Source organism: Spermophilus citellus (assembly GCF_964194105.1).
Source record: "Spermophilus citellus genome assembly, chromosome: 4".
NCBI lineage: Eukaryota > Metazoa > Chordata > Mammalia > Rodentia > Sciuridae > Spermophilus > Spermophilus citellus.
The window spans coordinates 27,919,034-27,990,930 of record NC_138185.1 but is presented as its reverse complement, the minus strand read 5'-3'; the positions used below and the strand labels follow the sequence as shown (position 1 = coordinate 27,990,930).

The 71,897-nt window shown below is 45.1% G+C and overlaps 1 protein-coding gene and 1 pseudogene across 2 annotated transcripts; both read left to right on the top strand.

Annotated features, from left to right (window-relative positions):
- The first annotated feature begins 22,027 nt into the window (after window positions 1–22,027).
- On the top strand, window positions 22,028–41,012 carry LOC308646447 (signal-regulatory protein beta-1-like; annotated as a pseudogene). The gene is made up of 6 exons (XR_014024409.1): window positions 22,028–22,156; window positions 29,914–30,267; window positions 34,390–34,706; window positions 35,177–35,509; window positions 39,651–39,765; window positions 40,843–41,012. The product of XR_014024409.1 is annotated as a signal-regulatory protein beta-1-like (transcript).
- Window positions 41,013–44,232: 3,220 nt separating this feature from the next.
- LOC308646446 (signal-regulatory protein beta-1-like) lies at window positions 44,233–71,455 on the top strand. The gene is made up of 6 exons (XM_081289359.1): window positions 44,233–44,480; window positions 60,746–61,099; window positions 64,976–65,293; window positions 65,776–66,108; window positions 70,520–70,634; window positions 71,241–71,455. The coding sequence occupies exons 1-5, from the start codon at window positions 44,408–44,410 to the stop codon at window positions 70,630–70,632; spliced, it is 1,191 nt and encodes a 396-aa protein (XP_081145485.1). The 5' UTR covers window positions 44,233–44,407; the 3' UTR covers window positions 70,633–70,634; window positions 71,241–71,455.
- The last annotated feature ends 442 nt before the right edge of the window (window positions 71,456–71,897 follow it).

Genomic DNA, 71,897 nt, shown 5'->3' with positions numbered 1-71,897 from the left:
CTATAAATGAAAGAAGAAGGAGAAGGAGGAGGAGGAGGAGGAGGAGGAGAAGGAGAAGGAGAAGAAGAAGGGTCTCTGATGATAATGGTGCTGTGGGCACTTTGGGAGAGAACGCTTTGATTAAAAGAGGCCGCTCTGAAAACTGATGGAACCCTCGAATCATTCCAAATCATTTTCCAAAATCATCTTTTAATGATGGTGCTGTAAATGTGAATTTGAAATGAAGGATTTGTTGGTCCTCTAGTTTAAGTTTTGGATAAGACATGATACCAGCTTTCTTATTCCTTCGAGAGTTGGTGCATAGTTGCAGTGATATTCTATATTTATTTAAAACACAAATTACTTTTAGAATTTAAGTGGTTTTTCAAGATGAAGCTCAGCCAATTCCTTTTTGACCATTTCTATGAAATGGGAGCCTGATTTTGTATGGGCTCCTTCTAAGTGTGTTTTTCTTTGTCTTTTTTCATGACATCAAGCGGCTTTCTGTGCTCACCACATTTGGTTTTGTGAGGATTAAATAAGAACACCTCAGACAAAGCCAGTCAGTACACGGGAGCAGTGTCCTCAGCCGTGTCCAGGCCTCTATCCTCCCCAAATGCCCTGGACACCATGCCACCAGAAGAAATGGGTTGCTTGGTGACACTCACCCTCGCCTGTTCCCCATGGGTACCACCCACACCACCAGACCTTCACATCCTGGGCTTCCCTTCCAAGTCTTGCTCTTTGCTTGGTGAGAGTCCCTGTGCTGGGCCTGAGCACCAAATGGGGACACTAAGCCGATAGTCAGCTTCAGGACAGGGTCTTGCCTTGGTTGTGTGACCTATGAATGGCATCACTGATAGAACCTGATAGGTCTTGGGGGGTGAGAATGAGGAAACAGTATTTTGGGATCAGACACTCTCAGCTCCTTCAAATTATACCACCCAAGGACTTACTCTCTATCCTAGACCAAGAGCTGACATCCGTCTTAAATAGACCCATGAGTGTTAGAAATTTCAAAATTTCAGTCTTGGAAACACAGGAAAATGAACGACACAAGGTGATGTTGGCTATGGTGGCAGCTCAAGGATCCTAATCCACAACACCCTGCCTGTCACAGTTGGATCGTGCTGGGTGAGCATTCAAAAATCTACGGAGATGGGTCATATTTTATTGGATTCCAGAATAGCCTAAGGTTCCCTGTTGTGAAAACCTTCTATTGCATAGGTGAAAATCTGGTGGAAAAAAATTCTAGAAGACATTAGATCCTATTATCAGAATCTTAATTGCATTATAATTTGGGTATCAGGATAGCACAATGGTCAAGCACTCCTTCTCTGGTGTAATTCCAGCTGCACCAACTATAACCCTGAGCTGGTTCCTTTCCCAAACTGAATTTCCTTCTTATTACAATCTTAGTATCTTGGACTCAAAGACATCTAGTGGCTCTGAACCTTCAAATCTTAGGATTGTCTAGTCATAGAGTGAGTTGACTGATTTGTAGATTCTTAAGGGACATTCATACCTCATCTTTTCATCTTTAATGGCCAATGTGGAAAAGAAAGATTTCACCAATACCATTTATTCTTTCTTCCATCCATCCATCCATCCATCCATCCATCCATCCATCCATCCAAACATGCATTCCCTCACCCATTCCGTCATGCATTTCTGTATGCACCCACCCACCCATTTACCAATACTCAGGACCTTCTCTGCGGCGGTCCTGACCCATTCCCAGCATCACTGATAGAACTTGATAGATCTTGGAGGTTGAGAATGAGGAAATGATGTTTTGGGATCAGAAGCTCTCAGCTCCTTCAGATTGTACCACCCAAGGACTTTCTCCTGGACAAATGAACCCCACCCCCAGGGAACTGCCAGAGGCATTCCCACGGTAATTGTCTACTCTCTCCGGGTTTTGCCAGTTCCCCCTACAGTGACAGTGTCCCAGTCTTCAACTCCCTCCGGCTTGGTGGCTGTTACCTGCCTTGTGCAGAGATTCTATCCCCAGGAGACGCACCTCACCTGGCTGGAACACTGCCACGCACTCAAAAGGACCCATCAGCCCACGCCCAGGAAGAACCGCGATGGCTCCTACACCTTGGAAAGCTTGCACTTGGTGAACGTGTCGAGGCAGAGGTCCGAGTGGCTGGTCACCTGCAGGGTGCAGCACCAGCAACAGCCTGCCGTCCAGGCCAGCCTCATCCTGTCCACAGCGTCCCATCCCAAACGCGAGCCCTCTGGGAGCCCAGGTCAGTGCACCTCTTCTCTTACCGGCAACTGGGTCACCTCTGTCTCTGGAGTGGATTCCAGAAGGCACTGGGAGGAAATGGAGCTGGATCATTACTGAGATCTTGTCAGAGTAGAAATCTGACTTCTAGAATAATCAGAATGGTTTCTAGCCAGTGGCTTCCTTTGGCTGTGGCCATCTTGCAAGGTTCTGACATTTCTGTGCAGAGAGTGGTCTTCCAGCAAAACCTTGCAAAAAGACCCTGGAGAGGGTGTAAGTTAGTGCTCTTTTACTGGTGACTTTGAGTTGGCTGTCAGCAAGACGCTTGGTTAAAATAGTCTGTTTGAATTACATGGAGGTGAGCTTGCTGGACGTTGTTCTATAAGACTTGCTTGAACAACCTCACCTGGGTGCTGCATGATGTCTGCTCTGATAACAGAACCAGCTCTTCCAATTAATTATTGCACAGATATAGACTCCTCTGGGCTCAGTTTGCTCATCTGTAGATAGAGCCTAAGGAAACATCCTAATTCACAGAGTCCTTACAAGGTTTAATATAAGTTAAATATAAGTTTAATATAAGTTAACTTATAAGTCCTTGTAAGTTAATATAAGCATAATCTACACGAATGTCTGCAATAAAGCCGGCTTCTATTATTACTACTTGAATTAGGGTAGAATTATTTTTAAATGGTTTCCAGTGATGGTAGCTGTGTAAATGTAGGCAAGTGAGTCAATGATCTCTGAGACTCAGTTCACTCATCTATGAAATCTTGCCGATGAGACCAGCTTCCTGTGATAATAGCAAATGGTATGATAAATGACCCCAAGGGCTCAATGGCATGCACTGAACTTGGATTTGTACCCCGAGAGCCTGGCACATTGACTGGTGGATGTCATATACTCAAATCAGCATTTATTGGGCCAAATCCAAGGTGAGCCTCATAGGTCAAAATCACCTTTCCTTTCCAAGAGAGCAAACTGTCAGGTTTGGTACGAGGAATTGGGTACAACTTGCTGGCTCTGGAACTTCCCGGCTGCCTGACTTCAGAGATATTCAGACTCATAAAGCCCCATTCAATGGCTTCTTCTGCTTTGTGGCGTTTAGGTCCAGGGACGTCCACCCTTACCTTTGTGGCTTTCCTCTTGGGTGTCAAAGTGCTGCTGTTGGTGAGTTTCACGGTCTCCTACATCTGTAGGCGGTGGAAACTGTGACAGGTGAGTTTGGGGTGGGCCTTAGTCCCCAGAGAGACAGGTCAGGGGCACAGTTATGGGCTAGCAAGAGAAATTCAGGGCAAGGGTACAAAGTCACCATTTTAGTCAGCTTTTTCACTGCTGTGACCAAAAGACTTGACAAGAACAATCTCAGAGGAGGAAGAGTTTATTTGGGGCTCATGGTTTCAGAGGTCTCAGTCCATAGATGGCTGACTCCGTTGCTCTGGGCCTGAGGGGAGGCAGAACATCTTGGCAGAGAGGTGTGGAGGAGGAACGGGGCTCAGGACTTGATAATCAAGAAGCAAAGAGAGACTAAGCTTGGCTCCCCAGGGACCTCATATACACACCAAGGCGTGTCCGCCAGCGACCCACCTCCACCAGCCACACCCTATCTGCCTACGGTCATCACCCAGACAATCCATTCAAGTGGATTAATGTGCTAATTAGACCAAGGCTCTCCTAACCCAGTCATTTCTCCTCTGAACCTTCTCGCATCGTCTCTCACATGAGCATTTGGGTGACACCTCATATCTAAACCATATCAGTCACACAGGGTGCCCACAAGAGTGTCCACAGATGTGATCAGCCCCAAGAAAAGGTCATAAACACCCTTATTTTCTCCAAATGTCTTTTGGAATTCTCAAAGGCTTCCAACTAACCATGCATTGTACAGTGCCTTGGAGTTGGAAGGTTTTCAAGTTATGTTCTAGGACCCTGGAGGTGGGAGTCCAGAGTGTGGGGTGCAATGAATGTCAAGACCCCAACTCCAGAGAGTCCCCCATACTCTGTGATATATTTCAATTTTCATGTGCTGTGTCTTTGAAATGAACCAGGCAGATATTGCTACAATCTACTCTACGGTCTGTGGTCCAGTTATGCTAGGGCAGTGGGGGAGGGTGCTGAGAGACCCAAGGAAGCACCCAGAGAAGGCATGTGACACAGGAGATTTATTGAAAAAAAACATGCTATAAGGAAGGTCAAGGGGCAATGGGCCAGACAGATGGCACCTCTATCCCTTACAGTGCTTTGCCATGTAGCACCTCTGTCCCTCATGACACTACTCCAGAAAGTCTGGTGGCCCTAGGCTGGGCAAACATCATCTCTGTCCTACATGGTACATCACCAGAAAATAGTGTCACCACACCTGTAATCTCTGCTACTCAGGAGGCTGAGGCAAGAGGGTCACAAGGTTGAGGTCACCTCAAGAGCTTAAAGAAACCCTGCCTCAAAATAAAAAATAAAGAGGGCTGGGGATGTAGCTTGGTGGTAGAGCAGTCCTGGGTTCCCTCCCCCTCCAGCCCCCCCCCAAAAGAGAAAAGATAAGCACGGCTGCCTCTTGAAGCACCTTGTCCGGTACCATCTGGACAAGTAGCACTCGTTCTCTCAACAGTGCCCCCAGTTCTGCCTGTTACCACAGCAAGAGGGATTCGAGGAGTCAGGGTCCAGAGGCAGTGACGTCACTTGTTGGCTTCTCTTGCTCTGTTCCACCACTCAGCTTTCTATAGATCACAGTAACTTGCCCCGATTCCCAGCATCCAGCAGAGAGGCAGTGACCCCCTAGATAACATGTGTCTGGACCTTTCAGAGCAGACTCTCCCCCATTGTCCCCTTCACTTGGCTGGGATCTTGGGGACGGAGAGGGTCATTGCAGGGACGTGTATCCTCCTTTTCTCGAAGGATGGCACGTCAACTCATAGAACATGCTCTAAAGATGTGAAGGTTCTGACTAGTGGCAACCATAAAGGAGGGCGTGGGAGAGATGGAGGGGTTGGGATGTAGTTAGTGGGGACTTCTTTCCTGATCTGCAGCTGAACTCAAGCCAAGCAGAGTACCTGCCACATAGTAGGTGCTCAATAAATATTTGTGGATTCAGTACATAATGAGCAAACAAACAATGAATTAATGATTTCCACCAACAGCTCCTGCATCCTCTTTGGTCCGTTGCCGTCCACCCTCTCTGACAGGTCCAAATGGACAGAAGCAGCTCCAAGGACCTGGAAACGACCTCAGGCCCCGCTCTTCCCTCTGCCACCCCCACCACAGAATGCTCCCTCTGCACACCTTCCCATGTTCCTTCCCTCAGAATTTTGGAGCTGGGCAGGGATGGACTTGGGTCAGGGGACTTGGGAAAGGCTCAGACCTAATGAGCTAGACTTCAGATGGACTCTGCCTCCATCCAAGAGGATCCAAGTGACCAAGAAAACACATGTCCACCTGCCCTTGATCATGACAGCCTTTAATATTCAGAGATTTCATCTTGACTCAGGGCTTCCGCAAAGAAGGATTTTAACACATACAGAATTTGAAGTTACTGTCTGTTGAGTAAGCATTTATCTGTTCTCAAGTGTATAAAAATGAAATATAAAATATCCCAGGACCTACCATATTATCTTCACAGAATATTAACATTTTGCCATTATGTTGTTTAGTTTCTTTTTTTTTAATTTTTTTTCACTTTTATTTTTTTATTGATTATTTAAAGCATTACATAGCTCATGATATATCATCTTTCATACATTTGACTCAAATTGTGTTTTGAACTCCCATTTTCACCCCAAATACAGATTGCAGAATCACATCTGTTACATATTCACATTTTTACATAATGCCATATTAGTGACTGTTGTATTCTGCTACCTTTCCTATCCCCTACTATCCCCCCTCCCCTCCCCTCCCCTCCCATCTTCCCTCTCTACCTCCCCTGCTGTTCAATTCTCTCCCTTTTTTTCTCTCCCCCTTGCCCCTCATAACCTCTTATAATTTTATGTATCATTGAAGGTCTCCTACTATTTCCATGTGCTTTCCCTTCTCTCTCCGTTTCTCTCCCCCCATTCGTCTTTGTTTACTGTAGTTTAGTTTCTTTTTTAAAAAAACTTTTTCCTGAATTTGATGTTCATTTTCTGATTTTATGATTTTTACAACATATATATAAATCCTTAAGCCATGTACAGTGTTATTTTGCATGTTTTAAGTTTTACGTAGATGCTAGTCTATCACACACAGCATTTTTACGCTTAACCCAGTTTGTGGATTTATTGTGTGGATTTATGTAACTCTGTTATTAATGTCCACTGATCTGTGGTTTTCTGTTGCCAGAACAGGCACAATTCATTGATTATTCTTCTGTAATGGATATTGAAGCTATCGTCAATGTTTTTACTGGTATAACCTTGTCTGTACAGACATTCTTATGTTTGTTTCCTTGGGCACATGTAAGAGTCCCTCCCGTTCCTCTAGTGTAGCGCACAAAGTCGCAGTGTTGGTAGCATTTGAGTTTTTTGTTATACAAAATAAAATTTTAGAGTCTTTGCTCAAGTTATGCTCTTTTGACATTGTCTTTAATCTAGCCATATTTTTCTGGTGTGTGTATGTGTGTGTGTGTGTGCGCACACACATTAGTCACAGGCAGTAGGGATCTAACGTTTTTCTACAAGAATGAATTCTCCAGTCCTCTGTGATATATCTGTTGCCACCTTTGCCATATATCAATTTTCTCTAAATCTGACTTTCTTTTGATGAGCACTCAATTCCATGAATCTCCTTGTCCATCTCTGTCAACACTACACTGTGTTAGAAGAGCTTTAAATTTTACTCTTTTAAGCAAACCATTCTACTTTTTCTTGTTCACATTTCTCATGGCTATTCTTAGCCCAAAAGCATTTTAGAATAATGTTGTCAGGTTTCATGACACTTAGAATTATGATTTGATTACATTGAATTTCTATACTAATTTGGGGAAAATTGATATATACATATATGTGTGTGTGTGTGTGTGAATTGTATGTATTATTATATATGATCTTATATATATCAAGTATATATTTAGTTTTAGATGACTTTTAATTTATGATTTTTTATTTTTTCACCCATAATGGTTTTTGTATCTTTAATTAGTACTCTTTTTAACACTTTCTAGTTTATGAAATCTTAAAAAAAAATTGTTACTTTTTTCAGTGGTTTTAACTACTGAATAGGATTGCCATTGAGTTTTGAATATCAGTCTTTTATCCAGCAAATTACAAAATTCTCTTTCTAGTGCTACTAATGTGAATATTCTTTTGATGTTACTCTTATAACATTAGTTTAATGATCTAAAGTCCATTTTCCCTTTAACAAAGTTCCATGTACATGTAGTTTGAGTCAAATATTCCTTTAAATTCTACATTTGAAAAGCAGAGTCTCCCTAACCACCCACCATTTCCTACCTTCCAAAGAAAAACTTTTCAATTTTTTTTTGTGGGGGAAGGGTGTGGTACTGGGGATTGAACTCAGGGACCCTTGACCACAGACCCACATGCCTAGCCCTATTTTGTATTTTATTTAGAGACAGGGTCTTACTGAGCGGCTTAGTGCCTCGCTATTGCTGAGGCTGGCTTTGAACTCTCCATCCTCCTGCCTCAGCCTCCCAAGCTGCTGGAATTACAGGCATGCGCCACCGTGCCTGGCTATTTTTCAACTCTTTTAACTGGTTATTTTAGATTTTACTCTCATATCTTATATCACATGCTTCGATGGCCACTTCTTAATTTTCCCCTCTTAGGCATTGTTTAATGACTTCCTATGACCAAAGACATGGGTACAACATTCTGTCCCTGTTGACTTCCTGCCACACAGGTCTCCCCAGAATATGATTGTATTTTAATTTGAGACAGCCTGCATTATGGTGACTGCATAAACATTATTTGTAGCTGAGTGTAGCAATGCTTCCAGTTTTGTCTTATAAGCATGCTCATGTGACCACTGTGACAATCAAGACACAGAATGATTCTATGATAATAAAAGCCTCCCTTATGCTCCTCCTTGATAAGGTGCCCACTCCACTCTACCAGATCTCTGCCAAATGCTAATGTATTCTGTGTCTCCATGATGTTGACGATGTTGTATAAATGTCTCCTATGGTATGTGAAATGTTCAGTTTGATTTTCTTTGCTCAAAATGCCTTTGAGGGCTAGGAATATAGCTCAGTTGATAGAGTGCTTGCCTTGAATGCACAAGGCCCTGGCTTCAATCCCTAGCACCACTACACACACACACACACACACACACACACACACACAAAGTGCCTTTGAGATCCTTACAAGTGTTTGCACATATAAATACTTCCTTTTTATTGCTGAGTATTATTTCAATGTGTGGGTGCACATGGTGTGCTTAACCATCCACTTGTAGGACATTTTGGTTGTTTCCAGTGTCTCACTATTATAAAGAAATCTGCTATAAGTACCCATGCCCAGGTTTTTGAGTATACATAAGCTTTCTTTTTTTTTCCCCCAGGATGAATGCCTGGGAGTGCAATTGCTGGATCAAATTGTAAATTTGTATTTAGTTCTTTTTAGAAACTGCCAGACTCTTTAGAGTTGGTGGTACCATTTTCCATTCCCACTTGTAGCACAGGAGAGATGCAGTTTCTCCACATCCTGGGCAGCAGGTGGCACTGTCACTTTGTTTCACTGTAACTCTTCTGTTGGGTCTGTAGTAATACCTCATTGTGGCCTTAATTTACATTTTTCCAGATGGCTGAGTTGTTGATCATCTTTTCACGTATTTTATTTTCTGTCTATCCTAATCAATGAAATGTCTCTTTATATCTTTTGCCCATTGACAATTTTGCCTTATTTTGTTTTTTTTACTATTGCATTTTGAGAGAAACATTTTAATATATGAGTCCCTTGTCAGATGTGTGGCTTTTAGATATTTTGAAACACCTGAAGCCCTTTTTTCCTTCTTTTAACATGGTATTTTGGAGAAAATATTATTTTTAGTTTTGATAAAGCCCAACAAATTGCTTTTTAAAAGCTGATCATGCTTTTGATGTCAGGTCTGTTAGAGATTCCTGAAGATTTTCTTGTGTATTTTCTGCTAAACATTTTATGGTTAAGCATGTTTACATTTGAACCTATGATTCATCTTGAGATAATTCTTGTACAAGGTTGAGGTTTAGACAGAGGTGTTTTTTTGTTTTTGTTTTTTTTTTTTTTTTTTTTTTTTTTTTTGTACCAGGGATTGAATCCCAGGGACACATAACTACTGAGCCACATCCTCAGCCCTTTTTACACTTTATTTTGAGTCAGGGTCTCACTGAGTTGCTTAGGGCATCACTAAGTTGACAAGGCTGGCTTTGAATTCATGATTCTCTTGGCTCAGCCTCCCAAATTGCTGGGATTACAAGTGTGTGACACTGCGCTTGGTGAGGTACATTTTTTTTTTGTTGTTTATGAATATCCAGCACCTTTGGTTTAAAAGATTTTCTCTTCAGAAAAATTAATCCTTTTACCATTGGATTTTTGTTGTTGTTGTTGAAAAAATGAGTTGTTTATACTTGTGTGAGCTGTTTCTGGATTACCTATTCTGTTCCACCGATCTATGTGTATCTCTCTGACAATTTCACAAAGTTCTGATTACTGCATGTATGTAAGGACTCTTTAAATTGCGTATCCTCACTCTTTTTTCATTTATCAAAGTATTTTTGACTCTTCTGGTTCTCTCTCTTTTTTTGTGTATATAAGTCTTATATATGTATTAATACTTATAGTTAATATATGTCTATCATATCATGTTAAATATTTAATATTTTATTAATTATTAATTTAATATATTTAATATTTAATGTAACTTATCTAGGGTTTTGATAAGAAGTTGTTAAACTTACATGTTAGCTTGGATAGAATTGACATTTTTAATATGTTGAGACTTTCAGTCCCTGAACACAGCAAGCACCCCCCGTGGTGGTTAATTAGATGTCAACTGGATCCCGTTAAGGGATACACAGGATAGCTGGTGAAGCACTCTTTGTGGATCTGTCTGTGAGTGTGTTTCCTGAAGAGATTGGAATCGGATTCAGTGGACTAAATAAGGAAGATCTGCCCTCACCCAACACAGACAGGCAACATTCAATCAGTTGAGAGCCTGGATAGAGCAAAAAGGCAGGGGACCAGTGAGTTTGCTGTCTCTTCTGGAGATGGACGGCCATTAGAACTTCAGGGGCATCTGCCTTTGGGCTTTAAGACTTGCACCAGCACCCCCGATTCTCCCCACTGCCTGCCCGGTTCTCACGCCATTGGTCTCAAACTGGGAGTTCCACCATGAGCTTCCCTGAGTCTCCAACTTGCAGATGACATATCATGAACTTCTCAGCCTTCATAATGGCTTGAGCCAATTCCCATAACAAACCCTTTCCTCTCCTACTGACTTATCTGTCCATCTAGATGATTTCCTATTGCTTCTGTTTCTCTAGAGAACCCTGACTACCACACCCTCCCATATGACATACCAGTCCTATACATATTTTGTTAGATTTATACCCAAGTATTTTATTTTTTGAGCCATGCAAACAGTATTGTATTTTTAAATATATATATTTTTAGTTGTAGATGAACACCATACCTTTGTTTTTATTTCTTTATTTTTATGTGATGCTGAGGATCAAACCTGGTGCCGCACACATGCCAGGCGAGTGCTCTACTGCTGAGCCACAATCTCAGCCTGGTATTATATTTTTAATTTAGTTTTTCACAGGTTTGTTTCAAGTATAAGAAACATAATTGATTTTTCTATGTTTATCATCTGCTCTGCAACCATTCTGAACTCACTTATTAGTTTTAAGAGTTTTTTTCCCCTGTGTGTATGTGTTTGTATTCCTTAGAATTTTCTAAAAATACTAATGCAAAAACATACACTGGAGAAAAGATAGCCTCTTCAACCAATTGGAAAATTGGGAATCCATATGTAGCAAAATGAAATTAAACCCCTATTTCTCACCATGCACAAAACTCAATTCAAAGTGGATCAAAGACTTAGGCACTAGAACAGGGACCCTGTGCCTCATAGGAGAAAAAGTATATCCAAATCTTTACCATGTAGGCTTAGGACCTGATTTCCTTAACAAGACTCCTAAAGTGCAAGAAGTAAAATCAAGAATCAATAAATGGGATGGATTCAAAAAGCTTCTCTGCAGCAAAGAAAACAATAATGTGAAGAGAGAGCCTAAAAAATGGGAGAAAATCTTTACCATACACACCTCAGATACAGCATTAATCTCCAGAATATACAGAAAACTCAAAAAACACCAAAAAACCAAATAACTCAATCAATAAATTGGTAAAGGAAAAGCACAGACACTTCACAGAAGAAGAAATACAATTGATCACCAAATATATGAAAAATGTTCAACATCTCTAGCAATTAGAGAAATGAAAATCAAAATTACACTAAGATTCCATCTCACTCCAATCAGAATGTCAATTATCAAGAATACAAGCAATAATAAAATTTGGTGAGGGAAAAAAGGTACACTCTTACATTGCTGGTGGAACTGCAAATTGGTGTACCCATTATAGAAAGAAGTATGGAGATTTCTCAAGAAAACTCTAAATGGAACCACCATTTGACCCAGCTATCCCACTCCTCAGTTTATACCCCAAATACTTAAAATCATCATACTACAGTGATGCACCCACATCAATGTTTATAGCAACTCAACTCACAATAGCTGAACTATGGAACCAACCTACATGCCCTTCAACAGATGAATGGATAAAGAAAATGGAATATTACTCCACCTTAAAGAAGAGTGAAATTATGACATTTGCTGGTAAATGAATGGAACCGAAGATTATCTCAGTGAAAATAAGCCAATCCTCCAAAACCAAAGGCTAAATTTTTTCTGTGATTTGCAGATGCTAATTTACAATAGGGGGTGATTCTAGAGAAGAATAGAGGTTCTTTGTATTAGACAGAGGGGAGTGAAGGGAGGGTAAGGGGTATGGGGATAAGAAGTTTAGTAGAATGAATCAAACATCATATGACTATGTGATTGATGGGAATCTACATCATGTACAATCAGAAGAATGAGAAGTTATTCTCCTTTTATGTATGATGTGTCAAAGTGCATTCTATTGCCATGTACAGCTAATTAGAACAAATAAAAAAGACTATTATGTCATCAACAAGTAGTTTTTTTTCTTTCTGAAATTTATGCCATTTATTTCCTTTTCTTGTCTCATTGCTCTGACAAGGGCTTCCAGTAATATATTGAATAAGAGTGATGAGAGAAGAAAAACTGTTTCTAAGAAGTCATGGTGAAGCCAGGCCTTTCCACTGCTGCTGCAGAGCAGAAAGAAAACTCCAAGAGGACCTAGGAGTCAAGGGGAAACAGAAATACCCAAATATCAAGCCTCACCTAAAATCCAAGAGTAACTGCAGAAATCCACCAGCTAAAAATACACAAAAGTGGAGTTATTGACCATGTTGTTCAGTCTATCAAAGCATCAAGACCCAATAGCATCACGCTCCAGCCCAGATTTGCCAGTATAATAAGGTCCCAGTGCCAAAGATGGAGCCACCAAAACTTCTGTGCAAAAGCTCACTTCCAGATGTTTCTTCTAACCCATACTATAAGAAACAGTCTACAGCATCTTGAGATGGACCAGCAAGGACAGAAGGTCTGCCATGCAAACCTGCAGGATCACTTAATATAAGGAATTGAAAACTGTGAATAGCATGGAAAAGATAATGACATGTTAAACGTACAGACTCTACGGACAGTGGTCACATTAAAAATGAGTCTTTGCATAGATTCCCAAAAGAGATGACAAAGAGAAAATACTTCAAATCTTATCAGACTCTGAGGGGAAAATCAAATCCTGAATTATGTACCAGAAGAAAGCCAGAGACTCACTCTGACCCTCAAACTAAGAGCAGCTGGATCCAAAACAAGCATTGGACAAAAATTTAGTAAAGAGTGTTGTTCTGAAACACAGAGTAAATAAACAATTTCTTGGAGAAAGACAAGCCAGGTTGTGGCAAGTTTGCAAGATTTTTGTAAAGGAGATCTTGTGAAGACTTGTATAGAAAACCCCAAGGACAGGTTTCTCTCATGTTATTCTGACCCCTAGTTAGACTTATGCATCAGAAAAACCAACAGTCAAGGATATAAAGGTTAGCAGGGTGAGATATGAAAGAACTAACTAAACTAAGTCACAGTCAGACTTTATTACTGAAGAGAAGGTAGATAAACTGAACCCAGGAGAGAAGGAGAGATGCCAGTTTGCTTCAGGGCGACATAGCAACAGAAGCACTGAGTAAGATCAGAGCCCTTGGTTTACACCTGGGTCATCATGTGGACTGAAAACAAAACAAAAACCCCAGATGTTGTAAGCCAGAGAGCTCTTATGACCATTGACGGCTTCAGTTCAGCCATTCCAAGCAACTCTAGCATAAGAACAAACAAAACCAGTGGGAATGCATGTGACAGCGGCTTCCAACAACACGTAAGCATTGGGACTCTACTTTGAAAAAGGCTCTTCCCCAGAAATGCTTCAGCTGCCCAAACTCAAGCTGAAGATGCCGTCAGAAATGGAAAGGGAAACCCAAATGGAACTCAGACCACCCAAACAGTAGAGAAGACAGAGCAGCAAATGGAAGGAAGTAACTGGGAGAATAGCTGAAATCTAAGAGGAAAATCTATCAAGAGTCTCCTGGGGAGACTTCAAAGGAAGAGAAAAAATGAGAGGAAATAAAATGTTCATTCTGGAAGAGCCTTAGAAGAGGGAGAGAGAGAGAGCACAACATGAGCTGCCCAATTAACTTAACAACAATGACAAAATGTTTGCATGTCATTGAAGGAGATGTACTTTCCATGAAATAGTTACCATATTGTCCAGTATTCCTGGGAGTTACTTAAGGGTCACTTCAAAATGGCAGAATAGAGAAGGTCACTTTTCTGGCTATTCCATGGCATAAAAGCAATAAGGAAGATATGCAACTTCTCAGCAAGGCAGGTGAACAATAAAGGAGGAGGGATTTTCTTGGAATTTAGTATTGGACACACAAAGCAGATCTGGAACTTGGGAGGTTGGATATAATAAGAAATCCCCAGAATCACAATGACTGCTGCAGTTGAAGGCACCAGCCAGAGTCATTCCTCTGAAAGAAAAGTAGAGGGACAAGGGAATTAAAGGACCCCACAATTTTAGAAGAAATCAGGTGTGTCTGAATACAAAGAATTTAGAGATCAAAGACACTGTCCAACTAAACTGAAAGGCATTCTGCTCAATATCCTTGTATGGAAAAGAAGTGGCATCTTTCCCAGCTACTTGTGGAAGACAGAGGAAGGAGACATTTTACAGCTGTGGCTGGCAGTTGAGGAAGCAGACTCCTGGCAAACCCGAGTCTGACCTGAAATACAGGCTTGGCAAACCCACACTGCACGACCTAGAGTGTGCCTGAGTAACCAGGAGAAAATCCAATATGGAGATAGGTTTCCACAGGGGACAACTGGTCATGGAAACTCACTGCCTCTCCCCCTGCTCCTTCAATCAGCTGCTTGCAGGACCACCTAGGAGAGAGCTGGCGGAGAATTGAAAAGGGCAGGGGCAGGAGAGATTGTGTTTGGATACTGAACCTGAGACCAGGAAACGTGGGCTCTGCAGGGATGTAGTCAACTAAGAGTTGGCCCTTCTACCAAATGCATGGAACACAAGGAGATGTCTGTGGTTCAGACTTCCAGCATGGATCAGCAAGTACTTGGCACTGGAGGTGTGCTGATTGAAAATCTCCAGATCAATTGGAATTCAGTGGAGAGCCTGGAGCCCAGCTAGGCCTAAATCCTACCTCCAGGAGTTCCACCTACCGGATTACCTCTCTTACTCCAACAATCCGTCCTGAGTGTGGAGCAAACATCATACTCCAGATAACCCCACTTAACACTGCTGAAAAGAGAAGCTGAGAACCTTTTGAACTCCAATAGAAACAACTCTTTAACTTTTCACTGAGATCTCCCTGCCTTTTTTTTCAGTTTAATTGTGACCTTAATGGTTCATAGACATTTATTTATACATATTCATATTTTTTTTCTCACTTCTAGCATTTTTGAAACCAGTTATTTTTCATGGATTGTTGTTTTTTTTTACAGACTAGGATGTTTGATTAGTATATTTCAGTTTTGTTTTGTATTCTATTATTTTTATACTTTTTAATTTAAATTTTTTACTACATATATATATATATATATATATATATATATATATAATATATTTCTCTCACTCTTCTGTTTCCCTTTTCTTTCTATTTTTGCCTGCTAACAGTGAATCTCTATATTTCTCTTTCATTCTTCCTTTAATTTTTTTACCTCTATTTTCTTTCCTCCTCCCTCAAAATCATCACAGCCTACATCACTTCTGTTCTCTTCCTGTTCACCATTTGAAATTGTAAACCCCTTGGCAAACTGACTGTTTTTATTGTAGGCAATAACTGATCATAAGATTTCTGTTTATTGTGACAACATTGTAGATGTCACAGGAGGAACTCTTTGGTTTAATGATGTATATTGTTTTCATTGGTTGTTGTTATTATTTGTCTCCCCCTAAATGGTGAGTAGTGGAAAATTCAGGGACACTATAATTCCACAGAGTGGAAACCGTACTGCCTCAGATCCATACAGTTAGATAGATAGACATACAAACAACATAAAAAAGCCAGAAAACAAATTGCTTCAAACAAACAAGATACCTCTATAACAGATTCCATCAAAAACATGGTGGATGAGAAGGAGTTTAGAATGTACATAATTAAAATAATTTGTGAGAGAAAGCATGATGTAAGGAGTGAAATCATAGAAAAAGCACAGGAAGTAAAAAATTACTATAATAAAGACACAGAGATTCTGAAAAAAATATAAGCAGAAATCCTCAAAATGAAGAAATCAATAAACCAAATTAAAAATTCAATGGATAGAATCTCCAAATACACTAGACTACTTGGAAGACAGAGTTTTAGATAATGAAGACAAAATACCTTGAAAATAAAATGGACCATGTAGAAAAGATGTTAAGAGACCATGAACAGAACTTCCAAGAAATATGGGATAAACCTGAAAAGACCAAATATAAGATTTATTGGGACAGGTAAAGTCTCAGAGAAACAAACCAAAGGAACGCACAATCTTTTCAATGAGAAAATATCAGAAAATTTCCAAAACCTAAAAAATAAAATGGAAAGTAAAATACAGGAGGCTTACAGGACTCCAAAGATATAATATTATAGTAGATCCACATCAAGGCATATTATTATAAAAATGCCTACCATGCAGAATGAAGATAGAATTTTAAGCACTGCCAGAGAAAAATGTCATGTCACATTTAGAGAAAACCTGATCTGGATCTCAGCTGATTTCTCAACCCAGATCTTCAAAGGTAGAAGGTCTTGAAATAATATATACCAAGCTCTGAAAGAAAATGATTGCCAGCCAAGAATACTATGTCCAGTAATATTAAGCCTCAGAATCAACAGAGAAATAAAAACCTTCATGGTAAACAAAAGTTAAAAGAATTTGCAACTAGAAAGCCAACATCACAAAACTTACTCAATAAAATATTTCATTAAGAATAAATTAAAAAACAGTGAACACCAGCAGGGCTGGGGTTGTGGCTTGGTGGTAGAGCACCCACCTAGCACGTGCAAGGCCCTGGTTTTGATCCTCAGCACCACATAAAAATAAATAAAATAAAGTTATTGTGTCCAACTACAAACGAACACAACAACAACAACAAAGTGAACACCCTCATAGGGAGGAACTATCCTAGAAGAATAGTCAATTAAAGGAGAAACTAATTTAAATTAAAAACCAGAAATAAATAAAAATTCAGAAAATAAAAATCATTTCTCAAAAATAACATAGAATGTAAATGGTCTAGACTCATCAATTAAAAGATACAGACTGGCAGATTGAATTGAAAAATAAGACCCAACAAAATGCTTTCTCCAAGAGACTCAGCTCATAGGCAGAGACAGCCACTGACTGAAGATAAAAGGAAGGGAATAACACATCATTAACATAGATCTCATAAACAACAGGGGTTTGTATCCTCATATCAGCTTACATGGACTTCAAGCCGAAGTTAGTAAGAAGGGACAAAGACATTTCATACTGCTTAAGGGAATCACACATCAATAAGACATAACAATCATAAATATTTATGCTCCAAACAATAGAGCATGTATGTACATCAAAAAACCCTTCTCAATTTCAAGAATCCAATAGACCACAGCACAATAATACTGGGTAACTTTAATATACGTCTCTCACCACTAGATAGATCTTTCAAAAAAAAGTAAATAACTGAAAAAATACAATCAATAATTTAGACTTAGTAGATATATACAGAATGTTTCCTCAATCAATGACTAAATACATTTTCGTCTCAGCAGCACCTAGATCCTTCTCTAAAATAGACCATATCTTAGACCCCAAAGCAACTCTTAGCAAATGAAAAAAAAAAGAGATAATACCTTGCATTTTGCCAGATCATAATGGAGTAAAATTAGAAATCAACAATAAAATAAAAATAGAAGCTACTCTAACACCTAGAGATGAAATAATATGCTCTTGAATGACCAGTGGATAGCAGAAGAAATCAGGGATGAAATAAAAAAAACCTTAGGGATAAATGAGAATAGCGATACAACATATTTAAATCTCTGGGACACCGTAAAGACAGTTCCAACAGGAAAGTTCATTCCTCACTTTTGTCTTTATGTATAGTGTTGCTATAAATAGGTGTGTACATTATTGGTGTGGACATGTTTTCATTTCTTTTTTTTTTTTTTTTTAGAGAGAGAGAAAGAGAGAGAGAATTTATTTATTTATTTTAGTTCTCGGCGGACACAACATCTTTGTTTGTATGTGGTGCTGAGGATCGAACCCGGGCCGCGCGCATGCCAGGCGAGCGCGCTACCGCTTGAGCCACATCCCCAGCCCCATGTTTTCATTTCTCTTGGGTCTATAACTAGGCATGGAATTGCTGAGCATATGGTAATTCTACATTTAATCCTGTGAGGAACAGGGAGAGTGTCTTCCAGGTAATGGTACATTCCCCTTAGCCTAGAAGAGCATCTTGTAAGGTTTCATGTGCATTTTCCTGATTATTGATTATGCAAAAGATTTTTTCATATGCTTATTGGCCATCTGTGTATCTTTAGAGAAATGTCTATTCAGATACTTTGCCTTTTTAAAAATCGAGTTTTTTTTTATCATTGAGTCGTAAGATATATACTTCTGTGCTTTTCTTGCAAGAAACATATCATGTTTTTCTTCTGTTGCTTTCAAAATTTTCTTCTTGTTTTTGGCCCTCAGAATTTGCACAATAAATGCCTTCTTCTTGGTCTCTTTGTAGTTATCTAACTTTGAGTTTGGTGACATTCCCAGATGTGCAGTTCACGTTTTTCAAGAAAATAGAATGTTGTGCACCATTATTTCCTGGAACGTTTTCCCTGCTCCTTTCTCTATCTCCTATCCTTCTTGTGCTCCCAGTTTTCAAAAACGATTGTACCTGATGATGGCCCTTCCTTCATTTTTCTTCATTCTTTTGCTCTCTTTCATATTGCATAATGTCTAGCAACCTATCTATATCCAAGTTTTCTAAGAGCTTCCAGATTCACAGCTGAAATCTACTGTTGAGCCTCTTTCATTTCAAGTTATTATACTTTTCAAGTGGAATTTCCATTTGGTTCTTTATCAGTACTTTCTATAGCTTTATAGATAATTCTGTATTTGATGTGACACTTGATTTCCTTTGATTCTTTGGATATATATCTACAATGTCTGTTTTGAAGCTTTTGTTAAATCTGCCATCTTACTGCTGACACAGGTTTTATGAGTTGTGTTTTTTCTAATGTAGGGATCATACTTTCCTGCTACTTCACATGTCTTAGAATTTGTTTGAAATTAGACATTTTAGATAATGTGTTTTGGGAACTTTTGGTACTGTTGCCCCTGGCCACTGAGGATTGCTATCATTTGCTTTTTTATGGATTTATTGACTGAATCAATTGTTTCAGTAAACTCTATTCTCCCAATTACATTTTTATCTTGTAATTTTTCTGGTAGAAAGCTAAAAATCTTTGTAGGAGAGTAGAGACTTATCAAAATTGTAGTAAAACCTGGATGTAGTTATATATTTTTCTTCTGATTGGCAGTTTTTATGTGAGGTTGAGGTAATGTAATCATTAGATGAAATAAATGTGGGTATTGTTGATGCTTTATTTACCTTCAAGACACCCAGGCTCTTAATTACCTGGTACTTAGAATAGGCTATTTAGAGGGGATGCTGCTCAATGCCTGTTTTACCCCCAAACCTCAGGTGTTTGCCTTGCATCTGGGCCCCAGAGCAGGTCTCTCTCTGGCTCTTGCTGCCCCTCCTTAGTAGGCTGATGGTCACCTGGTGAAGTGGAATGGGACCGTGCCCTATCATTGTGGCTTAGGCTTAGGCAGGTACTCTGACCCTAGATCCTAGAGGTGATACTGACCCCCCCACCCCAGGCATCTCAGTAAGGAATTTCTAATGATCTAAGTCCATGACATTTTTTTTACTCCTTCCCCAGTGGTAAAAGAGGACTTTCCCGGTCCTTTGCATAAGAACAAGTAGATCTGCTGCCCTGTCCAGCTGTTTAAGGTTTTGTTCCACACAGGAGATAGGTGTGATGGATCAGGGTGTGGCTTTGTCCTTTCCCACAGTGGCTGTTACTCCCCTCCACTAGCCCTATACCAGGAGGGAAACTCCCTGAACTCTTGTTCTGACCCAGTGTTTCCAAGCATCCAGCAAGATTTGTGGAGAACCTCCTGTGAGTGAATGTGCATTCCTTCTGGGTCTGTGTCTCCCAGGGGTTCTATATTCTCATGTAAACCCACATTACACTTCAGTGACTTGGTAGAAATCCTAGCTGAACTCTTCTTACCAGCTTACATGGCTTATGGCCTCTGTCCCAGTGGGTCCCTGCCCAGGGCCATCTATTTGTAGAGGCATCTATTTTTCCTTGGATTGCAGATAAGTTGGCTGCCAGTAACCTCAGCTCACTGGGGGATTCAGGAAAAGCTATTACATTGTAGAAGATAAAACTTCTAGGTTTTGTTGTAAGGACAGAAGTGACATTCTGTCAGGCTTTATTCATTTTAAGGAAACTATATTTCCCTGGCTATATCTTGAAAATAGAGCCCATAGGATCTGTTGGTCAGTAGAGTGAGAGAGAGCGAGAAGACATGAATGTCCTTGAGATTTCAAGCCTGAGAGGTCAGAATAACAAACTGCCATCAAGTGAGTTTGCAAAACCTGTACTTTGGCAGCGCCTTGGGACGGGGAAGATTAAGCACCTGTTTTTGAACATGTTGAGTTTGAGATGACTTTCCAACACCTCCCTGAGTGGAGATATCGGGTGGGAATGGAGATGTACATCTGGAGGTTGGGAAAGCCTTGGATTGGAGATGTGAATTTGGGAGGCATAGGCAGGCAGTGATTGCTCATAAAGAAAATGAAGACCTAAGGACAGAAGGCAAAAGTCTGAATCTAGCACTCCTCAGTATCAGTAGTGTAGTGTAGTATTTAGTTGTTGCATTAAAATAAATGACCACGAAATTCCAACAGCACACAGTCCGCATTCATGACTCGGTCATGGATCTGCATCATGGCTGGAACTCAGCTGAAGGAGGCTAGGATTGGTTGAGTACAAGAAAACAAAGGAGACAGAAGCAAGGTGCAGAAGCAGAATGGCAGAATAGCAGCATGGCAGAATGGCAGATAGGCAGAAAGCCCCTTGTCCAAGCTGCCAGCTTTATTTATATCCATAGGTCACCTTAGGCCACTGGCATCAGTAGTGCATTATTGTTCATTGTGTCATTATGCAGGTTACAGAGTTAGCCGCATTATGCAGCTTATTTCTTAGTTACGTGCTATAGTTGTGGTGTGCGATGGTAGGACCTTTGTGTAGCTCTCAAGAAAGTCGATTGTTTAAGGTTACTGTTATGTGCTCAGGTCCAGGCTCAGGAGGGTTGGTGAAACATTGTGGTTGTCTAACAAGAGAATTCCTTTATTCCCAGGAGCTGAGTGAGTGTCTAAGATCAAGGTCAAGGCTGGTAAGTCTCTAGCATAGAGCCTCCTCATGCAGAGCATTGTCACAGCAGCTAGGCATTGCACATGTATTAGTTAACTTACTAGTTCCTTGGAGGAAATTGCAAAATATTCTAAGTATGGAAAACAGGGTGCCAGTTACCCACTGAGAGTTTGCTTACCAGAGGAATGCTGTCCTGTACATTTCCACAGGGAGAATCCTTACAGTTGAGCTAAGCTCCTGGTGAGTTCTGGTTGATTTCATGTGTCTCTGATTCCTCAGGGCCATTCATTTGTGTCATATTCTCCAGGTTATGCTTAGGCCACATCCACTAGCATCCTCTTGACCAAAGTATCTCATGGTTGAACCCCACAAAAATGATCAGGACACTTTGCCATGGAGTTGGAGAGAGGGAGTGAATATATACTAAAGATTAAGCTACCTTACCGGAGCACATCCTTTTGTCCAGAAACAATCACATAGCATTCATAGGAGAACCACGAGGGGCCTAGTGGACCAGTACAGGCCCAGGGGGAAGGAGGCCTTGTTCCTCGAGGCCTGTCCAATTCCTTCTGAAGATGAGCATGACACCCCCTTAACCTTTGCTGCCTGTGCTCCTGGTTTCTATTTCACAATCTTGAAGGAAATTGCTTGCCACTCTGTCACTGTCACTTCCTCTTGCAACTAGGGAGGCAGGGTGTCAGTTCTCTCCAGAGAGCAGAGTCAGGGATCTCCCCAGCACAGACCCTGGGACAGAGCAGGCTCCTCAGGGCTCCACCATGTCTGCACCTGCCTCCCGGCCCCAGCGTCCCTGTCCTGTCCTGCTGCTGACCCTCCTGCTGGGACTCACAGGTGAGTGACCACTGTCTGGGGAGAGTCCTCTGACCTGCTCCCTGGGTCAGCTCTGCCCGTGGACTCCCAGGGACTCAGGACAAACACAGGCTCTGCCATGGAGGCTGGGACAGGGCATCCTCTGGAGCCCAGACCAAGGGTCCTGAGCTCTGTCTCTGGGAGGCCTCCCCTGCAGCTGGGGCCAGAGGCGTCACATCAGCTGATGCTTCAAACAGCAGTGACAAGAATCACCTGCATAATATTCTATTTAAGCTCACAACATACATTTCCAGGAAGATCAATCTTTATATCCTGAAAACTCCTGAGACCCCAAGAGGCAAGGTGACCTTCCCAAGGCCATGGAAGGAGCTCAGAGGCAGCTGAAGTCTGCCTGGCTCTCAGCTCCAAACCGTCTGGGTCCGAAGTTGATGTGGAGCCTGCAGAAGCTCAGCCTCCATCCTTCCCCTGTACAGTGCCTCACTTTCCCTTTGTCCCCAGCTTCTTCCTCCGCTGTGAACTGGGTCTTCACATTCATTCCTCGGCGCTCTCTCTCTCTCTCTCTCTTTTTCTCTCTCTCCCCCCCTTTTTTTTTGGTACTGGGGTTTGGGCCCACAAGTACTCTACACTTAGCTATATTCCCAACCCTTCTTATGTTTTTATTTTTATATTTTACTTCCCCACCCCCCCCATTTAAAATTTTTATTAGTTCTTTTAAGTTATAAATGACAGTAGGATGTCTTTTGACATGTCATACATACCTGGAGTATAACTTCCTACCCTTGTGGTTGTACATGATGTGGAGTTGCACTGGTCTCGTGTTCACATATGAACACAGGAAAGTTATGACCAATTCATCTACTGTCTTTCCCGCTCCCATCCCCTCTTGTTTCCCTTTATTTCCATTTTCGAATCCGATGAACTTCTATTCTTCCCTCCCCACCCTCCCTTGTGGTGTGTTAGCATCTATCAGAGAGAACATTTGGCCTTGGGATTGGATTATTTCACTTAGCATGATAGTCTCCAGTTCCATCAATTTACTGGAGAATGCCATAATTTCATTCTTCTTTATGCTTGAGTAATATCCCATTGTGTATATAAGCCTGGGGCACTTTTTTATCCATACATCTGTTGAAGGGCACCTGGGTTGGTTCCATAGCTTAGCTACTATGAATTATGAATTAAACACTGATGTGGCCATGTCACTGTAGTATGCTGACTTTTAAGTCCTTTGGGTATAAACCAAGGAGTGGGATAACTGGGTCAAATGGTGGTTCCATTCCAAGTTTTCTGAGGAATCTCCTTACTGCCTTCCAGAGTGGTTGTACCAATTTGCAGTCCCACCAGCAGTGTAGGAGTGCACCTTTTCCCTCACATCCTCGCCAACATTTATCATTACTTTTGAACTTTTGATAATTGCCATTCTGACTTAAAGCAAGATAATATCTTAGAGTAGTTTTGATTTTCATTTCTTTAATTGCTAGAGATGTTGAACATTTTTTCATATATTTGTTGACTGATTCCATTTCTTCTTCTGTGAAGGGTCTGGTCAGTTTCTTTGCCCATTTATTAATTAGGCTATTTATTTTTTGAGTGTTAAGTTTTTTGAATTCTTTCTGTATCCTTGAGATTAGTGCGGTATCTGAGATACCCAAGTTGCTTTGGCTACAGCTGGGTGCCTTCATGCCCAGAAACCTTTTCCTCTTTAAGAAGTTTCTCATTTTCTGCTTCATGGGAACTGCTCCTTGGTAGGGCTGTCATAACAAAGTGACAATGTGCTGCCAGATCTTTCCTCAAGGTTCTGAAGTCTAGAAGTTCAAGGTCCAGACTTTGGCAGTTTGCTTCCTCTGAGGCCTCTCAGCGGTGGTGCCTGGCATCTCCTCTGTGTGTGGGAACTGAGGGTCTCTCCTTATGTGCCTCTGGGCATTGTGTCCTTTTGAATCGGCAGAGTCATGTTGGATTGTGACTTCACTTAACCTTAGTGACCTCACTATGCACCTCCTCCTTCTCCTTTTTCTTCTCTCTCTCTTCCTGCCTATTTCTTTCAATGTTGGGGATGGAATCAGGGTGTTCTGTTGCTGAGATTCACCCCAACCCTTCATATTTCTAATTGGAGAGAGCATCTCCCTAAGTTGTGGAGGCTGGCCTTGAACTTGCAATCCTCCTGCCTCAGTCTCTGAGTAGCCGGGATTGCAGGTGTGCCCACCACGCCCACCTTTCCCAGGCCCTCTGGACTTTCCTGCAGAGACCTTAACTTCCCTCTTTCCAGGACAGGAAGGGCTGGAGGGCTGCTCTTGGCAGAGTCCAGGACAGCCCCTGCTCACAGCTCCCACAGGTTGCTTCCCTCCCTCCCCTTCTTTGGCCATGAAGCCAACACTGAGACCCCTCAGCCCTCCTGGTTCCCCACTGTGGTCCTGTTGTGATGCCACCTTACAGGTCCTAAGGGGCAGACTCCACCTAAAGTGATTCCAGTTACACTGCACCCAAATGAGCACCCAGGTCATTGAGTGAGCCTTCCCCTGGGCAGGGACAGGGTTAGCACTGTGTGCTGTAGCTAGTCTAGCCCCAGGACAGCCCTCTGTGACCCGTGGTTGCATCATCCTCTAGCTGCAGAAGTGAACAGGCAGAGAAGGGAACTTGCCCACTGTCCCCTTCCCCAGGCAGTGCAGTAGCTGGGATTCAAATCCAGACCAGCCAGTTCCAAATGTCTTTGTCCTTTCTTTCTTGTTTTCTGAGACTGTGGATTGACCCAGGCCCATGTGCATGCTCAGTACATGACTTAACCCGTGAGCTCTGACCCCACACCCTCAGATTGCTTTCTTTTAAACATGTTGCACTACTCTGCTTCTCAGTGGAGGCTAATTGCAGAAAAACAATTGAAAACAGAGTCACCAGTAGAGAAAGAATTATCACCTGTTATACCACTCAGAGAGCCAGAATTGGATCTCTGGCTGTACTCGGTGTTCACTAACAATGTGCTGCCAGATATTTTCCTGAGCGTCCCCATGTATTATAACTTACTACATATGCTGGGCGTGGTGGCACATACCTGTAATCCCAGCAGCTCAGGAGGCTGAGACAGGAAGATGACGAGTTCAAAGCCAGCCTCAGCAAAACAGAGGCACTAAGCGACTCAGTGAGACCCCTGTCTCTAAATAAAATACAAAATAGGGCTGGGAATGTGGCTCAGTGGTTGGGTGTCCCTGAGTTCAATCCTTGGTACCTCCTAAAACAGTTTTTAAAAATCAGTGCCTTGTCGGTTTACACAAGGCTGAGATTCACTGTGGTGTATTCACATGTTCACAGGAAAGTTAGTTCAGACTCATTCCTCTGTTCTTCCCTTATTAAGTCCCCCTCTCCCCCATCCCCTTCCTAGGCTCCACTGATCTCTTTTATTTTGGATTAGTTTCCACATATCAGAGGAAACATTTATGACTTCCTGGATCTGGCTTTTTTCATCCAGCATCATGTTTTTTAGTTCCATCCATTTACTGGCAAATGCCATAATTTCATTTGTTTTTAAGGTTGAGTATTACTCCATTTTCTTTATCCATTCATCTGGAGACAGACAATGAGTTTGGCTTTATAGCTTGGATATTGTGAATCATGCTGCTATAAATATTGATGAGGCTGTAACCTTATGTTGTGCTGATTTTGGATTTTTGAATATATACCAAAGAGTGGGATAGTTGGGTCATATGATGGCTTTGTTCCCAGATTTTTGTTTTAAGTTTATTTGTTCCTTTAAGTTAAAACACGACAATAAAGTGTATTTTGACATATTGCACATACAAGGAGTATAACTTCTCATTCACATGGTTGAACGTGATGTGGAGTTACACTGGTCGCGTATTCATATATAAACATGGGAAAGTTATGTCTGATTCATTCTACTGTCTTTCCCATTCCCATCCTCCTCCTTCCTTCATCCCACTTTGTTGAATCTCTGCTCTCCACGGTAGTTGCCCTCATTTGCAGTCCCACCAGCAATGTATGAGTCACCTTTTCCCACATCCTCCCCAACACTTATTATTGGTATATTTGGTATTTGGCATTCTGACAGGAGTGAGATGAAATCACAGTGTAGTTTTTTTCTTTAATTTTTAGTTGTAGATGGACACAATACTTTTATTTATTTATTTTTATGCGATTCTGAGGACTGAACCTCACTTGTGATAGGCGCTGCTCTACCACTGAGCCACAACACCAGCCCCACACAGTGTGGTTTGGATTTGCATTTCCCCGATTGCTAAAGATGTTGAACACTCTTTCAGTATTTATTAAGAAATTTGTATTTCTTCTTTTGAGAAGTGTCGAGTTCTTATGCCATGTATTAATTGGGTTATTTATTTATTTATTTTGGGTGTTAAGATTTTTGAGTCCTTTATCTATTCTGGATATTACTGCCCTATCTGAGGAGCAGGTGGCGAAGATCCCCTGTTCTCTAGGATGTCTCTCCATGCAATTAATTGTTTCTTTTGCTCTGTAGAAGCTTTTTAATTTGCATCCCATTTATTGATTTTTGGTTTAACTTCTTATGCTTTAGGAGTCTTTTTAAGGAAGTCAACCCCTGGGCTGATATGTTGAAGTGTTGGTTCTACATTTTTTTCTAGCAGTTTCCGAGTTTCTGGTCTTCTTCCCCAGGTCTTTGATCCACTTTGAGTTGACTTTTGTGCAGGGTGAGAGGGACCCAGTTCCACACATAGAGGTCCAGGTTTCTAGCCCCAGGTATCAAGGAGGCCATGTGCTCTCCAGTGAGTGATTCGAGTACCTTCTTGTCCCTCTTCCTGTGGTCTTGTCCAGGGTCTCCGAGTCCCACGTGGCTCAGTCTCTCCCTGCTGAGGCCCAGCATTCTCCACATCATTCACCTCAAATGCAGTGCCCACCTGTGGCCTGGTTCTTCTTTGTGAGGAGTGAGTGCTGGCCCCTCTGCTTGGCCACCGTGGAACCTCCCTATAGGAACTGTTTCAGTTGTGGGTTTATGTGGTTTGTTCATCAAGCCACCTTTAAGTCCCCCAAAGGAACATTTGTTTTAACTTATTATTCCTTATGTTAGAGCTCCTTGCCCACTCTGGAGTGGGCTTTTATAGCCATGAGACCACAACTGTGGGAAATATTGGCAAGGCTTCAAATAAAATGAGGCATGCCCATATTTTCTCTGTTTTATATTTAGTTGCTTCTAAAGATTATAGGGGACATGGTGTCTGAGTTTATTCTCACCTATAACTATAATTTAATTCTTATTGCTGAAGGACATGAAATTTTGAGAATTGGTACATGTAGGTTATTTCCAACTATATTGTAGTCACACAAAACAAAATCAGCATGCTTTATATTGTATGATATTGTTTGTTGTATAAAATGTTTAATATAAAAATGTAACCTATAAATTTAGGGTTTCCAATCAAGTCAAATTATGAAAGTTGGAGTTGGCTTAGTTACGCAGTATGCATGCCTCTACACTACTGTATTTATTACGTAACTATTCTAAAAGGTTACCTGTGCTCTTTATTCCTGCTTATTTTCTCCCCTGTATCATATTTTTAACTTGAAAAGTAGCCTAAGGCTGCCATCGTGTTTGCTAGATTTTCCATGAGCTCAGAGCACAAGGTTTAAGTTCCTTTTAGCTGCTTTTGACTTAGCAGGTGTCTAAAGTGACAGTCTTTCCCCTCCCTTTTCCCCTGTGTTATGCCTTTACCTACCTCAGCAGTGGTGTTCAGTTCCTGCCTCTAAGAAGAAAGAGAAGGATCTGGTGACTCCAAGGAATGGCCTGTCCCTAGGGTGACACCACCAAAGGATAATCCTTCCCTTCATCCATTATTTGTCCTCTTAAACAAAACCTTCCACATGGCTAATACCGGCTGGTGGCGAAATCTCCCCCTTTCTCTTTGAATGTCTACCTGGCAAGTCCCTGGTGGTCTAGAGTGGCCGCTGTGGGGCATGCCCTCCTCTGTAGGGTGCGGCAATGAGACTCAGAGGGGGTTATGGTTTGCGTGTGGGGGCTTCCTTGAAAAGCTCCTGTGTTCAGCAACGCACCAGAGTCAGAGGAGAAACGACAAATCATGGAACCTCAACCTGATCCAGGTGTTGATCCATTTGTTGGAACTGTGATTTGAATGGGTCATACTCATAGGCACGTGGGGACTTGCTGGGGGCAGCAGGTCATTGAGACATGCCTACAGGATGATATTTTGGCTTTGGACACTCATGTGTCCTCCATGATCCTGGCTCCCCACCCTGGCTGCCATGGACTGAGCAGGTGTCCACCACACGCCCTCCTGTCATGGATGACCTGCCTTGGTGCCAGCTTAAGGGGAACTGACCTCTGAAACTGTGAGCCCCCAATAACCTTTCCTCCACCAAGTTGTTCTTGTCAAGTACTTTAGTCACAGCTACCCAAAGTTGAGTAATGCGGAGGGGCTAGGGTGGTCATCCAGGGGAGCAACAGTGGTCTCAACTGTGTTTTTAATTATTTCATTTTGTGACAGTTTAATTTAAGGGAGAGACATTTAACCTGTCACTGGTAGCAGCACTTCAAAGCCCAAGCACATTGCCCAGGGAGATTTGTAACCTCAAATTATTTCTTTGGGCGTCTGTAGGAGAGAGGGCTCAAATTGCTCCTTCTCCTGTTCTCCTTGTACCAGGAGCCACCCATCACCCTGGATGGCAGCCACGGGTGCAGTGAGAGGTGGGGATCAGCATCATCAAGGAAGCAGTAGAGATGGGGCTGCCCGCAGAGCAGCAGAAACTCCATTGATGGATGTCATGTAGGACTGTCCTTGGGAGGGGGACCAGTGAGGTCAAGAGGAAAGAGAACAAATTATCTTTCTCACAAATGCCACACACCACACGCTGGCCACGGTGGATAGGCTCCTCTTCCTGTATGTGGAGATTCATCCTCATTGTTCTGCCCTCTTGCCTCCCCCATGCGATGTCCTTCCCTAGCTCTTACCCTCTGACCACCTGCCCACGGATCAGGGAGGCAAGAGGGAGGAGGGACAGGAGGATGGGAAACAGGGGGAAGCAGCTCAGGCAGCCCCCTGGGTGTGGAGAGCAGGGAACAGCCTCCTAAGAAAACAGCTCTCACAAGGACCCTTGGGTGCAGGCCCAGTGACAGCAAATTTGGGCTTCTGATGGTCACGACCATAACATGATAGATTTCTGTTGCTGTAGGCACTAGCTGTGCAGTCCTTTGTCACAGCAGCATTAGAAACTTACACAAGGTGGTTGTACTGTGGGGAGATATGTGAGGGGCTTCAGCAATGTTCCATTTCTTACTTGAGCTGCCTGTTCATTGCTGTATGCACCATGATCACTCCAGGCTGAGGAAACCCCATCATGAGCTGGAAACTCTGTGGAACAGGGAAGCTGAGCCGAGACTCATGTCAAATGCATGTCCCCCTAACTGTTCCCACCACTTCCCCAAAACTCAGGAGACCCAAGAGCCACAGGACCCCACACAATGTCATGGTCCATGAAGTAAAACTGACCTTGTGGTCAGAAAGGGAAGATCAACAAATAATTAGTGACACATGAGAGCTCAAGGGAGGGCTCAGGCCCTCAAGTCCCCTCCCTCCACCTTGCTCAGGGCTCTGGGCCTCAGGGGCAGGTGTCTCACAGTGTGGAGCTGCAGGCCAGGGGAGGCTCAGTGTGAGGAAACGCCCTGTGATGAGCTCAAGGCCACTCTGTGGGCACTCAGTCAGTGACAGGCTTTGCTGATACCACGTGATAAACCAAGAGGATCCCCAGGATGAGCAGTGACCACCCTGTGTCTCCCCCAGGAGCGGCTGCACAGGAGCTGCAGGTGATCCAGCCTGAGAAGTCAGTGTCTGTCGCTGCTGGACAGTTGGCCACTCTGCACTGCACTATGACCACCCTGCTCCCTGTGGGGCCCACCTGGTGGTTTAAGGGGGCAGGGCCAGGACGGGAGTTGATCTTCAACACCAAGGAAGGCCACTTCCCCCGAGTCACAAATCTCTCAGATGCCACAAAGAGGGACAACAGGGACTTTTCCATCCGCATCAGTAATGTCACCCCAGCAGACGCCGGCACCTACTACTGTGTGAAGTTCCAGAGATCGACCCCTGTTGATAAGGAGTATAAGTCTGGACCAGGCACCGAGTTGTCTGTGCGAGGTGAGTGCAGCTGCCTCCTCCTCCCTGGGGTGGGACAGGAGGTCAGGGGTCACGCCCTCCATCCTGGGGGCCACAGCTGAGAAGCAGGAGCAGCACTGGGTGCTCATGTCATGACCTGCGGTCACCCCTTCTGCAGGTCAGGGAGGCAGAGGCCTGTGGAGGCCGTGCTATTTGGTCCAGGCTCCATGGCTGGTAAATGGGGGGCATCTGCACCCCTCACCTGCCTGCTCCACAGCCCTGACCTTTTCCAGTCTGGCCTGTCCTGTGGCTCCCCAGCTGACGGCTCTGAGGGTTTGAGGGACTTGCCAATCACAGAGCCAAAGCATGTCTGCTGCCTACAGAGAGCATTGTCTTTGTATGGATGAGTCTTATTTTTTGCCACCAGCACCCATGACCCACTATGTACCTGTCTACACTCTGGATGGCCTGGAAACAGCTGGGAGCATCATAGGCTAAAGTTCTCCTCCCACCAGGCTACACTTCCTGTCCCTCCCTGAGGACCAGGCCTCCAGAGCAGGGAGGGGCAGGGCATGCTTTCCTTCCTTCCCCTCCTGGATCAGCACCTGGGAGGATTCTGACAGACTCAGGTTCCCTGTAGACCTGGGGCCTGGTGGAGGAGCTGCCAAGAGTCTGGGCCTTTGCCCTGGGTCTGCCTGTGAATCGCTGTGTCTCAGGGACCAGCCCTCACAGGCCCTGTAGGGCAGGAGCAGAGCTGGGTCACTCCCCAGGGAGTGTTCTCCATCTGGGTGAAACAGGGGTCCAGTTCAGGAAGCACAGGTCCTCCCTGTGTGGTTCCTACAAGAGGCCCTGCATACTCTCCCTAAGCCATGAGGCGGAGGTGGTCAGCACACATGGATCTTCACACCTGTGCCCACCCCTGTTGACCCTGGGGAGCTGGAGGCCCAGGCAGGCCCTCTCTCACACAGCACATTAATGCCAGGAGGGGACAGAGCCCAGACCTGACTCCAGCCCAGGCTCCTGCTGGCCTGGGAATAGACACTGTCCCCACAGAGGGGCCAGGGCACAGGAGGGGCTCAACACAGACCCTGACCTGACCCACTGGGAGGGAGCAGTGTCTCTGCTCCTCCTCCCTCTCCCACAGGTTCAGGAAGACACTCACATGCACACCCTGAAGCCACAGTGAGTGGGGAACCTCTATTGAGAATACCACGCTAAGCAAAATAAACCAATCCCCAAAACCAAAGGCCGAATGTTCTCCCTGATAAGTGGATGCTGATCCATAACGCGGTGGGGGGGCATGCGAGGAATGGAGGAACTTTGATTGGGCAAAGGGGATGGAGGGGAGGGTTGGGGACATGGGTGTAGGAAAGATGGTGGAATGAGACAGACATCATTACCCTAGAGTCATGCGTGACTGCACATATGGTGCCACTCTACATCGTATACTACCAGAGAAATGAAAAGCTGTGCTCCATTTGTGTATAAGGAACTGAAATGCATTCTGCTGTCAAGTATAACTAATTAGAAAAACAACAACAAAACTCTTGAATGTCGGCCATGGTCTCCTTCCACAGGGAGATCAACACACTCAGAGCTGCTCCATTGTTTGAACAAGAGCAAAAGACTTCATCCTATGGGGATGTTATAGCTGGTCTTGTTGTCACGGTGGGTGGGATCAGGGACTCCCCACTTGCTGTGCCTAGATATCACATGGGAAACTGAAGACAAGTTCACCCAGACCCAGGCTTCACCTAGAAATTTTGCTTTAAAATGTCTGACGTGGGTCTAAGGTTCTGTTACACGGCCAGGGCAGGCAAGCCCTGGACAACCCCTGGGATGTTCTGAAGACACAGAGAGAAAGCTGGTGTCTCCCTCTGGTCATGAAGGAGAGCACGGGAACCCTTCTTGTGTGCAGAAGTTTCAGAACAGCACGTGCTGAGCTCAGCTCCCTGGGCCTGTGGCAGGTTTCCCTACACATCCTGCTCACGTCCAGGGTCAGCCCAGGACCCCATCAAATAGGTGTCTGGAGCCAGCGAGTCTGCCTCTTCAGCACACAGCCCTCCCTGCCTTGATGATCCAAAATGTCACTCAGGCAGCATCTGTCCCTTGTCCCTTCACAGAGCCCCACTTTATGGAAACAGCTTCTCTGGATGAAACCCCTGTGATGCTTTTTGTGATGTGAGAAGCACTTTGCCACCTTGTTTCCTGTGGGGACTCTTAAGAACACAGGGAGAGGGAGGGGGTGCAGCTCAGTGGTGGTTCCTGCTGAGCACACCTGAGGCCCTGGGTAGACTCTCAGTACCTGGGGTGGGGGCAGGGAAACAGGTGGAGCCCCGTCATCCTGTGGTGTCTGCTCCTCCTCTCACGCAGGTTCTCCTGGGGGCTGCAGGAATAGGATGGAGCTTTTCCTGAGGTCCCCACTGCATTTGTTGCTGTTTCTTCTACTGAATGTGTGGTTCCAGAAGGAGTGATGATACAGGCACAGGTGTCATTTATTAGGCTCCTACTGCATGCCAGCACTGTCCCTTGCCATCATTTTCTACAAAGGGGACACTGAGACTGACCAGAAAAAGAACAGGTGTGGATGACAGGAGTCTGATCTCTTCCCTCTCCCCCAGCCTGGTGCCCGTGGCCAGCCATGCCCCTCTCTAAGCCTTGTCCTATAATGGACTCTCACTAGGACCTCTTCATGGGGCAGTTGGTTATCAAGAGCTGAGAGGCTCTGAGGGCTCAGGACAGCTTCAGGATGCTGAACAGCTCTTGATAAGTGGCCACTGACTAGAGTCCCTAACCCCTGTAGGGACTTCCATGCTGCTGGGGTCTGGGTGACTCCACTTCTTCGGTGACACCCTCCACATTGTGCTCTGTAAGTGTTGGGTGCATGTCAGGCAGGGAGGTCAATTTTATTTGCTAATAAATACAAACCTTCATGATATTTGTTGCCAGGCGACAGCCATAGTAGGTGCTGGGTGATGACGAGCAATCTGGAGACATCAGAGGACCTGTCAACAGGCAAGCAGCCTCCTGATGCTCTCCCCTGAGGGCCCTCAGGACCTGCCCAGGGGCCTGGGTCTGCATGTCTTATAATTACCATCAGTTATGAACTCATCCCTGTTCAGTGACATGTGACTCCAATGCCAAGTGACCCAGGGAAGCCCACATTCAGAAAGCACCCCTTCATCTCTCCCTCTCACATCCGGGTCTTGGCCCAGGTGAGGCCCATGGCATGTTTGTGGAAAGAGGAACAAGTGGGCTGAGTTCAGAACCCCCCGTGGATGAGCCCTGCACAGAACAAAGTCAGGGAGAAGGAGGGACCTGGGTGTGTGTGTGTGTGTGTGTGTGTGTGTGCGCGCGCTGAGGATTGAAACTGGGGCATTTTAAGACTGAGCTACATCCTCAGCACGTTTCATTATTTATTTTGAGGAAGGTTCTCTCTAGGTTTCCCAGTCTGATCTTAAATTGCAGTCCCCCTGCCTCAGCCTCCCCAGTCTCTGGGCAACATGCCTGACCATTTGCTGAGATTCCAGGGGCAGCTCTGTGTGATCCAAAGCCAACTGTGCTTAGTGTGGCCTGGGAGGAGATTTGCAACCACCCCATTCCACAGATGAGGTGCTGGGCCAGGTCTCAGCATGGAGAGCTGGTTCCCATGTTCACTTTGGTGTCCTGGTACTGTTTGTCCCCTGCATTTGTTTCTAAATATGACTCCCCTTGGTGTCAAGCATTCCAGGGCAGGCCAGCAGAACACGGTTGTTAACAAAGAGTGAGACAGGGCAGTGTGCTCTTCCCTGGGCCAAAGTTGGTAGCAATGCTCTGGCACTGAGAGGAAGGCTCTGACCTCAGGCCTGGAGCAGCACCTGGGCTGACATTCCTCACTATGTTGCTAGACAGCTGTGCTCACTCAGGGACATGAGCGTAGGGACACCACACGGGGACACTCAGCACCCAGAGAGCTTTATTAGGAGCATTAAAAACATCTTGTCTTGTCATTGTGGGTGTAGCCCAGTGACAGAGCATGTGCTTAGCATGCACCTGGGCTCAATCCCCAGGACAGCAAATAATAACACCAACAATAACGTCAAAGACGATCCTTAACAGTGTCACTCACTTGTGCTCAGAAGGGGTCTCCCGATCATCTCACTTGTCTGTCAATCCTCTTCACAGCCAGACCTTCTCCCCCATGGTGTCAGGTCCAGGGAAGAGGGCCACACCTGGGCAGATGGTGAGCTTCACCTGCGAGTCCCACGGCTTCTCCCCCAGGAACATCACCCTCAAGTGGTTCAAAAATGGGAATGAGCTCTCGCACACCCAGACCAGCGTGCACCCTACAGGAGAAAGTGTGTCCTTCAATGTGTCCAGCACAGCCCAGGTGACCCTAGCCCCTGGAGATGTCCACTCTCAGGTCATTTGTGAGGTGGCCCATGTCACCCTACAAGGGGGCCCTCTTCGTGGGACAGCCAACTTGTCTGACACCATCCGAGGTACAGGACCTCAGCCAACACTGCCCACCCAGCCTGCTGCTCCCCAGGGGCCTTGTTCAGGACCTCAGTGGCCTGGGCTCCAGGTCCCAGCAGTGCTGTCCCCTGCCGTCACATGTGGACTCCTGCCCTGTGGCCAGCCTGTGCTGGTGGCTTCATTTCATTGAACATCAGCAACTACCACTGCTGAGCTTCTCCCAGAGCCGAGCCTTGATGTGCAGGGAGGTTCCATCTATTCTGCTCACTTCCTGCAGGCAGCCTGTCAACCTCACTCACTTTACCCTCAGGGGAGCTGCTGGTCCCTTGGCACCTGTGGGTGACAGGCCCTGTGGTTAGTGATTCACTCCCGTGCAAACCCCCAGTGTCTGAGCCCCTCTGCATGCCTGGCCCTGTCCTGAGGGAGGCCCTTGCCCTGCTGGGAGGAGCTCAGCATCTGTCCCATAAGGTCACAGCTTCTGCCTGTGCTGTTTCAGTTCCGCCCACCATGGAGGTCACCCCACAGCCCACCATGGCAGGGAACCAGGTGAATGTCACCTGCCAGGTGAAGCACTTCTACCCCCGGAGCCTACAGGTGACCTGGGTGGAGAATGGAAATGTGTCCAGGACAGAAACAGGCTCGACCCGCTCAGAGAACAAGGACGGGACCTTCAACCTGACGAGCTGGCTGCTGGTCAACTCCTCTGTGCACAGGGAGGACGTGACGTTCACCTGCCAGGTGGACCATGATGGGCAGCCAGCCACCACCAGGAGCTACACCCTGCAGGTCTCTGCTGATCCCAGGGAGCAAAGCCTGGACAACACCCCCGGTGAGTACTCCACTCCAGCTGATTGAATGCTTTTAAACTTCATCTTGACTCTGTGTGTTGTGACGTGAGAGCAGTGACCCCTCCTTCCCCCAGGGCACCCAGAGCCTGGGAACAGCAGCGTCTTAGTCAGCTCCCCACACCCACACTCTGGGGGTCTCCTCTGTTGTGTTGGGCACACATCTCATGGGGCCTTCAAACAGGGACACTAAGGAGGAAGGGAGGGGGATGGGCCTGTCCTGGCGCTGATGCATGGCTTCTTCACCTGACACTTGTCACATCCTCATGGCCCCCTCTCTCCTCCTCTCTTTACCCACCTTAGAGGTTACCCCCAAACACACAGTGACATAGAACCAGGTGACTATCACCTGCCAGACAAAGAAGTTCTACCCCCCCCCCCCCCCCCCCGAGCCTGCATGTGGCCTGGTTGGAGAATGGAATTGTGTCCATGACAGAAACTACCTCAGTCATCCCAGAGAACAAGGAAGAAAGCTGTAACCACATGAGCAGTCTCCCGCAGAACTCATGTGCCCAGGGTGGGGACATGGTGCTCACCTGTCAGGTGGTACATGAAGGGCAACCAGCCACCTCCAGAAGCTGTAGGCTGGATGTCTCTGTCCTCCAGAAGGAGCAGGGGACAGACACCTCCCTGTGGGGTCTCCACTCCAGCTGGATGGGTCTTTTTCATGTCTTTTCTATTTTTTATAGTGGTAAAGGTAGTATTCATGTTTATTAAAAATAATTTACAAGCCTATAAGTCAGCTGCAATCCCCCATCCTCAGCCCAAGAGTCTCCACTGTGAAGAACTAGGTCCATCTCTCCATGGGTCTCCTGACATAAACAGATATTAAAGAAGATAAGCAGGGAGGAGGGGACCATCCTCTCCTACTCTCCTGCCTCTTGTCTCTGCACCTACCAGTTGCTCTGTTCTCCTTCCTCCAGGCCTCTCCCTCTTCCTCACCCTGTCAACCTGTGCCCAGCCTCCATTCCATATTGGAATTTTCCATACACATCTGTCTCCTTACCTAGAAAACTCTGGTCCCTGATGGATGAAATTTTGGAGAGGACCCTCTGAAGATGTGGAGACTGTTTGGACCAGGACCATAGGTGACCTTGCATAGTCTCCACAGGGGTCTCATTGGCTTCCTGATTCGTGATAACTGACCCATAGTAATGATGACCCTCAATGCATCATGACAACATGCACATTTCTGATTGTGTGCATTTTCCTTCAACCACTGTGTGCATTAAGAGTTATTGAAAGGGAAACTATGATGGCCCTAGAGAGCAATGGGGTGTTGCTGATGACTTCTTTCCCTGCACCTGGAGATCTATCCACACTACTCTGGCAAATATAAAGTCCCTGGGGACAGAGCCAACACAGCCTATAATGCAAATTTGAGCTAATTGAGGACATGTTCCCTTTCCCATGAACATTGTCCCAAGGACCCACAGTTGGCTGAAGTCTCCATTCTGTGGGCCAATGTGGATTATCTCTCTGTGTAGTCATAGCAGCTGGTCTGGATGCCAGATGATTCTTTCAAGGTCCAGGTTCCTTCCAGCATGTCCTACCATGGGCCTCATGTGCTGGGTCAATACTGGGCCAATGGTCTGTCCCTGTTCCTTCTTGCAGGAAGAGTAATGATGAGAAGTGAATGAAAATTTCCATCATAGTAGGAGATACATGGAGGCTGCCTGATCCCATCTGCTAGTCACTTAGCCAGGAATGCACTCGAGTGCCAGTGGAGTCCACAGCTGGAATGGTCCAATGATGAGGGCATTCTTCTACAAATCCAACAGTTTTATCCCAGTTAATAAAAGTAATGACAATTTTCTCTAACCATTAAATGTGATTGGAGTATATTCTAATTTTTGAAAATTCCTTTTATAGCAGTTTTCTGTGCTCCAAAATTAGATTTAATTCATCTTCAACCTCCTTAGGAAACCCCCTGGGCATCATGAGTCCTTTTCTAAGTTTGAATTCCCTCAGAATTTTTTGGCCATTCACAGGCTAGATGTAATTTTGAGTGTACTGGGGTAGGTTGTGCTTCTTGAGGAATTTTTGGTCCATTTTATCTAAGGTGTCAACTTTATCTATGTCTACAGATGTGCTCCTAATATCTCATCAGTATCCTTCTAATGTCTGTAGGATCTGCAGTCCTTTTTATATCTTGAGTTGGTTAATGTCTCTCTCCTCCTCCTCCTCCTCCTCCTTCTCTCTCTTTTTCCCTCTCCCTCTCCCTCTTCCTCTCCTTCTCCCCTTCTCTCTCTGTCATCAGTTTTGCAAGGGTATTTTCTATGTTATTGACCTTTCAAAGGGATCAACTTTGTGTTCCAATGATCTTCTCTATTACTTCCCTGTATTCCATTTTATTGAATTTCTACTCTTCTGTGTTTTATTGTTTACTTTATTCTGCTTTCTCAGGGTTTATATGCATCTTCTTTTTATTGCTTCTGTGGGAGGAGGCTTCAGTTCTTGGTCTGAGACTCTCCCAGTTTCCTCTGACACTCCTGGACACCTGCATGAAAACTGCATCCTGAGGGCCAGCCCACTATAAGCATGGCCTGGTGCATCCCAGGTCCTCTCTATAATGTGGGACCACAACACTTCTTCTTTCTGGGTTGCAGTAAGGATTACATGATGCAGGAGAAGCATTTTTGTTGGGATAGAACATGGAAGATGTCACTGGATATTTGTGGAGCAGAGTTACTCTGAGGCCTTCCTGCTATGACTGTGATCAGCAACCCAGAGTCAACTAAGGTCTTTGTGGACTTTCATCCATAGGTCCCTAGTCTACACCACAGTGTTCTACAACTTCCCATCAGGGCCCTATCCAAACAGAGAAAGCCCTTGAACTTGAGAATGCAATCTCCTCTGAAGCCCTGCTACTCTTAGAATTATGTCCAGAAACCTGTCCTCTGTGTTTGCTGCCCTCGGGCTCCAGGTGACAAGGAATCTACAATACTACAGAGAAGTCCCTAGACTCTCACCATTCACCTTTACCTTCTGATAACACAAGCTAAGCTGGTCATTGTCTTTCCCCAAAGGACTGTTGCCCAGAAGCAGCCCTGACATGTCATGTCTAATCAGTACCATTTCCCAATTTATGTTCAAACACCAGACGCCATGATTCCCTTCCTGAGGTTAAGCCAGGTCACTTTTGGTGAAAGTGTGAACAACTGAAAACGTGGCTCTTGGTAAAATGCAAAGATTCCCGAGGTCTGCTGTCCAGGATCTGGCTTTGTATGTCCAGCAGCAACACTTCAGGAGACATAGCCCTGGAGTGTCCTCTTCTGGATGGAGTTTGAGGCCCCTGACATGTAGGAGAAACTTTTTCTTTACCCAGGAGAGTGTTTTTCAGCCCGTGATTTTGTTATTCAGCCTGTATCTCCTTAGCAGGCTCCAAAGTCCTGAGACACAGAGTCATTCAGGTCACCCATGGTACTGAGCGGGCAGCCATGCTCTCCTCTCTCACTATGAAATGGCCAACACCCCAGGTGCATGCCCCATTGAAAACAGTTTTCATGGGCTGGGTCATGGCTCAGTGGTAGAGCGCTTGCCTAGCATGTCTGAAGAGGCCCTGGGTTTGACTCTCAGCACTGCGTATAAATAAATGGATAAAATAAAGGTCCATCAACATCTAAAAATATTTAAAAAAAGAAAATAGTTTTCATGGCCCAGAGATACTGAATCATTCTTTTGGCCCCAAAGAAGATGCTCTAAGGTATCACATTACAGAACTCCAGGGGGGAGCTCATCTGGGTTTGGATTCCTCTAAGCTGTGACCCTCCTATAACTCTTACATCTGAGTTTCCTCATGAGGAGGAAATGGTAATCCCTCTACATGGGATGGAGAGGATCCAGGAGGGACCAGCATGGCTGGGTGGGCAATGTGCGTGGAGCACACGTTTTCACCTCCCTTTAGTGAGGATACCCTGGGACCAGAGGTTGGGTGAGTGGGAATAAGGAATAAGCCAGGCTTCTGCCTTAGGCTTGACAAGGCCAGTCAGGACAGGGAGGGTGTGATAAAGCTTCATAACTTTGTTGGACCCAGGGAGCCGCAGCTAGGACAAGTGCAGGCTTCTTGGTGTGCATGGACTCCCAGGATCCCTTCTAATGGCTCCTCCTGTCCCTTGATTTCAGGAAGTGTGAATTATAATCTTGCTCTATACCTTGTAGTCCTGTTATTTGGCCTCAAGATCCTACTGGCAGTCAGTGTCTCTGCCACCTACATCCAGAGGAAGAAGAAGTTCTGATTGTAAGTCCCCAGGAGGGAGAGTGGACCACAGGTTGCTGAAGAAGGGAGGGGGCAGTGGGAGTGCAGCCCACCTGTGCACAGCTGCAGAGTCAGTGGGTCTAGAGAACCAGGCACACACCCCTCAGCACCCTCAGGATCTCATATAACTTCTGTTGGGTCCCCAGCTCCCAGGAATTGTGTGCGGTATGCAGGAGATGAGGAGGTCAAGAGTTGGCACGAGTGTCCACTGAGGCATGGGGCTCCAGAGATGATGGGCCAAAGTGGTGCAATGAAGGTCAGCAGATTTGGTGTGTCCCTTGGAGACCACCCCAAGATTAGTCCAATAGTCCAATGCGAGGCCTCCATGGACAGGAAGGGTCTACCATATGGAGCAATGTTGAGAAGTTCTAGATGGGCTGCTCAGGGCTGCTCCCTTCTGACCTTCAGTGTGGCCAAGCTGCAGGGAGAGGGAAGGGCAGTCAGACACAGGAGAAGCTGAGCTGAGACCTGTCCTGGGACTGTGGGTTCCCTCAAGACAGGCATCCAAGGAGGGCCAACCAGAACCTCCCAGGTCTCAGGAGATGTGTCATAAAGGTGAGCAGAAATTGAATGTGGACATGTTTCCCACAGATCTTTCACCAAGCCCTGCTGCCTGGGACTCTCAGTCTCTGCCACCTTCTTCCTGCTCCATGGTGCTCAGCCTGAGAGAAGGAGCTGCCCAGAAGCCTCTGTAGCCTCTGCTCAAATGCCTCCTCCCAGGACACCCACCAGCCCACAGGCCCCTGTTGCTCCCCTGCCCAGTCCTCGATGCCTCACGACCCAGTCTGCACTCATGGTGCTGTGCAGGGGCCTGGCACCTGCCTCTGGGCACCAACTCATGACACCCCCCAAAATGTGACAAGGAAGCATGATCTGAACATGTCATGATGGCTCTCCTCATTGCCTCAGGTTTGGCCATCAAACGCCCCCAAGTCATTGCTCTCAAGAGTCATTTTGATTTCTTTTTTCTGCCTATGACTTCTCTCCAGCCTTGTTGAACTCCTTAAAGGAAACTCATTCTGGTTTAATAAGAGTAATTACTCTCTCCTCTTTACTTAGGTCATATGCCTCAAACCCCAAGAAAGAAAAGTTCTCCTCCACCTGAGTGATTTTTCTTCCTTAGCACTTATGAGCAGCATATTTTCCTGAACAAAGGCAGTCACCACTCTCCATGGAAGAGCCGGATTGTACAAACGACTGTGCAAACTCAAACCCTGGGAAGCCATCTCCATAATGATTAAAAAAATCATGATTGTTCTTCCACCTTTACAGTGTGAAAACATTAGTTAATGTCAGTATAAATGTATAGGGAATGTAAACACTAATAAATTGAGTGCTTGGTGTACAGTAATTTGAAACATCAGGAACACTGAGCATTAGTGTTTTATTGCTTTGTAACAACTTACCAGAAGAGTTTCAGCCATGTCAGCCTGGTTCTTATTAATAGAAGTTGTGAAGCAAGCATCTTTTCTGCCTTGGTCAATTATCAGCCCCCTTTATAACCATCACCCTTTTGAGCACCACCACGCCCCCATGTATGTGGTTAACGTCACCTTCACTAGGTGAAGCCAAAGGAAAGTCCCCATGTGGGATCCGTGTCCACACTCTATGCCAGCTACTTCTGTTCTGACCCACTTGTGGCCACTTTAGTTTCACTTCCAGTATTGCCACCTTTCCTTTCCTCGCTGTACTTTCATCTTGGTTGCTTATTCTTTAACCATAGAATGGACCAAAGAGGAAATAGGGGTAGAAATGAGAACAGAGGTGTATCAAAGCTAAACCCAGCATCCCTTCATGTTACAAATGCTGTAGAAGGTGAGCATGGAAGAACCTTGCCTCAGCATTATAAAGGCTATGAATTATAAAGCCACAGCTCACTTCATTCTGAATGGAGAAAAATTAAATGCACTTCATCTAATATTAAGTACAAGACAAGGTTGTCCACTCACTCTACCTCAATATAGTTAGCTATAGCCATACCAGAAACAGCAATCCAACAAGAGATGAAAATTAAGGGATACAAATAGGAAAAAATGAAGCTATCTGCTTGTGAATGACATAATCCTATAACTAGAGGACCCAAAAAACTCCAACAGATGATTTCTAGAGATTGTAAATCAATTCAGCAAAGGAGCCGGACACAAGATCTATACCCATAAATCAATTGCTTTCCAATACACCAATAATGATTTCAGCCAAAGAACAAATCAGAAAAAAAACACCCATTCATAAACCTCAAAATAAAAAAAAAAAACTCATGGGAACTAATCTAACCAATGAGATAAAAGAGCTTTACATTGAAAATTATAGGTCACGGAAGAAGGAAATGATTAAAAATGGAAAGACATCCCCTGTTCTTGCATAGGAAGAATTAGTATCTCAAAAAGGCCTTACTACCAAAAGCAATATACAGATTCAATGCAATCCCCATCAAAATGACAATAACATTCCTTACAGAATCAGAAAAAAACAATTCTTTAATTCATTTGTAAGAATAAGAGACCCAGAATAGCCAAATCTATACTGAGCAAGAGAAATGATTCAGAGGGCATCCAAGTACCTGACCTGAAATTATAATATAGAGCTACAGTAACAAAAACATCATGGCATTGGCAACAAATAGACATGAGGACCAGTGTAAAATCATAGAAGACACAGAGACAAACCCACATACTCACAGCTATCTGATATTTGAGAAAAGTGCTAAAGAGACACTTTGTAAGAAAGCCTCTTTACAAATGTTGCTGGGAAAACTGGGTGCTAGTGGAAATAGATCTACATCTCCTACCCTGCAAAAAGTCAAATCAAAATAGACCAAAGACTTAGGAATTAGTCCTGAAACCTTGCAAATCTAAAGTAAACTAAGGCCAACAATCCCTCATGTAGGTTCTGGTGACAGCTTCTTTAATGAAACTCCCAAAGTGCAAGAAAGAAAACCAAGAATCAGTAAGGAGGATGCTCTCAGTTAACATCTGGTGCACAGCAAGGAAATGATGAGGAGAGGATCATTCCAGTCACTCCCCCAACAGGGGGTTAGTATTCAGAATATACACAGAGCTCCAGTACATTCAACCTAAGTCATAATAATAACAACAACCCACAAAACCAAAGAGACAAAAAAGACAAAAAATCTCAAAAAAGAAACAAAAATGGCCAATATTTATATGAAAAGATCTCAACATACCTAGTCCTCAGGGAAATGCAAATCAACACTACAATACAGCTTCATCTCACTCCAGTCGGACGGCAAATGCCAGGATTACAGATCATAAGTGTTGGCGATGATGACTGGAAAATGCACACTCATCCATTGTTGGTGGGACTGCAAATGAAGGCAACCATTCAGGAAAGCAGAGTAGAGAGTCATCAAATAACTAGGAATGGAACCACCACATGACCCAGCTATCCCACTCCTTGGTATTTTTACAAAAGATCTAAAATTAGCATCCTAAAGGGATGCAGCCTGATGAAGGTTTGTAGCAGCACAATTCACAATAGCTAAATTATGCAGTCAATCAGAGCCTGTCAATAGATAAATGGATTAAGATACTGTGATTTTTAACTCTGCTCCTTGGTTTCTACTTCACAATTTTGAAGGAAATTGCTTCTCACTCCATCAAGATCACTTCCTGTTCTCCTCAGCCACAAAGAAGAATGACATCATGGCACTTGACAGTAAGTTGATGGACATGGAGAACATCATGCTAAGTAAAGAAGTCACCCTCAGAAAGTCAAAGGTCTAATGTTTTCTCTGAGCTCTGCACACTAGAGTGTAATAAGGAAAGAAGGAGAGAAGGACAGGATACCACACAGATGTGGGAAAGGTCAGTAGAATAGAGGGGATCAAGAGTCAAAGAGGAGGGATGGAAAAGGGAGGAAATGCAGAAGGAATTCTTTTAAAATTGTGTTATGTGTAATATAAATACACCACAGGGAATTTCACATTTAGGCATAAATCAAAAGAACAAATCAAAAATAAATGAAGACATTAGCAAAAGGAAGTCTAGTAGAAATTAGGAAGGAGGAGGGTGTGGGGTGAGCAGGGGAGAGGAAAAGGGAGACCCAGAATTGATCCCTAATTCCATGCACGTATGGATTTGTCAGGATGCACCCAACTGTTATGGGGAACTATGATCCTTTACAGAAAAAAAGGTTTGCAGTGATTGGCCATGGCAGGAGGTGACCAGTTCCTCCCCAACACTGAGCAGACCTCAGGAGCCCTCCTCCCTCTAGCTGAGTAGCTCTGTGTGTAGCTGCTGCAGAGTGAGGCCACCAGCCAGCCACACTAGGGTCTCAGGGTCAGGAGTCTGGGGCACATCCTGCCTGTCTTATGACTCCTGTCACTAAGACCCAGGAAACCACAAGGGGCCTAGTGGACTAGCGCAGGCCCAGGGGAAGGAGGCCCGTCCAATTCCTTCTGAAAATGCAACATGAGAGACTCTTAACTTTCGCTGTCCATGCTCCTGGTTTCTATTTCACAATTTTGGAGGAAATGCTTGTCACTCTGCCACAGTCACTTCCTCTTGCAACAAAGTAGGCAGAGTGTCAGTTCTCTCCAGAGAGCAGAGTCAGGGATCTCCCCAGCACAGACCCTGGGACAGAGCAGGCTCCTCAGGGCTCCACCATGTCTGCACCTGCCTCCCGGCCCCAGCGTCCCTGTCCTGTCCTGCTGCTGACCCTCCTGCTGGGACTCACAGGTGAGTGAGCACTGTCTGGGGAGAGTCCTCTGTCCTGTCCCCTGGGTCAGCTCTGCCCGTGGACTCCCAGGGACTCAGGACAAACACAGGCTCTGCCATGGAGGCTGGGACAGGGCATCCTCTGGAGCCCAGACCAAGGGTCCTGAGCTCTGTCTCTGGGAGGCCTCCCCTGCAGCTGGGGCCAGAGGCGTCACATCAGCTGATGCTTCAAACAGCAGTGACAAGAATCACCTGCATATTGTAATATTTTAGCTCACAAAATACATTTCTAGAAGATCAATGTTTATATCCTGATAATTTCTGAGACACTAAAGATGAGGTGACCTCCTCAAGGCCATGGAGCAAGCAATTTCTCTCTCTCTCCCCCCCCCCCCCTCTCTCTCTCATACTCTGACCTTGATGTACATGGCTTTGTCCCATCATACCTTCTCCTCCATTGATTTGCTGCCTCCCACAGAACCAATAGCCTTGGGGACAATGAATGCTGGACTGAAACCTCTAAAACTGTGAGCTGTCATCCTGCTTTTGTCTTCATAAGTGGATTTGTCTCAGGTATTACTTACAGTAATGAAGAGTTGACTGACACAGGCTGTGACGATGTCTTACCCTTATTACATCATAGGGGGGCAGTGGAAGGCTCCAGGCCTCAGGAAATCTGCTGAGTAATGACTTTCAATTTCTTTTTTTTTTTTTGTTCAATTATACATCCTGCATATTTATTTATTTATTTTTTTATTGGTTGTTCACAACATTACAAAGCTCTTGACATATCATATTTCATACATTAGATTGAAGTGGGTTATGAACCCCCAATTTAACCCCAAATGCAGATTGCAGAATCACGTCAGTTACACATCCACAATTTTACATAATGCCCTATTAGTAATTGTTGTATTCTGCTACCTTTCCTATCATCTACTATCCCCCCTCCCCTCCCCTCCCATCTTCTCTCTCTACCCCATCTACTGTAATTAATTTCTCTCCTTGTTTATTTTCCCATTCCCCTCACAACCTCTTATATGTAATTTTGTATAGCAATGAGGGTCTCTCTTCATTTCCATGCAATTTCCCTTTTCTCTCCCTTTCCCTCCCATCTCATGTCTCTGTTTAATGTTACTCCTTTCTTCCTACTCTTCCTCCCTGCTCTGTTCATAGTTGCTCTCATTATATCAAAGAAGACATTTGGTATTTGTTTTTTAGGGATTGGCTAGCTTCACTAAGCATAATCTGCTCTAGTGCCATCCATTTCCCTGAAAATTCTATGATTTTGTCATTTTTTATTGCTGCATAGTACTCCATTCTGTATAGATGCCACTTTTTTTATCCATTCATCTATTGAAGGGCATCTGGGTTGGTTCCACAGTCTAGCTATTGTGAATTGTGCTGCTATGAACATCGATGTGGCAGTATCCCTGTAGCATGCTCTTTTAAGGTCTTCAGGGAATAGTCCGAGAAGGGCAATAGCTGGGTCAAATGGTGGTTCCATTCCCAGCTTTCCCAGGAATCTCCAAACTGCTTTCCAAATTGGCCGCACCATTTTGCAGTCCCACCAGGAATGTACAAGTGTACCCTTTTCTCCACATCCTCGCCAGCACTTGTTGTTGTTTGACTTCATAGTGGCTGCCAATCTTACTGGAGTGAGATGGTATCTTAGGGTGGTTTTGATTTGCATTTCTCTGACTGCTAGAGATGGAGAGCATTTTTTCATGTACTTGTTGATTGATTGTATATCCTCCTCTGAGAAGTGTCTGTTCAGGTCCTTGGCCCATTTGTTGATTGGGTTATTTGTTATCTTATTGTCTAATTTTTTGAGTTCTTTGTATACTCTGGATATTAGGGCTCTATCTGAAGTGTGAGGAGTAAAAATTTGTTCCCAGGATGTAGGCTCCCTATTTACCTCTCTTATTGTTTCTCTTGCTGAGAAAAAACTTTTAAGTTTAATTAAGTCCCATTTGTTGATTCTTGTTATTAACTCTTGTGCTATGGGTGTCCTATTAAGGAATTTGGAGCCCGACCCCACAATCTGTAGATCGGAGCCAACTTTTTCTTCTATCAGACGCAGAGTTTCTGATTTGATATCAAGCTCCTTGATCCATTTTGAGTTAACTTTTGTGCATGGCGAGAGAAAGGGATTCAGTTTCATTTTGTTGCATATGGATTTCCAGTTTTCCCAACACCATGTGTTGAAGATGCTATCCTTCCTCCATTGCATGCTTTTAGCCCCTTTGTCAAATATAAGATAGTTGTAACTTTGTGGATTAGTCTCTGTGTCCTCTATGCTATACCATTGGTCCACCCACCTGTTTTGGTACCAGTACCATGCTGTTTTTGTCACTATTGCTCTGTAATATAGTTTGAAATCTGGTATCGCTATACTACCTGATTCACACTTCCTGCTTAGAATTGCTTTTGCTATTCTGGGTCTTTTATTTTTCCATATGAATTTCATGATTTCTTTATCTATTTCTACAAGAAATGCCGTTGGGATTTTGATTGGCATTGCATTAAACCTATAGAGAACTTTTGGTAATATCGCCATTTGGATGATGTTAGTTCTGCCTATCCATGAACAGGGTATATTTTTCCATCTTCTAAGATCTTCATCTACTTCTCTCTTTAGGGTTCTGTAGTTTTCATTGTATAAATCTTTCACCTCTTTTGTTAGGTTGATTCCCAAGTATTTTATTTTTTTTGAGGATATTGTGAATGGAGTGTTTTTCCTCATTTCCGTTTCAGAAGTTTTGTCGCTGATATACAGAAATGCCTTTGATTTATGCGTGTTGATTTTATATCCTGCCACTTTGCTGAATTCATTTATTAGTTCTAGTAGTTTCTTTGTAGACCCTTTTGGGTCTTCTAGGTATAGAATCATGTCATCTGCAAATAGTGATAATTTAAGTTCTTCTTTTCCAATTTTTATGCCTTTAATTTCTTTCGTCTAATTGCTCTGGCCAGTGTTTCGAGAACTATATTGAATAGAAGTGGAGATAGAGGGCATCCCTGTCTTGTTCCGGATTTTAGAGGGAATGCCTTCAACTTTTGTCCATTCAGAATGATGCTAGCCTGAGGCTTAGCATAGATAGCTTTTACAATGTCAAGGTAAGTTCCTGTTATCCCTAATTTTTCTAATGTTTTGAACATAAAGGGATGCTGTACTTTGTCAAATGCTTTCTCTGCATCTATCGAGATGATCATATGGTTCTTATCTTTAAGTCTATTGATGTGGTGAATAACACTTATTGATTTCCGTATGTTGAACCATCCTTGCATCCCAGGGATGAATCCTACTTGATCATGGTGCACAATTTTTTTGATGTGTTTTTGTGTTCGATTCGCCAGAATTTTATTGAGGATTTTTGCATCTAGGTTCATCAGAGATATTGGTCTGTAGTTTTCTTTCTTTGAGGTGTCTTTGTCTGGTTTCGGAATCAGGGTGATGTTGGCCTCATAGAATGAATTTGGAAGAGCTCCCTCTTTTTCTATTTCCTGAAATAACTTGAAAAGTATTGGTATTAATTCTTCTTTAAAGGTTTTGTAAAACTCCGCTGTATACCCATCCGGTCCTGGGCTTTTCTTGGTTGGTAGTCTTTTGATGGCTTCTTCAATTTCATCCATTGATATTGGTCTGTTCAAATTGTGTGTATCCTCCTGACTCAGTCTGCGCAAATCATATGACTTAAGAAATTTATTGATGTCTTCACTATCTTCTATTTTGTTGGAATATAGGTTTTCAAAATAATTTCTAATTGTCTTCTGTATTTCTGTAGCATCTGTTGTGATATTGCTTTTTTCATTCCGTATGTTGGTAATTTGAGTTCTCTCTCTTCTTCTCTTCGTTAGCATGGCTAAAGGTCTGTCGATCTTATTTATTTTTTTGAAGAACCAACTTTTAGTTTTGTTAATTTTTTCAATAGTTTCTTTTGTTTCAATTTCATTGATTTCCGCTCTGATTTTAATTATTTCTTGCCTTCTGCTACATTTGCTGTTGTTTTGCTCTTCCTTTTCTAGGGCTTTGAGTTGGAGTGTGAGCTCATTTATTTGTTGTTTTTTTCTTTTTTTGAGGAATGACCACCAGGCGATGAATTTTCCTCTTAAAACTGCTTTCATTGTGTCCCATAGATTACGATATGTTGTGTCTGTATTTTCATTTATCTCTAAGAATTTTTTGATTTCCTCCTTTATGTCTTCTGTAACCCATTGATCATTCAGTAACATATTGTTCATTTTCCATGTGATGTAGGATTTTTCCTTCCTTCTTTTATCATTGATTTCCAGTTTCATTCCATTATGATCAGATAAAATGCATGGTATTATCTCCACCCCTTTATATTTACTGAGGGTTGCCCTATGGCATAATATATGGTCTATTTTTGAGAAGGATCCATGTGCTGCTGAGAAAAAAGTATATCCATTTGATGATGGTTGATATATTCTATATATGTCAGTTAAGTCTAGGTTATTGATTGTGATATTGAGTTCTATAGTTTCTTTATTCAACTTTTGTTTGGAGGATTTGTCCAATGGTGAGAGAGGTGTGTTGAAGTCACCCATAATTATTGTGTTGTGGTCTATTTGATTCTTGAACTTGAGGAGAATTTGTTTTATGAATGTTGCAGCACCATTATTTGGTGCGTTAATATTGATAATTGTTATGTCTTGTTGGTGAATGGTTCCTTTTAACAGTATATAATGACCTTCTTTATCCCTTTTGATTAACTTAGTCTTGAAGTCGATTTTATTTGATATGAGGATGGCCACCCCTGCTTGCTTACGAGGACCGTGTGCGTGGTATATTTTTTCCCATCCTTTCACCTTCAGCCTGTGTATGTCTTTTCCAATCAGATGTGTCTCCTGGAGGCAGCATATTGTTGGATTTGTTTTTTAAATCCATGATACCACCCTATGTCGCTTTATTAGAGAGTTTAAGCCATTAACATTCAGAGTTACTATTGATATATGGTTTGAACTTCCATCCATGTTTGATTGTTTATCCTTTTTTAAAAATATTTAGTTTGTTTCTCCATGATTATCTTTCCCCTCGCCCTCTGTCTTTACTGAGGCACTTCCCACTGATGGTTTTGGTTATTGTTTTTCATTTCTTCCTCGTGTAGTGTTTTGCTCAAAATGCTTTGCAATGCTGGTTTTCTGGCTGCAAATTCTTTTAACTTTTGTTTATCATGAAAGATTTTTATTTCGTTGTCATACCTGAAGCTTAATTTTGCTGGATACAGAATTCTTGGTTGGCATCCATTGTCTTTCAGTGTTTGAAATACATTGTTCCATGACCTTCTTGCTTTCAGTGTCTGTGATGAAAAATCCATTGTTAACCTTATTGGTTTACCCCTGAATGTAATCTGTCTCCTTTCTCTTGTAGCTTTTAATATTTTCTCTTTGTTCTGTATATTGGATATCTTCATAACAATGTGTCTTGGCATTGGTCTACTGTGATTTTGTGTGCTCGGTGTCCTGTATGCATCTTCAGTTTGTATATCTGTTTCCTTTTTTATTTCTGGAAAGTTTTCTGTAATTATTTCATTCAGCAGGTTACTCATTCCCTTGGTTTGAATCTCTGTACCTTCTTCTATCCCGATGACTCGTAAGTTTGGTTTTTTTATGTTATCCCATAACTCTTGGATGTTTTTCTCATGATTTTTTACCAGCCTTTCTGAGTTGGCTAGACTCTTTTCAAGATGATGTATTTTGTCTTCATTATCTGACGTTCTGGCTTCTACTTGATCCACTCTGTTAGTGATACTCTCAATTGAGTTTTTAATTTGGTTTATCGTTTCCTTCATTTCTAGAATTATTGTTTGATTATTTTTTATAATCTCTATCTCCTGATAAAGATGCTTAACTTCTTCTTTTATCTGTTTAGAAATTCATTCTCAATGTGTTCTTTCGCTGCTTGAATTTGCTGTCTTGTATCCTCTTTAAGGTTCCATTCCATCTGTCTAAGGTGTTCCTTGAGTTCTTTATATGACCATTTTTCTGATGACTCTAGGTCCTCCTGAATATTTAGGCTGTCCTGCATTGTTTGTACTCCTTTTCTTCCTTGTTTTTTGAAGCTGCTCCTGTTACTTCTTGTTCTGTTTGACTGCTGAGTTACTGTTTACTCCTATAAATTAATTTGATGCTTGGGAGGAAAGGTATTAGAAGGGAAGGGAAGAAGTCACTAAAGAGAATGAGAGTAGGCAGGTAGAATTCAAGGAAGGGGGGATAAGAAAAATGAATAGACTAAAGAAGAAAAAAATAGGAACTAAAAAAAGAAAAAAATTTAAAAAAATAATAATAATAATTTAAAAAAATTAAAATTAAAATTAGAAGAAAAAAATTAAAAAAAGATTTTGTAAAAAAAAATTAATAAAACAACAAGAAAGAGAAATGAAAATGAAAGAAAAACCCAAATCAAAAAAAAAGAGAAAAGAAAAAAAGAAAAAAAAAACCTAATAAATGCAGTCTTAGAGTTTGATTAACTTCTCTTCCAGTAGGTGGCGCTGTGCCCACCAGGTCAAGTTTCTCCTGTCAATACACGGGAACCAATCACTGTGCAGCAGCTCCTCCCAGACTGGGCGAGTCTCCAATCCTGAGTGCCTAGGGCCTCCTCTTGTATCTAGTCACTTCCCACTTTTCCTCTAGCCAGGCCCCTCTCACGGGTGCCGCTCACCACAATACTGGCTACAGGCCAGGTCTGCTGCTCCCGGGAGCCCTGTTTTCATGAACGACTGGGCACACTCTTCCAGTTTGCCATTCCCTCAGACCCTAAGTTTGTAGAGCTTGGGGCTGAGAATCCTCAGCGGATTTTACTTGCCCTCCGGTAGCCACTCCCCCGTCGCTGGTGCAAGAGACCTCAGCAGTCAGCCCTGGTGGGAGCGGTAGTCCCGCGCTGCGGGTCCCGCACCAGCTCTGATTCCCTCGGGCTGGCTGTACCACTCACGGGAGAGCTGGGAGGGGCCCTTATGGGAGAGCTGGGAGGGGCCCTTAAGGTTTCCCCGATGTGTGGAGAGGGAAGGCTAGGGAATTACACACTTGTAGCTGCAGGTTTCAGTGAAGTTATCTCCTCCGCCGCAGTCTGGTGACGTCAGTTCTCTGCCATGGTGGTGTCTCTTGCAAATGGCGACAGTTCGTTTCCCTTTGCCGGGCGACCAATGCAACGGGTGGGTCCTTACTGTCTCTCCCAAGCCCCGTTTCAAACCTGTGGCCACTACTTATGAAGGCTCGGTAGGCATTTACCTCCGTAGGATGAGAAGGGCTGACCAGTTGTTTCAGCTGGATGGATTAATGCTGAGTCATAGCTGTTTGTCTGCGGGAAGCAGGTGAAGGGAAGCTTGAATTCAGCTGATCAGGGCTCAGTGTGTGTTCTCGGATCACTTAGATTTTAAATTGTCACTCATCTTATCAGCTGTTTCATTTAACTCGGCAGCTCAGAAACAAAGGATTCAAGGTGGAGAGGTGTTCCATATGGAGACCACCCAAGTGGAGGAAGGGGAAAAGAAAATCAGACCCACTGGCATGAGAACTGGTCCACACTCTGTTTATTCTTTGCATTAGCTTCAACCAAAGGAGGAACGGTACTTTTCTTTTCTCAGTGAGACCCTCGATATCATTCATTGCCTTCTGAAGAGATTACTGGTCACTGCCGGTATATGCTTGAGTACTCTCTTCCGATGTGGACCTTTGTCCCTGTGGTGTCCGCTGATGGGGACTAGGTGCCGTGGCCCACCCAGGCGGCCTGCCGCCTGGGGCGCCATGGAGCTGGGTAGGGGAGGCGGTTGAGCGCGTGAGTGGATCTGCACCCACCTGCCCGCCTGCCGACTTTCAATTTCTTGAACACTCACCATGGGCCAGACTCTCTGAAATGCTGTACAGCTCATCACATGACCATGACACTCACAGCAGACACTCTGGTCACCCACCTTACAGCTAAGAAGCAGAAGCACCAGGAGCTCCGTGGTCATTGAGGGGCAGTGCGAGGGCTGGGGTCTGGGTGTAGATGCTCTGATCTGGAGCTCGTGGTTCACCTACCATCTTCTCAAACTCTGTGGACCTGACCCTACATGTGGCCAGATATTGTTTTAATGGTGTGTAGCACGACATCATGGGGTCAGATGTCTGCTTCCAAAGACCTGGAGCATCTCATGCTCATCATGGTGGTCTAGAGACCCCAAGAGGATTTGGATCTTGTTTCTTTTATTATATTTATATTTGAAGACAATAAGAGGGGTGCCTGGTTTAAATTTGTGTATGAAGTTAGTAAACAATGCATATATAGATTGATTTACACACTTTGTACAGCTTCTGCCAATGGGTGTGGTAGAAGAAAAGGGTTTGTGGTTTTTCTTCTCCTGGGCTCTTCTACTTCCTGACTATTTCTGCAAATAGTTCTTGTTTTGCTAAGTATTCTTGTGGGAAACTGAAGTTGTGCCCATTTCTACAAAATGTATCCACTGCAAATCCACTTCTGCAATGCAGGGGATGTGGCACTGAGCAATTCACACGCTAAGTACACACTGAATGTACACCTACTGTGTGCAGGAACTGTTACAGAAAATTGCAGTTAATTTAGCATAAAAGAAGCTAAGGATTTGCCCTGTGTAGCTAGAGTAACTCTAGGGACAATGGTGGTGATCAACACATAACAAAGAGGTAAATCATATCACATATTGAACAGTGATCAATGTGACTTGAAAACAATCAGCGGGATAAGGGAATGGGAGAACGAGTGGGAGAGGCACTGCAAATGGGGTGGTCTGTGCAGGCATCACTGAGAAGGGGAATTTGAGCAGAGATTTAGAGGAGGGGCAGGAGTGGTCCTGAGGTTTTCTGGCAGAAGGGCTTCCTGATAGAGAAACTGCACAGGGTGTGAGAGCACATGTCCCTGCTGTGTTCAAGGGGTTCCTCTCACTCTGATTGAAATGGGAGCCACTTCCAGGTGTGGAACAGAGAGGTGAATTGCCCTGAGCTCAGGAGGCTGCCTGGGGTTTGCAAGGTGTGTTGTCCTTGGTTCCCATGCTTTAGAGGGAGGCTCTGGTTAAGGGGTGGAAGACACCACATCCCACTGAGTTCCAGGGTGTATGACAGGTGGCTGTGCCATTCCTACAGCCCACGGATTTCCATTATGTCCACTAGGTTAATTCTTAGGGCTCCAGCTAGCCAAGGATCTGGGTGTGAGGTGACCCCCTCTGATACCCAGGCTTTATGTAAGGGTCTAAGCCTAGGGAAGTCACCCCATCCTGCCAGTGGGAAAGGCCAGATGGTCTAGGTTTTGCTTTATCTTGTCCTGATGATGCTTTCGTAGCTGTGGGAGCAGTTGAGCTGATCAGTATTTACGGAGCATCTAAGTCCTAGAGAGCCAAGGGGTCAGCAGACATCTGTTGTTTTCATGATATGTAGACAAGTCCGTGAGGGGAAGAGTTTTCCAAAGCCAGGGGGCAGTTTATGATCCTGGTGAGTGGTCCAGTGCCTCCAAGGGGAATTTCTGTCTGCTGCTTACATGGAATAACAGGGGCGTGTGTTGGTCCTTTAAAACATTTTTAAAATTTGTTCTTTTTAGTTATACATGGCAGTAGAATGTATTTTGACATATTATACATACATGGAGTATGACTTCCCATTCTTGAGGCTGTGCATGCTGTGGGGTTACACTGGTTGTGCATTTATATATGAATATAGGAAATTCATGTCTGAGTCCTTCTGACTTTTCTAATCCTATCCCCACTCCCTTCCTTTTATTTCTCTTTGTCAAATGCAGTGAATTTGTATTCTTTCCTCATCATGCTCCGTTGTTGTGTGGTAGCCTCTGCATATCAGAGACAAGATTTGGCCTTTGTTTTTCTTTCAGACAGGCTTATTTCACTTAGCATGATAGTTCCATCCATTTACTGGCAAATGTCATAATTTCATTCTTGTTTATGACTAAGTAATATTCTATTGTGTATATACACCATATTTTCTTTATCCACTTATTTGTTGAAGGGCACCTAGGTTGGTTCCATGGCTTAGCTATTGTGAATTGAGCTGTTTTAAACATTGCTGTGGCTGTGTCATTGTAGATGCTCATTTAATGTTCTTAGGGTATAAACAGTGAATTGTGTTAGCTGGATCAAATGGTGATTCTATCCCAGTTTTCTGAGGAATCTTTATACTGCTTTCCATAGTGGTTGCACAAATTTGCAGTCCCATCATTAATCTTTGAGTGAACATTTTTCCCCCCACATACTTGCCAACATTTTACTGTTACCTGTATTATTGATAATTGCCATTCTGACTGGAGTGAGATGGAATCTCACTGAAGTACTTATTTACATTTCTCTAATTGATAGAGATGTTGAACATTTTTTCATGCACTTGTTGACTGATTATATTTCTTCTTCTGTGAAGCAACTCTTCAGTTCCTTTCCCACTTATTGATTGGGTCATTTGTTTGTTGTTTTGGTGTTAAGTTTTTTGAATTCTTTATATATCCTTGAGATTGATGCTGTGTCTGAGGTGCCGGTGGCAAATTTTTTTTTCCCATTCTGTAGGATCTCTGTTCTACTTCCTGATGTTCCCCTTGCTGTGAAGAAGCTTTTTAGTTTGATATCATCCCATTTATTGATTCTTGATTTTACTTCTTGCACTTTAGGAGTCTTGTTGAGGTAGTTGATTCCTAAGCTGATATAATTTAGAGTTGGGCCTATTTTTTCTTCTAGTTGGCACAAGGTCTCTGGTGTAGTGCCTAGGTCCTTGATCCACTTTGAGTTGAGTTTTGTACAGGGTTAGGTATAGCAGTTTAATGTCATTTTGCTACATGCAGCTGTCCAGTTTTTCCAGTACCATTTGGGAAGAGGCTATCTTTTCTCCAGCGTAGGTTTATGGTGCCTTGTCTAGTATGAGAGAACTGTGTGTGTGGGTGCATCTGTTTGTCTTCCAATCTGTACCATTGGTCTTCATGTCTGTTTTGGTGCTGAAACCATGCTGTTTTTGTTACTCTAGCTCTGTAGTATAATTTAAGGTCTGATGTGATGTCTCCTGCTTCACTTTTCTTGCTGAGGATTATTTTTCTGTTCTGGGATTCTTATTTTTTCATATAAATTTCACAACTGGTTTTTCTAATTCTATGAAGAACATTATTGGAATTATAATATGTATTGTTCTAATTAGGCACAGTGCTTTTGGTAGTAGAGCCATCATGACAGTATTAGCTCTGCCTGTCCAAGAACGTGGGGGGGGATCTTTCCACATTCTAAGGTCTTATTCAATTTCTTTCTTTCGTATTTTGCACTTTTCATTGTAGAATACTTTTCATTGTAGAGGTGCAATTTCTTGGATCTTCTACATATAGAATCATGTCAGTGGCAAAGAGAGATGGTTTGAGTTCTTCTTTTCCTATCTGTATTCCTTTAACTCCTTTCTTCTGTCTAATTGCTCTGGCCAGTGTTTCAAGGAAGGTGTTGAATAAAAGTGGTGAGAGGGCATCCCTGTCTTGTTCCAGTTTATATAGGGAATGCTGTCAGCTTTTCGTTGTTTAGAATGGTGTTAGCCTTGTGTTTTGCATATATAACTTTGAAAATGTTGAGGTATGTTCCCATTATCACTAGTTTTTTAGTGTTTTGAATATTAATTGATCCTGAATTTTGCCAAATGCTTTCTCTGTATCAATTTATATAATAAAGTGGTTCATGTCTTTAGGTCTATTGACATGATGAATTATGTTTATTGATTTCCATATGTTGAACCAACCTTGCATTCCTGAGATGAACCTCACATGATCACGGTACATTATCTTCTAATGTTTTTTTATGTTATTTATCAGTATTTTATTAAGAATTTTTGTAGCTATGTTCATCAGGGATATTGATATGAAGTTTTCTTTCTTTGATGTGTCTTTGTCTAGTTTTGTTATCAGGGTGATACCAGCCTCATATAATGAGTTTGCAAGGGTTCCCTCCTTTTCTGTTTCATGGAATAATTTGAGGTGCATTGGTGTTAGTGCTTGTTTGAAGATCTGTTCAACTTGGCTGAGAATCCATCTGTGTGGGCTTTTCTCTGTTGATCAGCTTTTGATGGCATTTTCAATTCCATTGCTTAAAATGATCTGTTTCACTTTTCTATGTCTTTCTGATTCAGTTTGGGTAGATCATATGGGTCTCAAAATTTGTCAATGTCTTTAAGATTTTCTGTTTTATTAGAATATATATTTTCAAAACGGTTTCTGATGATCTTTTCCATTTCAGTAGTGTCCATGGTGATATTTCCTTTTTCATCACGAATTTTTATAACTTGAGTTTTCTCTCTCCTTCTCTTGGTTAGCTTGGCTTAGCAGTTATAACATTTATCTCTTTTTTTTTTCAAAGAATCAACCTTTTGTGTTTTAATGTGGAAAACTGTTTTTGTTTCAATTTTATTGATTTCAGCTTTTATTTTCATTATTTTTGCCTTGCACTGTGTTTGGTGTTGATTTTTTTCTTGATTTTCTAGGGCGTCAGATGTAATATTAAGTTATTTATTTTGTGGCTTTCTATTCTTTTAATGAATGAGCTCAATGCAAGGAACTTTCCTTTTAGCACTGCCTTCATAGGGTCCCAGAGCTTTTGATATGTTGTATTACTATTCTTATTTACCTCTTAAGGTTTTTTTAAATTTCATCCTTATTTCTCTTACTATCCATTGGTCACTCAAAGTGTAATATTTTGTCCCCAGGTGTTAGAGTAGCTTCTTTTTTTAATCATTGATTTCTTATTTTATTCCATTCTCATTCATCAACTGTGGGGTATCAGATTGGGGGATATTCAGTGGTTTTTTTGATCCCCACAAATCAGTTCAAATTCAGACAATACCTCACTTTCTAAGATGGCACCAAGCTACCCCAGCCTGGGCTCTGGGGCTGATGGGGAGATGATGTGAGATCCTTTTCCAGTGCAAATCTAGTGTGGAGACTCCAGGCTGCTCCCTAACTGTCCTCAAGCCTGTGTTGGCTGTGAACCTTTCCAGCAGCTATGACGCTGACATAGCTTGGAACTTCCCTCATCATTGCTCTGCAATGGGGAGCCCCACCCCTCTGTCTGGGAAAGCAGCTGGGAAAATGCCAAGTCTTTGTTCCTTTTTTTTTACTATTTTATTTTTTTTGGAGCATGGAGCACAGATGAATTTTACAAAATAATGGGTTTCCCTGTGGCATATTCATATAACATAATATGATCAAATTCACTCCTAATGCCCCTGAAACCTCTCTGCACCCTCTTTTCTCCCTCCCTGTCTCCCTCCCCCCTTTCTCTTTCATGATGCCCTTTTTTCCCCCCTGTCTATTTTCCACATATGGAAGAAAACATTACTTGTCTCTCCGAGTTTGGCCTATTTTGCTTGACATGATGTTCTCCAGGTACATTCTTTTTCCTGAACATGGTGTAATTTCATTCTTCTTTAAGGCTGAATAAATTTGCATTGTGTAAATGTAGCACATTTTCTTTATCCTTTCATTATTTGAGAGACACTGAGGTGATTTTATGAATTGGTTATTGTGCGTTGTGCTGTGATAAGCATGGGTGTCTAAGTCGTCTTTTTTGCCATGATCCCAAGACTAGACATGAATAATTGGAGGAGGAAATGATTAATTTGGGCTCACAATTTCAGAGGTTTCATCCTATAGAGGCTCCATTCCTCGGGGATAGAGTCAAGGCACAACATTATTCCAGGTGTATGTAGCAGAATAAGCAGGTCAGGACATGGCCACCAATAAGCAGAGAGCGAGAGCGAGAGCAAGAGCGAGCGAGAGAGAGAGAGAGAGAGAGAGAGAGAGAGAGAGAAATAAACAGAGCTCCCTATAGGGACCACATGTGGACCCCACAGGCATGCCTCCATGGACCCACCTCCTTGAGCCACACCAGACCTGCTTGCAGTCACCCCTCAGCTAATCCCTATGAGGGGACTAAGACCCTGCCTAGGTTAAGGCTCTCATAACCCAGTCATTTCAACCCTAAACTGATTTCTTGCATTGTCTCACATGAGCTGGTGAGGGACTCCTCATGTCTAAACCATGACAATCTGTATGTATGTGCCTCGATACCTATCTACTCTATACTGATTTTAATTCTTTAAGATAGATACCAAGCAGTATCAGATTTGATCATACACTAGTTCTGTTTTTAGTTTCTTGAGAAACCTCCACACTGACTTCCATAGTGGGTGTACTAGTTGACATTTTCACTAACGTTAGTGAGAGTTCCCCTTTTCCCACATCCTCACCACCATTTATATTTTGGATTCTTGATGATGGCCATTCTTACAGGAGAGAGATGGAGCCACAATGTGGTGGGAACTCTATGCAGGTGTGGGCTGTCTGAAGGAAGTAGGTCCCTGGGGCATGTCCCCAAGGACTGTGTTTTGTCCCTGGATCTTCATGTCCACTTGGTCTTCCCACCACCACTGCCTTTCTCCTCCTCCTCCTCCTCCTCCTCCTCCTCTTCCTCCTCCTCCTCCTCTTCCTCCTCCTCCTCCTCCCCCACCCCTTCTTCTTCACCTTCTCCCATGCATGGACTTACACCCTGTCATGGACATCCTGCCTGGTTCCTGTTGACAGTAGACTGGCCTCTGCAGCTGTGAGCCCAAAGTAGCCTTTCCTCCATTAGTTCATCTTGTCAGGTATTTGATCACAATGACACAAAGTTGACTAATGCAGAGGGACAGGAGTTGTCATCCTGAGGAGCAATGGTGGACACAAGTATGTCTTGTACAATCTTTATTTGTGACCATTTAAATTTTGGGGGGCGGGGGAGGTGGTTTCTGGAGATTAAACTTAGGAGCACTCAATCCCTGAGCCACACCCAGCCCTATTTTGTATTTTATTTAGAGACAGGGTCTCACTGCGTTGCTTAGTGTCTCACTTCTGCTTAAGCTGGCTTTGAACTAGGGATCCTCCTGCCTCAGCCTCCCAAGCCTCTGGGTGCCACTGTGCCTTGTGAGACTATTTAATTTAAAGGGCGAGACTCTTAGCCTGTCACCTCAAAATCCAAGCACATTGCCCAGGGTGATTTATAACCTCAAATTATATCTTTGGGCATCTGAAAGAAAGAGGGCTCAAACTATTCCTTCCCCTGTTCTCCTTGTACCAGGATCCACCCATCACCTTGATGGCAGCCATGGACAGGGTGGGAGATGGAGATCAGCAGCATCAAGGAAGCAGCGGAGAAGGGGCTGCCCACAGAACAGCATGGTCATTTCGGGGGAGGTAACAGAGGACTGTCCTTGGGAGGGGGACCATGTGAAGTCAAGATTCAAGAGAACCAGTTACCTTTCTCATCAATGCCACTCACCAGGTGGTGGACACTATGGACAGGCACATCCAGCTGTTGTGTGGTCCTCTGCCCCCTTGACTCTCACAGGAGCACTCAGCAATGGACACTCAGCACCTCACAGAACTACACACCCTCCAGCAGAGGTCCTTCCTGAAATCACATTCCCACAGAGTGCACTGGTAAAGAGCCAATTCACAGGGTGTGGTGTTCCAGATTCCAATGGTAGGATGATTCTGCAGCCTGGGTCAAGGCTAGGAGCTGGTATCTCAGTGGGTATTCTTGTGGTTGGGATAGGAGCAGTACTCTGAGTTGGAGAGCATTTTCCTCTCTCTGGAAAAGTGACAGAGAGCTGCACAACCCAGGGCGCAGGACAGCCAGCAGGCCAGAGGGCTGTGCAACATGGTGGAGCCATTGGGATCAGCCAAGGAGAGTACAATGTGGTTGTGCTGTGGGCAGATATGCAAGGGGCTTCAGCAATGTTTTCTTTCATACGTGAGCTGTGCGTTCATGGTTGTATGTCCTATCATCACTCCAGGCTGAAGGAGGAAACTAAAACAAGAGCTGGCATCTCTGTGGAACAGGGAGCTGAGCCAAGACTCACAGTCAAATGCATGTCCCACTAACTGTACCCACCACTTCCCCAATACTCAGGAGACTCAAGAGCCACATGACCCAACCCAATGTCATGGTCGATGAAATGCCAGTGACCTTGTGGTCAGAAAAAGGGTACAACAAACAGTTGGTGACACATGAGAGCTCAGGGGAGGGCTCAGCCCTCAAGTCCCCTCCCTCCACCTTGCTCAGGGCTTGGGCCTCAGGGGCAGGTGTCTCACAGTGTGGAGGTGCAGGCCAGGGGAGGCTCAGGGTGAGGACACGCCCTGTGCTGAGCTCAAGGCCACTCTGTGGGCACTCAGTCAGTGACAGGCTTTGCTGATTCCACGTGATAAACCAAGAGGACCCCCAGGATGAGCAGTGACCACCCTGTGTCTCCCTCAGGAGCGGCTGCACAGGAGCTGCATGTGATCCAGCCTGAGAAGTCAGTGTCTGTCGCTGCTGGAGAGTCAGCCACTCTGCACTGCACTGTCACCTCCCTGCACCCCGTGGGGCCCGTCCGGTGGTTTAAGGGGGCAGGGCCAGGCCGGGAGTTGATCTACAACACCAAGGAAGGCCACTTCCCCCGAGTCACAAATCTCTCAGATGCCACAAAGAGGGACAACAGGGACTTTTCCATCCGCATCAGTAATGTCACCCCAGCAGACACCGGCACCTACTACTGTGTGAAGTTCCAGAGATCGACCCCTGTTGATAAGGAGTATAAGTCTGGACCAGGCACTGAGTTGTCTGTGCGAGGTGAGTGCAGCTGCCTCCTCCTCCCTAGGGTGGGACAGGAGGTCAGGGGTCACGCCCTCCACCCTGGGGACCACAGCTGAGAAGCAGGAGCAGCACTGGGTGCTCATGTCATGACCTGTGGTCACCCCTTCTGCAGGTCAGGGAGGCAGAGGCCTGTGGAGGCCGTGCTATTTGGTCCAGGCTCCATGGCTGGTAAATGGAGGCATCTGCACCCCTCACCTGCCTGCTCCACAGCCCTGACCTTTTCCAGTCTGGCCCAGCCCTGTGGCTCCCCAGCTGACGACTCTGAGGGTTTGAGGGACTTGCCAATCACAGAGCCAGACCACATCTGTTACCTTCAGAGAGCACTGCCCTGTGGGAGTGAGCCTTCTCTTTATACCACCAGCACCCAGGACCCACTGTGTGCCAATCTGCACTCTGGATGCTCTGGAAAGAGCTGGGAGCAGAGCAGGTAAAGTTCTCCTCCCACAGGCTACTGTTCTTGTCCCTCCCTGAGGACCAGGCCTCCAGAGCAGGGAGGGGGCAGGGCATGCTTTCCTTCCTTCCCCTCCTGGAACAGCACCTGGGAGGATTCTGACAGGCTCAGGTTCCCTGTAGACCTGGGGCCCTGGGGAGGAGGTGCCAAGAGGTTGGGCCTGTGCCCTGGGTTGGCCTGTGAATCCCTGTGTCTCAGGGACCAGCCCTCACAAGCACTGCAGGGCAGGGGCAGAACTTGGTGACTCACCAGGCAGTGTTCCCCATGTTGGTGACATAGGGGTCCCAGTTCAGGAAGCACAGGTCCTCTCCCTGTGGTTCCTGCAAGACTCTCTGCATGCCCTTCCTAAGCCATGCAGCTGAGGTGGTCAGCACACATGGACCTTCACACCTGTGCCCACCCCTGTTGGCATGGGGAGCTGGAGGCCCAGGCAGGCCCTCTCTCACACAGCATTTTAATGCCAGGAGGAGACAGAGCCCAACCTGAATCCAGCCCAGGTTCCTGCTGCCCTGGGAATAGACACTGTCCCCACAGAGGAGCCAGGGCACAGGAGGGGCTCAATGCAGACCTGACCTGACCCACTGGGCAGGGAGCAGCGTGTCTGCTCCACCTCCCTCTCCCAAGGTTCAGGAAGACCCTCACATTCACACCCTGAAGCCACAGTGAGTAGGAAACCTCTCCTGAGTGTCACCCACATCTTTCTCCATGGGGAGATGCCCCAGCAGGACACACAGAGCTGCTCGGATGTTTAAATAAGGGAAAAAGCCTTCTTCTGGGGAGATGTTATTGATGCTCTTCTTGTCATGGTGGGTGGGCTCGGGGGCTCCCCACTGGCTGTGCATAGGAATCATGGGGGAACCTGAACAGAAAATCTCCCAGACCCAGGCTTCACCTATGAATGTTGCTTTAAAAGGTCTGAGGAGGGTCTGGGCTTCTGAAGTTTTCACTTACTCCAGAAGTTTCTGACACACGGCCAGGGCTGTCGACTCTGGAGGTAGATGTCCTGAAGACACAGAAGGAAAGTTGGGGTTCTTTCCTCTGGCAATGAAGGAGAGCACGGGAGCCTTCTCAGGTGTGGATGCTGCTGAACAGCAAGTGCTGGGTTCAGCTCCCTGGGGCCTGTGGCAGGGACTCCCAATGGAGCCCCCTAGATCCAGGGTCACCCCAGAGCCCACATCTGATACACGTTGCCTCTGAACAGGAGCTGGAGCCAAGGAGCCCTGGCTCTTCAGCATGTAGCGCTCCCTGCCTTGGTGACCCAGAATGTCACTCAGGTATCTGTCCCTTGTCCCTTCATAGAGTCCCTCTTTATGGAAACAGCCCCTCTGGATGAAACCCCTGTGATGCTGTTCATGATGTGAGAAGCACTTTGCCACCTTGTTTCCTGTGGGGACTCTTAAGAACACAGGGAGAGGGTGGGGGTGCAGCTCAGTGCTGGTTCCTGCTGAGCACCCTGAGGCCCTGGGTAGACTCTCAGTACCTGGGGGGGGGGGAGGGAAACAGGTGGCGCCCCGTCATCCTGTGGTGTCTGCTCCTCCTCTCACGCAGGTTCTCCTGGGGGCAGCAGGAACAGGATGGAGGCTTTTCCTGGGGTCCCCACTGCATTTGTTGCTCCTCTGGCTTCTAAAGAATGAATGTGTGCTTTCAGATCGAGTGAGGATAGGGCCACAGGTGTCATTTATTAGGTCCTACTGCATGCCAGAGCTGTGCCTTGCCTTTAAGCTCCTCTTGCAGGGTGGTGCTTTTAGGAACTCTGCCAAAGGGGATAAGGAACCTCAGCAGAAAAAAAAAAGTTGTTGCCTTATCCTCTGTGTGGAGGAGAGCAGTCTGATCTCTTCCCTCTCCCCCAGCCTGGGGCCCTTGCCTGGCCATGTCCCTCTCTGAGCCTAGTCCCATAATGGACTCTCACTAGGACCTCCTCATGGAGGTGGTTATCAAGATCTGAGGGGCTCTGGGGGCTCAGGCCAGCCTTCAAATGCTGAGCAGCTCCTGATAAGTGGCCACAGAGTCCCTAACCCCTGTAGGGCCTTCCAGGCTGGTGTGGTCTGGGTGAGTCCACTTCTTCAGTGACACCCTGCCTATTGTGCCCTCTGGGATGGGTGCATGTCAGGCAGGGAGCTCAACATTTGCTGATACAAACCTTCATGATTTTTGCTGCCTGGTTTCAGCTGTAGAAGGTGCTGGGTGGTGGTGAGCAATCTGGAGACACCAAGGGACCCGTCTGAGGACCTGTCCACTGGCAAGCAGCCTCCTGATGCTCTCCCCTGAGGGCCCTCAGGACCTGCTCAGGAGCCTGGGTCTGCATCTCTTGTAATTAGCCATCAGTTATGAACTCATCCCTGTTCAGTGACCTGTGACTCCAATGCCAAGTGACCCAGGGAAGCCCACATTCAGAAAGCACCCCTTCATCTCTCCCTCTCAAATCCACGTCTTGGCCCAGGTGAGGCCCATGGAATATTTGTGGAAAGAGGAACAAGTGGGCTGAGTTCAGAACACCCTGTGGACGAGCCCTGCACAGAACAAAGTCAGGGAGAAGGAGGGACCTGGGTGTGTGTGTGTGTGTGTGTGTGTGTGTGTGTGCGCGCACGCGCGCTGAGGATTGAAACTGTGGCATTTTAAGAATAAGCTATATCCTCAGCACGTTTCATTATTTATTTTGAGGAAGGTTCTCTCTAGGTTTCCCAGTCTGATCTTAAATTGCAGTCCCCCTGCCTCAGCCTCCCCAGTCTCTGGGCAACATGCCTGACCATTTGCTGAGATTCCAGGGGCAGCTCTGTGTGATCCAAAGCCACCTGTGCTTGGTGTGGCCTGGGAGGAGACTTGCCAACCACCCCAACCCACAGATGAGGTGCTGGGCCAGGTCTCAGCATGGAGAGCTGGTTCCCATGTTCACTTTGGTGTCCTGGTACTGTTTGTCCCCTGCATTTGTTTCTAAATATGACTCCCCTTGGTGTCAAGCATTCCAAGGCAGGCCAGCAGGACACAGTTGTTAACAAAGAATGAGACAGGGCAGTGAGCTCTTCCCTGGGCCAAAGTTGGTAGCAATGCTCTGGTGCTGAGAGGAAGGCTCTGACCTCAGGCCTGGAGCAGCACCTGGGCTGACATTCCTCACTATGCTGCTAGACAGCTGTGCTCACTCAGGGACATGAGTGTAGGGACACCACACGGGGACACTCAGCACCCAGAGAGCTTTATTAGGAGCATTAAAAACATCTTGTCTTGTCATTGTGGGTGTAGCCCAGTGACAGAGCATGTGCTTAGCATGCACCTGGGCTCAATCCCCAGGACAGCAAATAATAACACCAACAATAACGTCAAAGACGATCCTTAACAGTGTCACTCACTTGTGCTCAGAAGGGGTCTCCTGATCATCTCACTTGTCTGTCAATACTCCTCCGCAGCCAGACCTTCTCCCCCCATGGTGTCAGGTCCAGCTACGAGGGCCACACCTGGGCAGATGGTGAGCTTCACCTGCAAGTCCCACGGCTTCTCCCCCCGGAACATCACCCTCAAGTGGTTCAAAAATGGGAATGAGCTCTCGCACACCCAGACCAGCGTGCACCCCAGGGGAGAAAGTGTGTCCTACAGTGTGTCCAGCACATCCCAGGTGACCCTGGCCCCTGGAGATGTCCACTCTCAGGTCATCTGTGAGGTGGCCCACGTCACCCTACAGGGGAGCCCTCTTCGTGGGACTGCCAACTTGTCTGACACCATCCGAGGTACAGGACCCTGATCCCCACCTCAGCCCACACTGCCCACCCAGCCTGCTGCTCCCCAGGGGCCTTGGTCCAGAACCTCAGTGGCCTGGGTTCTAGCTCCCAGCAGTGCTTTCCCCTGCCGTCACATGTGGACCACTGCCCTGTGTCCAGCATGAGCTGGTGGCTTCATTTTATTGAACATCAGCAACTACCACTGCTGAGCTCCTCCCAGAGCCGAGCCTTGATGTGCAGGGAGGTTCCATCTATTCTGCTCACTTCCTGCAGGCAGCCTGTCAGCCTCACTCACTTACCCTCAGGGGAGCTGCTGGTCCCTTGGCACCTGTGGGTGGCAGACTCTGTGCTTAGTGATTCACTCCCGTGCAAACCCCCAGTGTCTGAGCCCCTCTGCATGCCTGTCCGTGTCCTGAGGGAGGCCCTTGCCCTGCTGGGAGGAGCTCAGCATCTGTCTCATAAGGTCACAGCTTCTGCCTGTGCTGTTTCAGTTCCGCCCACCATGGAGGTCACCCCACAGCCCACCATGGCACGGAACCAGGTGAACGTCACCTGCCAGGTGAAGCACTTCTACCCCCGGAGCCTACAGGTGACCTGGGTGGAGAATGGAAATGTGTCCAGGACAGAAACAGGCTCGACCCGCTCAGAGAACAAGGACGGGACCTTCAATCTGACGAGCTGGCTGCTGGTCAACTCCTCTGTGCACAGGGAGGACGTGACGTTCACCTGCCGGGTGGAGCACGACGGGCAGCCAGCCACCTCCAGGAGCTACACCCTGCAGGTCTCTTCAAGCTTCAGGGAGCAAGACATGGACAACACCCCTGGTGAGGCCTCTCCCAGCTGACCGAATGCTTTTAAACTTCACCTTGACTCTGTGTGTTGTGACGTGAGAGCAGCGACCCCTCCTTCCCCCAGGGCACCCAGAGCCTGGGAACAGCAGTGTCTTAGTCAGCTGCCCACACCCACACTCTGGGGGTCTCCTCTGTAGGGTTGGGCACACATCTCATGGGGCCTTCAAACAGGGACACTAAGGAGGAAGGGGTGGGGGATGGGCCTGTCCTGGCAGCCGCCACTTGCCTTCTTCACCTGACACATGTCATATCCTCATGGCCCTCTCTCTGTTCCTCTCTTTCCACCCACATTGAGGGGCCCCTCAAAACACACAGTGACAGAACCAGGTGCTGGTCACCTGCCAGGGAAAGAAGTTCTACCTCCTGAGTTTGCAAGTGACCTGGTTGTAGAATGGACATGTGTCCAAGATAGAAACGGCCTCAGTTGTCACAGAGAACATGGACATGACCTGTAACCACATTAGTGGGCTCCTGGTGAACTCCTGTGTGCAGAGTGGGGACGTGGGGGTCACCTGCCAGGTGGTACATGAAACACAGCCAGCCACCTCCAGAAACCATAGCCTCAATATGTTTGCCCCACAGAAGGAGCAGGGTACAGACGCCTCCCTGGTGAGGGTCAGTGTCTAATCCGAGCAACTCAGAAGGCTGAAGCAAGAGGAAGGTGAACTCCAGGTCAGCACCTGCAACTTAGTGAGGCCATGATCAACTCCTCGAGGCCCTGTCTCTAAAGAAATATTAAAAAGGGCTGAGGATGCGGTTGTGTGGATCAGCACCACTGGGTTCAATCTCCAGAACCAAAATGAAAAACATATCTCCCTGGGGGGGTCTCCACTCCAGGTGACTGGGTCTTTTCTGTCTTGTATTTGTCGGGGATTTTTAGTGCTAAATGTAGTATTCCTATTCATTATAGAATAATTCTCAAGTCTACAAATATGTATTAGAGCCTTACAATCACCTGCAACCCCCCGTCCTCACCCCAAGAGTCTCCACCGTCAAAACCTTGGTCCGTCTCTCCCCATGGATCTTCTGACACAAACAGACATTAAAGAAGAAAGGGAGGGAGGGGAACCGTCCTGTCCTACTGTCCTGCCTCTTGTCTCTCCACATACCAATTGCTCTGTTCTTTTCCCTCAGAGTCTCTCCAGCCTCCATTCAATATCGGAATTTTACTGCACATCTGTGTCCTCACCACACAGACTCTGGCTCCTCTAGGGGAAATCTGGAAAGGACTCCCTGAGGAGGTGGACACTGTTTGGACCAGGCCCCTAGGTGACCTTGAGCGGTCTCCACAGGGTCTTGATTTCCTCCTGATTTGTGGTCACAGACCTGCTGTAATGACAACCCTCAAAGCCTCATCACAACATGCAAATTTCTCCTTATGTATATTCCCCTTTGATGCTCCAACTACCTGTGTGTTAGGAGTTGACAGAAAGGGAAACTAGGACCGCCCTGGAGAGCAATGGGAACGTGGCTGGTGACTTCCTGCCCTGACACATGTAGACTATCTAAACTGCTGTAGGCAAATCTAAAGTCACTGGGGTCAGGGCCAACAGCAGCTATAGAGCAAATTTTTGCTAATTAAAAAAGTGTTCCCTCTCCCATGAATATTGTCCCAAAGACCCACAGCGTTCTGGAGACCCCATTCTGTAGCCCCATGTGCATGATTTCCCTGTTCAACCACAGGAGCAGGTCTGGACTCCTACAGACTCTTTCAAGGTCCAGGTTCCTTCCAGCATGCCCTACCATGGGCCTCATGTGCTGGGTCAACACTGGGCCACTGATTTATCCCTGTCCCTTCTTGCAGGAAGAGTAATGATTGGAAGTGAGAGACAATTTCCCTCATGGTAGGAGATACATGGAGGCTGCCTAATCCCATCCAATAATCACTTAGTTACCAATGCACACCAGTGCCAGTGGAGTCCAGAGGTGGAATGGTCCAATGATGAAGGACATTTTTCTACAAATCCAACAGCTTTGTCCCAGTTCATAACAATAATGATAATTTTCTCTAATCATTAAAAATAATTGGAGTATGTATTCAAACTTTTCAAAATTCCTTTTATTGCTCTTTTCTCTGCACCAACATTGGTTTCAATTCATCCTTCAGTGCATGGTAAAATTTCCTTATGAAACCACTGGGCATCAGGAAGCCTTTACCTACAATTTAAAAATGATGTCTTTCCTAAGCAGTTTAAGACCATTCATGTGCTAGATTTCATTTTGGGTGCATTGGGGTACCTTGAGCTTCTTGAAGCAGTTTTAGTCTATTTTGTGAATAATGTCACCTTTATAACTGCAGATTTCAGTCTAAAATCTGCAGAATCTCTACAAATACACCCTGCACCCTGTTTAATCTTGATGTTAGTGTGTCCTTTCTCTCTGTCTATCATCATCACCATCATCGTCATCATCATCATCATCAGTGCAAGAGCATTTTCAATTTTATTGATCTTTTAAAGGTACCAACTTTGTGTTTCAATGATCTTCTCTATTACTTCCCTGTGTTCCATTTTATTGAATTTTGACTCTTTTCTTTATTATTTCCTTTATTCTGCTCGCTTGGGTTTCATATGGATCCTCTTTTATTGCTTCTGTGGGAGGAGGCTTCAGTTATTGATCTGACACTCTCCCAGTTTCCTGTGACACACCTGGACACCAGCGTGAAAACTGCATCCTGAGGGCCAGCCCATGGGATGTGTGCCCTGGTGCATCCCAGATTCTGTCTAGAATCATAGCATTTCTCCTTTCTGGGATACAGCGAGGATTACATGATGCAGGAGAGGTATTTTTGTTGGGATGGGACGCGGAAGATGGCACTGGATGTCTTTGCAGCAGAGTTAATTGGCAGCCATCCTGCTGTGACTGTGGACAGCTTTAGCTTCTCACGTTTAGCTTCTCATTGTCTATCCCCAAAGGGACTGACGCCCAGAAATAGCCCTCCAATGCCAGAGCCTAATACCAACCATTTCCTAATTTATGTTCAAGCACCAGATGCCAAGAGAACTCCCTTCCTGAGGACAAACCACTTCATTTCTGGTGAAAGAGTGAACAAGGGCCCCTCAACACAGGCCAGTGCCTGCCCAGGTGCCACTGACCCCCATGGGGCCATGTTACCAGGCAGCTGATGGGTCCCAGGTTCAAACGCACAGTGTAGAGTCTGATTCCCAGACCTCTCCTGGAGCTGGGTGTCCATAGGAAGTGCCCTCTGTGATGGACACAGGAGATCAGGGAGCTTCCTGGAATGTTCTCAGGATCAACATCAGGGTCCCTCCCACCTGAGGGAGAGAAGAAGCAGCAACTCAGCTGCCCCCACAGAAGCCAGAGGTACCCAGAGCTGCTTTCAGTGGAGGAGGGGGGGCACTTCCACTCCCTGCTCAGCCAGGCTCTGATGCTGGGGCCTTCTAGAGGGAGGAGGGGGCAGGAGTGCCGCTCTCCTCCACTGAGGGGGAGTCCCAGAGCAGCACTCAGCTGAGAACCATGGCCCCCAGCAGGGTAGCAGTGTCCACTCCTTCCTGTGGACCTGGAAGGATTTCTTTATTTACAAAAAAAATTTCCATTGTTGTTAGAGGAAAAATGGCCCATAGTGACAAAGAAAAGTCTCCACAGGTCTGCTTGTCTGGAGATGGCTTTGTGTGTCCAACAGAAAGACTTCAGGTGACACAGCACTGGAGGGGTGGTCTGCTCTTTGGATATTTTGGTCCCTCACACATAGGAGAAACATTTTCTTGACCCACAAAAGTGTTTTTCAGCCAGAATTTTATTAGTTCATCTTACACCTTCTTAGCAGGGTCCCCGAGTTCCTGAGGCACAGGGTCATTCACCTACACATGGTACTGAACAGGCAGCCTGGCTCTCCTCTGTCACCATGAAATGGCCCACCCTCCATGGGCATGCCCCATTGAAAACTGGTTCCTTGGCACGAAGACACTGGTCATTGTTTTGGTCCAGAGAACATGATCTTAGGTATCACCATAAAGAACTCCAGGGAGGAGCTTCTCTGGGTTTGGATTCCTCTGAGCCAGGACTCTCCCTAAGCTCCCCAGGCCTCAGTTTCCATAACAGGAGGAGATGGTGATTGCTCTCCATGAGATGGTGAGGATCCAGTAGGAATCTCCATGGCAGGTGGGCAGTGTGCATGGAGCTCATGTTTTCACCTTCCCTCAAGGAGGACACTCTGGGACCTGAGGCTGGGTGAATGGGAATAAGGAGCCTCTTGACCAGGCTTCTGCCTCAGGCTTGACCAGGGCAGCCAGGACAGGGTGTGTGAGCTCAAACTTCACAATTTTGTTGGGCCCAGGTAGCCTCACCTGGGGCAAGTGCAGGCTCCTGAGAATGGATGCATTGGAGTCCTTCTAATGGCGCCCCCTTTTCCCTTGATTTTCAGGAGCAGCGAAGTCTACTCTTGCTTCCTACCTCATAGGCCTGTTCCTTGGCCCCAAGATCCTTCTAGGAGTCAGTTTCGCTGCCCTCTACGTCCACAGGAAGCAGAAGTCCTGACTGTAAGTCCCCAGGAGGGAGGGTGGAGCACAGGCTGCTGAAGAGGGGGCAGGGCCAGGGGGAGTGCAGCCCACCTGTGCACAGCTGCAGAGTCAGTGGGTCTAGAGAACCAGGCACACACCCCTCAGCACCCTCAGGGTCTCAGGAAACATTGTGGGGTTCCCAGCTCCCAGGATGTGTGTGAGGTGTGCAGGAGATGAGGAGGTAAACGTTGGCAGTGGATGTCCACTGAGTCCTAAGGGCTCCAGAGAGGATGAGCTGAAATGGTGCAATGAGAGTCAGCAGATTTGGTGTGGCCCTTTGGAGACCACCCATAGACTAGTCCAATAGTCAACTGCTGGGCCTCCATGGACAGGAAGGTCCTACCATTTGGAGCAACATTGAGAAGTTCTAGATGGGCTGCTCGCAGGGATGCTTTCCCTCTGACTTTCATTGTAAGGAAAGGGAAAAGGAATCAGGAATTGGGAGAGGCTGAGCTAAGAGTCCTATCTTGGGGTTTGATTTACTTAAGACAAGTGTCCCAGGAAAGTCATCTGAGTACATCATTGATCTCAGGAAACTCTCATGAATGGTGAGCAGATAATTGAATGTGGACATGTTTCCCACAGATCCTTCCTCATTCAGGCTGCCTGGGACTCTCAGTTTCTGCCACCTTCTTACTGCACTGTGATGCTCAGCCTGAGAGAAGGAGCTGTGGAGATGCCTCTGTAGATGCTGTTCCAAATGCCTCCTCCCAGGACAACTGCCAGCCCACAGGCCCCTGATGCTCCTCTGCCTAGCCCTTTATGCCCCATGGCTGAGTCTGCACTCATGGTCCTGAGCAGGGCCCTGGGACCTGCCTCTGGGCTGAAACTCAGGACCCCTCCCCAGAATATGACTAGCAAGTCTCATCTGAACATGTCAGGATGACCCTCCTCATTGCCTTGGACTTGGCCATCAAGACCCAAAGTTCTCACTCTCAAGAGTCATTCTTTTTTTTTTTTTTGCCTGCCTACCCCTGTTCTCCAGCCTTGTTGAGCTCCTCAAAGGAAACTCATTCTAGTTTCATAAGAAAAATTATTCTGTGTCCTCTTTACCTAAGTGTCCTATGCTTCAAACCCAGGGAAAAAAAGGCAAAAAAGGTTCTCCTCCACCTGAGTGATTTTCTACCTTAGCACTTATGAACATCAGTATTGTCCAGGTTAAAGGCCGTCATTGCTCTCCACGAATAGCAGGAGTGTAAAAGTCACCTTCCAAACTGAAAGTCTGGGAAGCCATCTCCATAC

Coding starts and splice junctions, on each gene's coding strand:
- LOC308646446 (XM_081289359.1), top strand. CDS start 44,408: ATGTCTGCACCTGCCTCCCGGCCCCAGCGTCCCTGTCCTGTCCTGCTG. Junction 61,100..64,975: donor CACTGAGTTGTCTGTGCGAG/GTGAGTGCAGCT, acceptor ACTCCTCCGCAG/CCAGACCTTCTCCCCCCATG. Junction 65,294..65,775: donor CTTGTCTGACACCATCCGAG/GTACAGGACCCT, acceptor GTGCTGTTTCAG/TTCCGCCCACCATGGAGGTC.